At 40.0% G+C, this 72,089-nt stretch overlaps 1 long non-coding RNA gene across 1 annotated transcript; it reads right to left on the reverse strand.

Annotated features, from left to right (window-relative positions):
- Window positions 1-19,457: 19,457 nt before the first annotated feature.
- On the reverse strand, window positions 19,458-40,502 carry LOC308632339. Its single transcript, XR_014018521.1, has 3 exons — window positions 40,365-40,502; window positions 24,476-24,602; window positions 19,458-19,730 (listed from the first exon to the last, which is right to left on the reverse strand). It is a non-coding gene; the product is annotated as an uncharacterized lncRNA (long non-coding RNA).
- Window positions 40,503-72,089: the final 31,587 nt, after the last annotated feature.

Below are 72,089 nucleotides of genomic sequence, written 5' to 3' on the forward strand. Positions count from 1 at the left end.
CTGAATCCCTTTCTCTCGCCATGCACAAAAGTTAACTCAAAATGGATCAAGGAGCTAGATATCAAATCAGAGACACTGCGTCTGATAGAAGAAAAAGTTGGCTACGATCTACATACTGTGGGGTCGGGCTCCAAATTCCTTAATAGGGCGCCCATAGCCCAAGAGTTAATAACAAGAATAAACAAATGGGACTTACTTAAACTAAAATTTTTTTCTCAGCAAGAGAAACAATAAGAGAGGTAAATAGAGAGCCTACATTTTGGGAACAAATTTTTACCCCTCACACTTCAGATAGAGCCCTAATATCCAGAATATACAAAGAACTCAAAAAATTAAACAATAAGATAACAAATAACCCAATCAACAAATGGGCCAAGGACCTGAACAGACACTTCACAGAGGAGGACATACAATCAATCAACAAGTACATGAAAAAATGCTCACCATCTCTAGCAGTCAGAGAAATGCAAATCAAAACCACCCTAAGATACCATCTCACTCTAGTAAGATTAGCAGCCATTATGAAGTCAAACAACAATAAGTGTTGGTGAGGATGTGGGGGAAATGGTACACTTGTACACTGCTGGTGGGACTGCAAATTGGTGAAGCCAATTTGGAAAGCAGTATGGAGATTCCTGGGAATGGATCCACTCTTTGACCCAGCTATCGCCCTTCTCGGACTATTCCCTGAGGATCTTAAAAGAGCGTACTATAGGGATACTGCCACATCAATGATCATAGCGGCACAATTCACAATAGCTAGACTGTGGAACCAACCTAGATGCCCTTCAATAGATGAATGGATAAAAAAAATGTGGCATCTATACACAATGGAGTATTACACAGCACTAAAAAATAACAAAATCATAGAATTTGCAGGGAAATGGATGGCATTAGAACAGATTATGCTAAGCGAAGCTAGCCAATCCTTAAAAAACAAATGCCAAATGCCTTCTTTGATATAAAGAGAGCAACTAAAAACAGAACAGGGAGGAAGAGCATGAGGAAAAGATTAACATTAAACAGAGACGAGTGGGGGGAGAGAAAGGGAGAGAGAAGGGAAAGCATATGGAAATGGTAGGAGACCCTCAATGTTACACAAAATTACATATAAGAGGTTTTTAGGGGAAAGGGGGGGAACAAGTGAGAGAATTGAACAACAGCAGATGAGGTAGAGAGGGAAGATGGGAGGGAAGGGGAGGGGGGATAGTAGGGGATAGGAAAGGTAGCAGAATACAGCAGTCACTAATATGCCATTATGTAAAAACATGAGTGTGTAACCGATGTGATTCTGCAATTTGTATTTGGGGTAAAAATGGGAGTTCATAACCCAATTAAGTCAAATGTATGAAAGATGATATATCATGAGCTTTGTAATGTTTTGAACAACCAATAAAAATAAATAAATAAATAAATAAATAAATAAATCTTCCTGCATTTAATTGCCCTGAATATGCATCATGAATTCTGCATGACCAATAGGGGCAGCCTCCGTAGGTTTCCGGCCACTGTTTGCAGTAATCCTTATTTTGGTCATATAAAAAACATAAGAGTGACTGGCTTGCTTAATGAGCTCAGAGGAAGAGAAAGAGAGTACAATATAGATGCTGAGGCGCACCCTGTTAGGGGACAATCAGAAGTGGTAGCCAAGCGGGTGGTCCGGGTGTTTTTTTTGTGTATGTTTCTCTCACATTGAATTTCCAGACATACGAAGGCATTATGTGTGAAGGCATTACCCTTGGGGTGAGGATGAGGGTGAGGATCAGAAAGTTAAGTTACATTTTTGGATGTGTTCTCAGCTATGGGTGTAAGGGCAGAAACACGAGAGAGACGAATTTTTAAAGGGTCAGTAGTGTGGGGAGAGCAAGAGAATGTAGGTGTGGATTCTTGCGATGTTGCCAGAATCAGTTTCCTGGATGCATGGTTTGAGCCTGGAAATGTGAATAAATTGATTATTTGTGAGTCTGAGTTTTGCTGCCGAGGGAGTGCACATGATAACCAAGGTGGGGCCCTCCCATTTGTGGTGTAGTTGGGGTCTTTCACCTAGGGGGCAGTAATATACCTGTTGGCCAGGTGTTAGGGTGAGGGGGTTTTGAGTAATGGTTGGGTCAGGTAAAAGCCAGTCCTGGTATTTCCAAAGTTCAGAGCATAGATGGAAAAGGAGAGATAGAGCGTAGGAATCAGGTATAGGTAATTGTTCAGTCTGTATTCCAGGGGGTAAGAATGAACGGTCGTACATAACCTCAAATGGGGAAAGGTTGGATGGTTTCTTTGGTAAAGCCCTGAAACATAACAGGGCCAAGGGGAGGACCTTAGTCCAGTCTAAGCTTAATTCCATGGTGAATTTGGTGAGGGTTTCTTTGAGTGACCAATTAGTTCTTTCAACTTTCCCGGGAGCTTGGGAATGGTAAGGGCAATGGAAATGCCAAGGGAGTGATAGTGCGCTAGCTAGCCCCTGAGTTATCTGTGAGGTAAATTCTGGGCCATTATCCGATTGGATGGAAGTGGGCATCCTGAAACGAGGGATTATGTCAGATATCAACTGATCCATAACTGTGGATGCCCGCTTATTGGATGTGGGAAATGCCTATATCCACCCTGAGAATGTGTCCACCAGTACTAAGAGATATTTAATGTTTTTTACCCTGGGCATATTTGTGAAATCAATTTGCCAATCAGCTCCTGCGGTGTGACCATGGGCCTGATGAGAAGGATAGGATCTGGATTTTAAGGAGGTGTTGTATTGGTCCTCTGACAGATCTGGCATGTGGATGTAACCTGTTGCAGAAAGGTCTGATCGTTGGAGGAAAGAGGGAAAAAAGATTGAAGGAAAGTTGATAAGCTCTGGGGGCTAGAATGGAACAGTGAATGGAGAAATCTAATGAGCTGGTGAGGGTCAGAAAGTCGCTCCTCAGAGGAAAGATGGAGTAATGAGGAAGAGGATAAGGCCTGTAGGGTAGCTGACCTGGTCAGCTTTAGAGTTGCCCACTGTGGCAGGAGAAGAGTCAGTCTTATGGGCTTTACAGTGGACTATTCCCAGCTGTAAAGGCAGCGTGGAAGCCCGTAGCAGATTAGAAATAAGGTTGGCATTTATAATAGCATTTCCTTTAGTCATTAGAAGTTCCCTCTCCTTCCAGATAGCCACATGAAAAACTAGTATATGAAAGACATATTTGGAATCAGTGTATAGAGAAAGATTTTTCCCTCTTGCTAGTTCACATGCTCTTGAGACAGCCATAAGTTCTGCTTGTTGGTTGGTTGTGTTGGGATTGAGGCAATGAATGGCGAAGCAAGGCACCAGTCTGCGTGTTCCCTTAGGAGTTTCTGTAGAAGTGTGAGATAGGGCAGGTAGGACACAAGGGGAGGAGGAGTGATTTAAAAGCTTTGGGTGGTTAAGAAAGGGCACCCATAGAGTTGCTCAAAGGGGCTAAGGCCTGAGGGAGCCCTTGGGGATGCCTCAATTCAGATGAGGGCCAACAGCAGGAGATTGGGCCAGAAGAGCCTAAGTTCAATAGCAAGTTTAGTGAGATGATCCTTGAGAATGCAGTTAGGCCTTTCAACTTTACCCAAGGATTGGGGTTGGTAGGAGATGTGGAGCCTCCAAGTGATGTTGAGGCCTTTGGAGACTAGTTGAACAACTTGATAAGTGAAGGCCAGAATGTTGTCTGACTGGACAGAGGCGGGAAGTCTGAACCTGGGAATGATCTGCTCAATGAGGATGGAGGCAACAGTGTTAGCAGTTTCCCTGGCTGTAGGGAAGGCTTCTATCCAACCTGAAAAAGTATCTACCAAAGTAATTAGGTAGCGAAGTTTTTGTGCCTAGGCACATGAGTAAAGTTGATCTACCAGTCTTCATCTGGCTGGTGGCTCCTCATCTGAGGTGTGGAGAGTTTAGGTTTGATGCTTCCTTGTGGGGATACTGTAGAGCAGACAGAATAAGCAGAATGGACCTGCTGGAGAGTAGTTCTCATTCCTATGAAGTGAAAGAGGGGTTGTAAAAACTGGAAAAAGGGGCTAGAGAGGGTTTTAGATGGGCACAGAGTCTCTGGAGCCAGAGGAGTTGGTCATGAGTCATAGGTCTCCATCTTGGGCACCAGGGCTGGTAGTCTTAAAGAAGTAGTTGATTGACTGACTGGTTGGTGAATCTATATATCTGATCTTGCAGGAACTTCTGTAGCAATTTAACAGACGTGGTCCTATTAGTGGTCCTATTAGGAGAAACATAAAGAGGACTAATAGGGGTCCTGTGAGGGAGAGGAGCCAAGGCCATACTTGACTGAACATTCCCCATGGAGACTGTTGGCTAGTTGCTGTCTCCTCTTTTCTAGCTATTCTTGTCTTTTATTACTCCCAGGAATGACTTTTTGGCTTAACTGATTTTGGTAGGTGTTTAAGATCAAGCTGGTCAAAATTGACTTTGTTTCTATCTATTGTTAAGAGTCAGCCGAGTTCCCATAGGGGTCGCTCATGGGGGAACTTGAGAGTAGCTTCTTAGTTCTGCTAGTGCCGTTTGCGCTAGGATGGGTCCAGGTCTTGCTTGACCATGTGGCTTCCCTTGGAAGCATCAGGGATGTCTCCCTTCTCTGATGACCCTCCTATCGACAGCAAAAGCATGGATTGGCTTTTCATTCTCCAGTGGTCTCATTAATCTCCCTGATCAGGAGGTTATGTGGCCCAGAGTTGCAAAGCTCTTTAGAGAAGTTCCCTGTTCCCTGGATTCAGATTGACTCAGAGGGCCAGAGCCAAATATTTGTTTTCTTGGCCATTTTAAATTTAACTTAAAATCTTGATCATAAACATCCAGCAAAGTCAGTTTCACTTTAAATTAAGAGTACTGGGCTTTACCTGAAGTCTGGCCTACTTTGGAGTCATTCTTACATGTAGTGAGATGGGACATAGGCCTTATCTCAGGTAAGGTGGGGCTCTTCATAAATCTTAGGTAAAGTGTTCTAGTATTGAAGTTGATATTTGTTTTTAAATATCATTTTATAAAGTTTACATAAATTGTTGCTTGATGTTACATGAATATTAGGTGATACAATATAATATCACATCTAAAACATGAATTAAAGAAAGGCTGAAAGCTTTTAACCTTTTGTAGAAAAGTAGCAAAGTACTTTTGTTTTTGCAGTACACAATCACATCTGTTGACTATTTCATGGAAACATAAACAATGTTTAAATATATGGAATTATACTGTTATAGGGATGGACAAAGCAAGGCACCTAAGATAGCACTGAAGTTAGGGAAACAGTCCTATTTGGTTGCAACTGGATTCAGAGGGCACTGCTTCTGTTGTAATCAATTAATCCCCTGAACCCAAAGTTTAGGTAGTTTCAGAATTTTGTACCCAAAATGTAAGGGAAGGGGCTCAGAAGTTCACAGTCTGCAGAAGTTCACAAAAAGCAGTTTTTGTTTCTGTTTTTTTTTTTTTTCTCTGTTCTGGGCAAGTTAACTTTTCAAGGACACCTGGGAGGGGGAGAGCTTTTTCTTTTCTTTCTTTCCTTCCCCTGCCAGCTGTTACCATGGAGCCCAGTTGGTAATTTCCTTATCTTAGAAATGTATCCATCTCTGTGAAGCCCCAGCTCAAGGCCAGAGGCCTTGTTTACATATTTTGTGAAAAACTAGTAAGGGGGTGTCTAGCTTTTGAAGTGCTGATTTTTCCAGCCAGTGGCCAAGTAGAATAGGGCAACACGAAAAGAGGAAATTTATCTACATTGAATTCTTTTATAGGGATTCTTTTGCTGAAAGTCCTAAATCCAGCCATGGTGAAGATTTCTGGAGAAGGTCAGTTAAGACTTTTCTGTGGGCCTGGTAGGGAGGGGGAAGACAGGAAGGCTGAGAGCAGCTCGGTGGATCTGAGAATGAGGAAGAAGAGATGTAAAAGAATAATTGGAAAGGGGTTTGGGATTTTCCTAGCAAGGAAAACTTGAGCAGTAGAACAGGTAGAGCAGAGGGGAAGATGGGAGTGAGTATCCCAAAAAGCCTGTAAGGGACTTTAAATTCTTAGTAACCTGTTTTCAGTGATGACAAAGCAACTTTAAAGGCCATTTTCACTAGATCTTGAATAGGGGTCTGAGGGCTCTCCTCAGCTGGTTTGAGCTTTGGGTTAGCTGGTAAGAGGACCTGGTGGGACCCTGTGTGGGCACTGACAGGAAAAGAGAGGAGTGAGTGGGTGGAGGGGTACCTCAGTACCTGATACCTCAGCAAGGGGGCAATGGTCTGAGAACTGGTGGAGGTTTGGGTTTTTGATCTAGTAATTGGAGGGGAGAAATCAGGTTGCTGAGGTGGAAGTGACGGCAGAGAGTTTGGAGCAGAAGGCTGAGAGTGAGGATCTATTGGAGAAGCATAGTTCAGGGTGGGAGCGAAGGAGGGAAAAGGCCTCCACATAGGGGGATCTCCTTACACCCTTTTGAGTGCTCACAGAAGTTAAAAAGGTCATGAAGAATTTGAGGATCTAGAGACCCCTCTGGGGGCCATCGGTTTTGGTTGTCTAATTAGTAATATGGCCAATTCTGTGTACTGAATTTGATGAGGAGTTTGGGTTTGATGTCTGGAGTGAGGGACAACCGGTTGAGGTTAGTCAGGCATCCCTGAAAGGAGAAGTCAACCAAAGAGACTCAGGAGAGCCGGGGCCGGGAGGGCAAATGAGTTGTCACCCGAGAGCCCAACCAGCGAGACCTTAAGGCCGGGAGTCATAGGCCACCTGATGTCAGGGTTTTTCCAGGAGAGGAGGAGATAAAGAGAGTCAGGGAATGCCTATTATTCTGTCCCTTATAGCTCATCAACCATGAAATGAGCATCCAGATAGTTCACCGTAACTGTGAAAGTTGTGGTGGGGTGCGTTCTCTCTTCCAAACTAGGTGTCAAGGGTCTTGCTGGATGTTCACAGCCAAAGCCTTTGCATATAGCTGCTTGGAGATGGATTCCCAAAGAGGGGGAGGGGGACTCACCAGTTGTTGATTAGAAGGAGTCACCTATTGGAGAGCCCATGTTGGGTGGAATGCAGCAGCACTCACAAAGCTGAATGAGGATGGTGAACCTTGAGAGAGGGGGTCCTCAGAATAAGGAATTTCCCCTTCTGGGTCTCAGCACCAATGAAAGGCCAAGGTTCATCGTCAGAGATTAAAATGCACATACAGATAGCAGTGATAAAGATGAAGCACTTTACTGCAAGCTAGTGCTAGTTTATATAGAAAGTGAGAGTCAGTTATCTTAAACCAGGAAGCCCCCGGGGCCAATCATAGTAAAGGTCAGGTCATCACCTATGGTGCACACACGTCTGCCCTGCATAAGATTCATGGGGGGCATGAACTGTCCATGAGTACGGAAGATAGAAGGGTCAATTAGAAGGTTTTCAAAACAACTTGTTATCCACCCACTGGCAACTTGCCCGCTGCCATGTTGCATTAGGGGCTCCTTATCTGAAAGGCCCGGGGAGTTCTAGCCGCCCACTGGCAATTTGCCCACCGCCATGTTTGAAAGGCCCGGGGAGTTCTCAGGGAGACTCCCAATACAGGGAGTCCCAGAGAAATTTCTAGTAAGTCCCTTTTTTAGTGTTAACTTTAGGTTACCCATGAAAACAAATATATCAAACAAACCTAGTTGATCTTTTAAGTCAACTTTTTCTTACCAAAGAAAACTTTAACAACAATGGAATATTTTTATATTCCATTGCACGTGGAAGTAAAATCCCTGCCCTGGTGACAGAGCTGTTTATTCTCTGAGGGCTTCTTTAGGCTCTTGGGGTGCCCAGGACCCCCAATATTTCTAGCACAGATGGCATAGAATAGATCATTTGGTGTTCTGCCCCAGCCCAGCATCACACCACTGGGTGTCCATGGAAGGCTGTCTAGCAGTGGCTGTCCAATGACCCAAGGACCTGTGCTGGACCAGTCACTGTGCCAAGCACTGTTGCCCACTGGGGCTGCTCCCTTCTTGAAGAACCATGGCTCTCTCACCTCACATTCATCAGCATTTTCTGGTGTTTCCTCAGGTACATATTGCAGTGGTCCTAGAGTCTTTTGGAGCTCATAAGGGTCTCTAGAAAAAGCACCCTTTTGTCCCAAATATGCCCCCACTTTGTTGAGGGAGGTGTCCGGGGTACACCCATCTAATTCATGCTCTGTGAGAACTGCTGCCGGCAGAGAAGACACCACTATACTGAGTTCTCCATAGTCCACAAGGACTCCTCTCTTCAGGGGACTTCAGGTTTCTTCACCAGCTGTGACTGTTCTGCAATCACTGTTTCAGAGGGGGTGAGAGTGATCAAGGCCAGATATTGCATCTCTGCTAGAGTGCCAAGAATGTGTCAGCCCCAAGTTCCATGGGTGAACAGACCATGCCACCGGGGAGTATGATTTTATTCCCTCCTGAGTTCCTTGTCTGTAGTTGCAAATTCATTGGGGGCATAAAGCACCTCTGGGCCCTTTGCAGAATCCTGGGAGTTAGACCTGGTAGGGAATCTCTTTAATTTCCATAGGTGACCCATAAAGACACAAAATGTCAAGTTTGCTTTACATGGTGTTTTGTTCATTGCCATCTTAGGTCTCACACCTTGTTTATGTCTTGTGGTATACGTAAAGTCCTAGAATGTACTTTTCAGGCTTCTTCCACTTCTTTTCTTCCTTTGAGTAAAGAGGGAGGCTTTATTAAGTTCTAATAATCCTAGAACTTAAACCCACAGGCACTGTATCTGTACCTACATCCCCAGCCCTACTCATGTGTTTTTATTGGCTCAGAGGGAACCTCTATCCACATTCCAGTTAGCCAGCTTCTGCTACATTGGGTTTGGGATGGCTCTGTATCCTTTTAAAGGTCTGCCAGAGAATTAAAGTATCTTGTCCTAAAGAAGTTATTCTTCAGGGCATAAGGTCAAAAGAATATATTTCTTTGGCAACTCACCAGCATTATTAGTAGAAGCAAGAACTATGAAAATGTAGAGACTGTTGTTTTCTTGGTGGCTGTAGTGTACATATCCATATTTTTCCTGTGTTGAGGAAGACTCCCAAGTTGCAGTTTGTGGGTGCATTATGTCACACTTTTGCTCAGCTTTTCCTAAACATGAGTACAGGTATAGCTGCAGAAAGTTCCCCAGATAGCAAAGAAACTGCTGAAAAATCAAAGGCAATCTGTGCTACGGACAATTACAGATTTTTACCCTATTTAATCCAGAGACCATGAGATTCGGTCTGGCAACATAAAAAAAGAAAAATAGAAACAGCAAATATTTAGCAGTCTCTTGAACTCAAACATTTTTCCTACTCCAAGAAAGAAGCAGGAGATCGAGGTTAAACCCTCAACATGGTGTATCAACTCATTGAAGATAATAAATGAGCAGGAAGATGACAGGAACACACTCTTCAAGGACATATGGAATCTTGCAGAGGATGGCTAGGGAGATGTGTGATTGTTGGACTTAAATTTACAAAGGAGAAAGAAAAAATACAGAGACAGATAGTGGAAGATGGAATGGGATGAGAGGGAGGGGAAAAAAAGAGACTAATACAAAGGCTGACATAAAGTTAGATGGACAGGAAAAAAACAGAAAGATAAAAAGGAAAAACTCCCCTCACTCCAGGTCAGCAGCCCTGAAACACTGCCCACCATTAGAAGTTGTTTGAGTGTGCGGCTAGTTGCTGGGGGACCTTGTTGCAATCCAGTGCTCTAGGTACTCACAGCATGTGCAGGGGAGCCTGCAGGTGTCCTGGGGTGCTATGGTTGGGAATTTCCTACCAAGGTGGCATGGGGAAAGAAAGGGACTTAAAACCAAGGATGCAGCTGCCACCAGAAGCCTCCCTCTCACCTGTGATCTAGATGCTATCTTTTCTGAGTCACCCATTTTACTGCTGGTAGAAGCCACTGTCAAATTTCTACTAACTCTTGGAGACTCACCTTCCCATGACTGCCCATGCTCATGGCTGCACATGGTTGTCTCCACCCCTACCATGTTTATAGAAATATGAAACTCTATCCTTCAGCAGTATTCAGACACAAAGCCACACATCATAAAATGCTTACAAGCTAGCACTTATGACTAGAGGTCTATGATGAAGAACTGGGACTAAAGCTAGCATGTACAAGATAACATCTTAAAAATCCACTTTATGAGGAGATATTTTAGCTTCATAGATAGGAAGATTATCCTCAATTACTTCATGGATTCAACACACTGTCCAGAAAAATTCAAGAGGATCTTTCTTAGAAATCAACAAGCTGATTCTAACATGCACAGGGAAATACCAGAACTTTGGATAGGCAAAGATATTTGAATAGAAATCAGATACTCAGAGGATTGCCTTTATGAAAAACATTTTACAAATCTGCAGTAAATAAGACAGTATGGTATTGCTGTAAAGAGATCTGTGGATCAAAAGAACAGAATAGGTTTAGAGATAGACCCATGAAGACATGGTCAGCTTGTTTTGACAAAATCAAAGGCAAGCAGTGGAAAGGGGAGAGCTTGTCAAGAAATGATAATGGAATAATTATCATATATATGCAAAACCAGTTGAGGGCCAGAAGCAGGGGCAAAGTCCTCCAAAGTCAGGTAATTAAGCAGAGCTGAGGCCTCTCTCCTCACACACTTGCCAGGACATGAGCACCTGCCCTCCGCCTGAAGGAAATTGTCTGAACTTACCATGGGTTTCCACATGCTGTGTACCATCCAGGACCAGCGGTGTTGAGGGGTGTGGCCCAGATGCACAATGCCTGGTGCCCCCACTTCTCCCTGCAGCAAGCCACCTTTTCAGATTTCTGCTGATCCACAGCCTCTGCTTTCTGATTAGGCCCTTCCAGGTCCTTAATCTGCAGCTTCTTTCAGTTTTGTGGCACGTGGAGCATGTTGGCGGTACAGTGGCCCCTGCTGCTGATGCCCTGTGTGAGACAGCCATGCTGAGGTGGGGCTGAGCAACATAGACCAGGGGAAAGAAGGGGGGAAGCAAGGCAGTGGGTGGACAGGTACAAGATGGAGGAGGGGAAGAGCAGGTATAGAGTGAGGGTCTGGATGGCAGGCTCAGGAAGGATGGATGGACAAGGTTCCTGAGCAAGAGAGGCAGGATGGGAAAAAGCATACCCCAGGCATCTCATATCTCAGAAGGCCTTGTGAGAGTCTTAATAAGGTGGGTCAAGGCAGTCTCTTCTTGGAATATTGCTGGAAAAATTGGCAGGACCTTTCTGTGTTCTCACAATCAAAACGACATTTTCTTCAAGGATCCAGATGTGAGCAAAGCTAACCATTCACTCACTTTTAAAGCTAATAGATTTTAATTTTAGAAGGAAAAAATATGTTTGGAAGTTTTAATTATGTTTGAAAATTTCGATAAAGATTTAAAAGTTTTAAAAATTAAAATTTGAAAATGTATTTTAGGTTTGCAAATTTACTTTTGGAGAATTAAGTGCATTTAATTTTTGAAAATGTAAGTTGTTTGCTTTAATTTAGCAGTTTAAATTGGACAATGTGAATGTTTTTTAAAAATTAATGGCATCACAGTTATTTTCTTAAAGAACTTGTTGCTCTCTGCATGTGTACAGACAAATCATCCAAACACATCAAAATAATCCAATTTAAACACCATTTATATATATATACTGCTACATGTCAGATGCACACACAATGTAGCCCATGCATCACACTTGCTGTGCTCTCCCTGTCTATACTGGCAGAATCCCACTTTCTCCATCAATCAGGCTCACTCTGCATCCCCCTGCAGCCCTGGGCACCCGCCAGGCTCTCCCTCTCTATTGCCTTATGCTCAGCCAAGAGCCCTCCTTACCCAAATGTCACACAAGGAGTCCCTTGCCCTCTGGAGAGGTATTGACAAGCTCAGGGGCCCCCAATACAACCTCTGCTGCAGCCTGACACTTCCTTTTTCTCTCCAGATGACCCAAGTGGGCATACGCATCCACAATAATACAGGGGATGAGTGTTTACCAAAAGACCTGCATGATTTCGGAATCTTCAAGGGCCCCACACTTTCTAGGAATGTCTAAAGTGGAATAACCAGTCCTGGAGGGCTTGCATTCCCTGCATCAGTTCCATTGCAGAGAACTCCTCCAGTTTCCCATTCCTGCTTTGTAAGGCATGTGATGAGAGGAGAAGACTGATGATCTTAACACTGGTGGTTTCAAATGCAACAATGAATGAAGTGGGAGCACGTGTGGGGAACAGGAACCCAGAAGCAAGGCTCTTGAGCCTGGGGAGCTGATAAAGCAAGAGTGCCATTCTGCTAGCACAATGGTAAATGGCAGCACTTGACGGTACCTTGTCATGTGTGTGTGTGTTTGAAATTGTCATTAATAAAATGCTTATCTCCACCATGCGGCCAGCGCAATGGTTTCATTAATGAGGTTCTTGGCATAAAAGTTAGCTAGAAGAGATCGAAATAAAACACACAGACTCAGTGACCTTATTTCCATTGCCAGGTCCGAGACAGCTCCCCTCTCTGGTTCCCTCCACTAACCGCCCAGCAGGGCAGCAAGGATTACTCAGTAGCAGGAGAGAGAGAGAGAGAGAACACGCCTGGGAGTAGCTTTTTATTGGGGAACAAGAGATTCAGGGGAGAATTCCATTCAATGAAGATTGAGGGGGGACTGCATTCCAAGGTCAGGGTCAGTGATTGGGCCCCAGGGGTCAGTGGTCAGTCACACCCCCACACGGATGGGTTCTCTCATCAGGAAAGGGCCGGGAAAGTTCCGACACAGCCAGAACGCCTCAGACCCTTAACGGGAGCCACCCAATCACGTGTCAGAAATGGCTTCCCATACTTATCCACTGCAAGCACAAATATAAAGAGCATCAAATCTATAAAAAAAAATTAAAAGGGAAATCTTAGTGCAGGGTGCCCTCCCTTCCCATGATTCCTCAACTTGGGGAGAAGTGATCTTCCTCCAGCAACTCAGCAGATTTTCAGTGAAGGAACTTTTGTCGTCAGTTTCCTTTTTATAGCACCTAGGGTTGCTGTACAAGTCATGCATATGCTCAAACGAGAGTGCTCACTCTGTTCTCCAAGTTTCCATAAGAGTGTTGAGTATAGACCCAGAGAGTAGAACCATTAAAGTCAACTCCTTTGAGTGACATTTGAGATAGCAACATACAGATGCCCACAAACATCTAAGTCCTTGGGTTTCCCTACTGGGCTTTGGAAAGGTTCTGTGAAACTCCCTTAATATCATTTAAGCTGGGCACAGTGATACATGACTGTAACCCTAGTGGCTCCAGAGGCTGAGACAGGAGAATCCTGAGGTCAAAGCCAGCTTCAGCAACTTAGCAGGTCACTTAGCAACTCAGTGAGACTGTGTCTAAGTAAAATTTTTAAATGGCCTGAAGATGTAGCTCAATGGTTAAGCACCCCTTGGTTCAGTCCTCAGTACCCCTCAAAAAACATTTAAATATTTAGTTGATCATTTTACTCTGACTATAATCCATTGCATTTTGACAATATGTAAACATAAAGAAGTTGTTGTGTGTATTAGAAATATTCTAAAACTCATCAGGTTTTTGGTCATCTAAGTGTATAAAAAATTTTCTTTCCTAGAGCATTTAAAATATGTGTGGGCATTTTGTTTCAAGGCACAGACACATGACTGTAAACTCAGTGACACAAGAGGCTGAGGCAGGAGAAGTGCAATTCTGAGGTCAGCCCCAGGAGCTCATCAATTTAGCAAGAACCTGTCTCAAAACAAAAATGAAGACTAGATATATTGCTCAGTGGTATAGCAGCTCTGGGTTCAATTCCCAAAACCAAAAATTATGTAGTTTTTATAGTAATACTGTCTTACACATAGGTATTTAAAAATATGCCACCAATATTCTATGTCACTTTAGGTAAAATAGAGATATAGTATAATCACCATTATTCCACTTAACCTCCTGACCCACCTGCCTAGCAGTCTGCCTTCTCTATTGAAGGTGAATGATTATAAGATTGTCACACATAACTGGTTTGAGACTTACCATATTGAAGCAGTTATTTTCTGGTTCATTTGGGAAACTGATTATTCTTCATAAAAACAAGGGGAAGATGTAAATATACTGTGTATTTGTGTATGTGTGTTTTAGAAAGTGAGGGGCTCATGCTATACTACACAATTATAGTGTGATGAATAAAGGAAACACACCACATACACCCCACATCTAAAAATGACATGAGGGGCTGGGTTTATAGCTCAGTGGTAAAGTGCTTGCCTCGAACATGTGAGGCCCTGGGTCTGATCATCAGCACCACATAAAAATAAACAAATAAAAATAAAGATATTGTGTCCATCTACAACTAAAATTTTTTTTTAAATTAAAATGACATGAAAACTTACCATTTTGAAGCATGCTGTTATAACGTGCTGATGAGCACATTTGGTGGCATTCAGTGTCAAGGTGCCTAAGATAGGAACACATAGCAATGCAAAAAAAAAGAAAAGAAAAGAAAAGAAAAACATCTGGAGTGACTGATCTTTTCTATAAAACATATAAATTTACGATTCAGGTATCCACTTCTGGTTATGTGTTACAAGCAAAAGATGGGTTTGTAAACACAGTTTCATAGGAAAAATAAGTTCTAGGGCTCTCGGGTCTAATTACACAGTAGGCTGACTATATATATTTATGTGCAGTGCATTCAAAGATGAATAGAAACACTTTCAATGATGCAAAATATTAGAAATAAAAAATATGTGAATTACTAATTGTATCATATGATATATACATATATTAAAACTTCACTCTCGGCCTAATAGTTACAATACCTATCTATAAATTAAAAATTATTTAAAAATGCAGTAATGTGGATTCAAAAATCAGTAATGTGGGCTAGGTTTGTAACTCAATGGTAGAGTGTTTGCCTAGCCTGCATGAGGCACTGTATTTAATTCTCAGCACCACATAAGGATAAATCAATAAAATAAAGACATTGTGTCATTATACATCTAAAAATACTTTTTTAAAAATGTAATAACTCCCAGGTCACTCCCAAATTACAATTTAACTTGCCTTAGAAAACTTTTAAATAACTCATGAGAACTATCGCTGTGTAGATGACCTGAAGTGAAGACAAGCAGAAAACGTGTAGCCATAACCCTTAGAATGAAGAATGGCTGATTACTGTGTAGCTGAATCTTAAATAAAAAGATCTCTCACACACACTGCTTCCGTGTTTGTTATCATAAATTCAATATTTACATATCCCAATAAATTTAAATAAAATCAGTATTTGTGGGTGTTCCATTGACCCCAAAAGCTAACACTACAAAAAAACTAAGGTAATATTTTTTTATTCTGTGATTAGCTTTTAAATAGGATTTATAGACACTCCAGTGCCTTATCTTAATAAAAATTTTATTTTTCCCCTGTGTGTTGGTATGTTTTCCAGTTCCACTTAATACATAAAAAGGGAAAGGTATAATTTGGAGTATCTCATATAGATTCAGTGCTAGAGAAGTTTGGGAGCCTGTATCATACACTATATATCCTTTAATCCCAGAAGTATGACAACCATTGTAAATTATAGAGTAGAATAAAAGGTAGCCAAAATCAAAAGATACATAATATTATAAAATATGTGGGAAGCTTCAATATTCCATGAGTATGGCTTTTTCTTTTCACCCTCATTATTGGACAGTTCTTTCTGGTTAAACTTTCCTGATGGTTGCCCAAGTCTAAAAAGGTATTTGATATTGGACAAAAACATTTTTCTAAATTATTTGACATGAGTCAAATATCCTCAGGGGTGAGTTACTCCTGGGACCTTTATGATGAACTGCTTGGTTTCTTCGAGTTTTTGTTTCTGTTTTCTACCAGACATGCCAGGAACCAGGATGGGTCAGTGTCCAGCTGAACATGTTGCTTCCTGGGCAACCATCAGGAATATGTCTCTACAATGGTTCTCCTTTTCACAAAATATGCCCTGGTGACTCTTGGTTTCTGGGGTATTCAAAATCCCTGTGTTGGGATGTTGTTTTGCTTTCTCAAATTTCAAGGCTTTTAGAAGTACTGCCATTCTATAAGGTAAAAAAAATGTGTTTGATACTAGGGATTGAATTCAGTAGTGCTTAAACACTGAGCCACATCCCCAGTGCTTTTTATTTTTATCTTGAGACAGGGTGTCATAAGTTGCCTGAGGCCTCAATTAGTTGTGGAGACTGGCTTTAAACTTGGGATTCTTCTGCCTCGGCCTTTTGAGTTGCTGGGATTAAAAGAATGTGCCACCCTGCCCAGCACCTATATGGTAAAAGATTAAGGTACTAATTCAAGATAGAGAAATCTGGTGCTTATTTTCATGTTCTTATATCTTATGCATAACTGTCTTAATGTCTTCATAATTACAAGAAGAATAAAGGTCTGATTTATGGGAAATTATTTTCTAAAAGAATTGATGTTTCTAAATATTACTGGAGATATTTTATTTTTATATCTGTTATGTAGAACCTTTAGTAAAGAGGAACTGTGTCACCAGTGAGATAGTAAATCATGATTCAACACATAAAACTGTTAACACATTAACACATTTTTACTTTTATTCAGTAACCAAATGCATACAAAATGTTAATAAACTATTTCAAAATACACTGTAAAGTCTCAAAAATATATATTAGCTCTCAGGAAAAGACTTCTCATAAAATGATCTATGTTTGAAATTTTTTCTCCAGTTTTCAAAAGTTAGGATATTGAGTAATCTTTGATTTATAATATATTCATATCTTTTCAGAGATTAGTTTACTGCACTATTCTATGATACTTGTTAGAATTTCTTTATTTTTACCACATCAGCTGATAATAAATTTTAACAAAAAGTTAAAGGCAATTCCTCATTTCTTTACCACATACATCATGATACGACATACAGATGAGGACTTTGCTATATTTTTTTATATTTCTAATGTGTTTTCTCCATTAAAGATATTTTGCTGTTATTTAAGGCATGTATTTCAGGCAAATGTCTTTCCACATTCCCTATAGGTATCTGGTTTCTAATGTTTAAAAAAAAAATTGAAATTCGAGTAAAGACTTAGGCACAGTATTTACATTGTTCAGGGTTTTTATGCACTGTGAATTCTCCAGTGAGTAATAATGTTTTTAGCAATTGCAAAAAGGTCTGGAAAAGTGTTTAAACTTGCATTGTCTGTCCCCATTTTTATTTCTCTGATGTTGAACAAAGCATGCTCTTAGATGAAATCTTTTCTTACACTCTTCACATATATAGGGCTTCTCCAATATGAATTTTCCAGTGTCAAATAAGGCATGTTCTTTGAGTAAAATCTTTCATACATTCTTCACATTTTTACAGTCTCTCTCCTGCATGAATTCTCTGGTGTTGAATAATGCACTCTCTGAGAGAGACCTTTCCCACATTTTTCACGTTTGTAGGGCTTCTCTCCAGTATGAACTCTCTGGTGTCGAGTAAGATGTGCTTTTAGATTAAAACTTTTCCCACATTTTTCACATTTGTAGGGCTTCTCTCCAGTATGAATTCTCTGGTGTCGACTAAGGCATGATTTTTGAGTAAAACCTTTCCCACATTCTTCACATTTGTAGGGCCTCTCTCCAGTGTGAATTATCTGGTGTTTTGTGAGATTTGAGTTTCGATTAAAAGTTTTGCCACATTCTTCACATTTGTAGGGCTTCTCTCCAGTATGAAGTCTCTGGTGCATTGTAAGTCGAGATCTTCGATTAAAAGCTTTGCCACATTCATTACATTTGTAGGGCTTCTCTCCAGTATGAATTTTCTGGTGTCGAGTAAGGCATGCTCTTAGATTAAAATTTTTCCCACATTCTTGACATGTGTAGGGCTTCTCTTTAGTATGAAATCTCTGGTGTTGAACAAGGCATGCCCTTAGTTTAAAATCTTTGCCACATTCTTCACATTTGTAGGGCTTCTCTCCTGTATGAATTCTCTGGTGTCGAATAACACATGTTCTTAGAGTAAAACATTTCCCACATTCATTACATTTGTAGGGCTTCTCTCCAGTATGAATTTTCTGGTGTCGAGTAAGGCATGCTCTTAGATTAAAATTTTTCCCACATTCTTGACATGTGTAGGGCTTCTCTTTAGTATGAAATCTCTGGTGTTGAACAAGGCATGCCCTTAGTTTAAAATCTTTGCCACATTCTTCACATTTGTAGGGCTTCTCTCCAGTATGAATTCTCTGGTGTTGTATAAGGTTCCCTCTTTGAATAAAAGCTTTTCCACATTCTTCACATTTGTAGGCCTTCTCTCCAGTATGAATTTTCTGGTGTTGAGTAAGACATGCTCTTAGATTAAAGCCTTTCTCACATTCATTACATTTGTAGAGCTTCTCTCCAGTATGGATACTCTGGTGCTGAGTAAGGTGTGACCTTTGATTAAAACCTTTGCCACATTCTTCGCATTTGTAGGGGTGCTTTCCAGTATGAATTCTCTGGTGTTTGGTAAAGTATGAATGATCTATAAAAGCTTTGCCACATTCTTCACATTTGTAGGGCTTCTCTCCAGTATGAAGTCTTTGGTGTTGAGTAAGGTGTGATCTTCTATTAAAAGCTTTGCCACATGTTTCACATTTGTAGGGCTTCTCTCCTGTGTGAATTCTCTGGTGTTGGGTAAGGTATGCTCTTTGAGTAAAATTTTTGCCACACTCTTCACATTTGTGGAGCTTCTCTCCTGTGTGAATAGTTTGGTGTTGAGTAAGAGTTGAAAAACTCGTACAAACTTTTCCACATTCTTTACATTTGTAGGATTCCTCTCTGCTATGCCATCTCAGGTGTTTGAAAAGGGTTGAGTGATTTTTAAAGCATTTGCCACATTCTTCACACTTGTAGGGATTCTTTCCAGTATGAATTCTGTGGTACTTAACTTGGGGTGGTTGTTGATTAAAAGTTTTGCCACATTCGTTAAATTTGTAGTGTTGATCACTTCTATGGAACTTGTGGTGTTTAGAAAGGGGTGAGCAACTCCATGCTTGAACATATTCCTTAAATTTGGGGGGCTCCCTTCCAGGATGAGCTCCACTGTATTGAGGAAGGCTAGCAGCTGGGTTAGAAGCTCGCTCACATTCCTCACATTTGCAAGGTGCCTCTTGGCCCTGAGTACTTGGATGGGTCATAAGCTTTGAGCACTGAGGAAAGATGTTCCCACATTCGTCATCTCTGTAAGAGTTCTGTGCACAATGAGCACACTGATGTTCTCTCATATTGCAACCAGAGCCAGAGTTCTTCTGTGTTTTTCTATATTTATAATTTTTTTCTCCAATATAAGTACACTGGTAATTGTTTAGAGTGGAAACCTGGCTAAAGGTGTTTCTTGTTTCATTATGTGTGTTCCATACTTTCCAGAATTCTATGTTTGAGTTTTGATTAAGCAGTAATGAGTACACGGAGGCCTTGCCACAATCATTAAAAGTGTATGTTTGGGCACAAGAAGGAATTTTTTGTTCACTTCTGAATAATGGACCATTTTTAAAGAAATTTTCAAAGTGATCATTTTTAGAAACTTGTCCTTCAGTTATATATTGAATTCTTTTCTGAGGTATTAAATGCTCTTGAGGCCTACTGACAGTAAAATTTTCATTATGGACAGTCACCACTAATTTTTCTTGTCTTTTATAGTATAATTTCTGAGTTTCACTCTCACCTATACTATCCCATACTTTCTTCTGTTGTAAATAGTCAAGGACACAATTTCCATATTTTCTTTTTATCACTTTTTTAAATAAATGTTCTATGCCAGGCTCTGGTGTAATTTTCTGGGTATGATGAAAGTTCATGGCTGAAATAAATAAAAATAACAATTATTTTACATATTAGATTGGGAATATACTTTGTAAATATAACATGAAATGTTTTTATAGTAGTTAGGACACCAGCAGGGTGGCAGAAGAGTGCATCACAGACCATCATGACTCCATAAATATATAAGCTAAGTAACAACGGAAAGATAAAATTTCTGTGAGGGCTATGGTAGTAGCTCAGTGGTAGCACTGTCTAGTATGTGTGAGACACTGGGTTTGATTCTCAGCACCACATATAAATAAATAATTGACAACTAAAAAAATATTTTAAAAAAATTTTCTTTGTTTGAATTACCAAAACAATGTAAGAGTTCACAGTATTTATGATGTGTATATCATTAAGGAGAGTAATAGAGCAGAAAAAAAGAGTGTGTTACTTTTATCCACTCCAGTTCTTCCTCTTCCAGAATATACCATTATACAAAAATCCACCAACTGTCCTCTTTCTAATAGAAAATGGAAATGTGAAAGGTGAACATTTATGGCTTTTTCATGAACTGTCTGAAAACCACTTTCTGTCTATCATGAAAGAGACCTGGATATAAGAGATAGATTTTGGATAACAATAACACAGATATTCCACAGGGTTAAAGAATATATGGTCTCAAAGGAGAAATAGGGACAAATCTTTTTAATGGGAAACACACACACACACACACACACACATGCACTCACAGCCAATATCAGTACTATCTGGATGAAATCACTACAGCACTATTGAGGTGAATGGCTTGCTTGTAATCTTTATAATCTTGGCTATTTTCTGATTTGTTTCATTGACAAACTAAATTTCATGTTACTAGGGAAGATATAAATGAATGGTGAAATGACTAAATCTACCTAATTCACAAGTGCATTATTTCACATAATTATCATTTTAGTGCTTAGCAAACATTGCACTAATTCTATTAGCATTCATCAAGAATACAGTATATTAGCTTGTGTGGGGGTACAAGCCTTAATTCACATAACTTGGGAGGCAGAGGCAGGAGGGTCCCAAGTTCAAAGTGGCACTCAGGAACTTAGCAAGGCCATAAGAAACTTAGTGAGACTCTGTCTCAAAATGAAAAATTAAAAAGGGCTGGGGATGTTGCTGAGTTGTTAAGTGCTTCTGTTTTTAATCCTTGGTACTTCACTTCCAAAAACAAAGAAGACTACATTATACTCACCATGGGTACAATAGAACTCTTTACCTTTTTATGTCCATTACAATAATACTTTGCAGACATTGACCAACATAGTATCTGATAACCATTTATTCTCTGCACTCCTGAGTCAGAAGAAGCTGCAAATTACATTCTGTGTGTACCCTATTTCACATAATGCAAAGCACTTCATATTCATCCCATGACACTTTAAGTGATAAAATATCTTCTTTTTACTGTTCATTTATTGTGTATAAAAACATTTTTTACTCATTAAAATAAGGATGAACACATATGTTGAGTCCATGTCCTGACAATTGTGAAGAATGCTTGCACTGAACATTGGTGGTGAGATATTTCTCCAACATGATGATTTAACCTACTCTGAATACCTATTTAGAATTTGCACTTTCAGATCACAGGGTCATTCTACCTTTAATGTTTTATGGGCATTACCTAGGAATAAGCCTAAGAGTGTTGTTCCAGTGTGTTACAACATAAACCTTTTTAAAATTATTTGAGACATGTTGTCACTAAGTTGCCATAACATGCCTCAAACATAAAATCCCCTTCCATGTTTTCCCAATTACTTGAGATTATAAGCTTGTATTACTGTGCTTGCCTATTTTCAGTTATTTATTAATGTTCATATTGTTTTCCAAAATGACTACTAATCTAGTATTGGATGGTTTTTTTTTAATATGGACAAATAAAAAGTAGTACAGTACACAAAGAAAAAGAGACACTGACTTAATCAAAGTAACAAAACAAAACACTAGGAATTGAATATTAGGAAAGTGAGAGTTATGAATTATCCAAAAAACAAAACAAAATTTTTTTGAAATAAATTTAGTAAACTAAACCAGATAATAGAAAACTGAAAAAAAAAATTAAGGTAAAAATCATTAGTAGTAACAAGAAAAAATTATATGCTTGAAGAATTTCTTAAGAAATAGTATTGAGAGAATCAGAGCAGTTGTGCACAGCTGTAATCCTAGCAACTTGAGAGGCTGAGCCAGGAGGATCACAAGTTTGAGGGCAGCCCAGTGACTTAGTGAGATATGGTCACAAATTAAAAATGAGGGGCTGTGGTTGGGATCAGTGGTAAAGCACTTTCCTTGCATTTCTGAGGCACTGGATTCAATCCTTAGCATGACATAAAAATAAATGAGTAAAATAATTGTGTTTAAATGCAAAAAAAGATTTAAAAAATAAAAACAATGGCTGAGGAAAGGGATAATGGAAAAGCAACTGAGTTCAATCTTCAGTATCAATAAAAATGGCTGAGAAATTGTGACTGTGAACAATAAATAGAAGTCAAAATTCACAATTATCTCCAAAGGAAAAACACAAAGACTCAAAGCCCATTTTACTCAATTTTTTAACATTTATAAAGAGAGAATCTTGAGAGCCCCAAGAGAAAAAGACAAGTCCCTGAGAAAGATATTTGGATATAATTTTTGGTTGATTTCTTTGTAGAAGCCTGGTACTACAGAAAAGAAGTGAGAAACAATGTTAAAGGGGTGGAAGAACAGAATTACCAATTAAGAATACTGCAACCAGAAATACTATCCTTCAAAAGTGAAGAAAAATAAAGCTTTTAAGTATATATAAATGCACCCAAACTTCATCACCACTTGACCTGTCCTGCAAAAAATACTAAAGTAAATCCTTCATATTGAAAAATAAAATAAATGTGCACAGCAACACAAGTCATGTGAAACTTTAAAGTTTTCCTAGCAAGAAGAAGTCATATAGCAATATAGAATTAAATTTTACTGAAATGATGGGACATAAACACTTACTTTTGAAAGATAAAAACTAAAAATCATCATAAACCTCTTAATGGGTATGCAATAACTGTGCCAACAATAACATAATTTAAAAGGATATACAAATAAACTAAATTTTCTTATGAAATTAATTTGTTGCCAGCTTAACATATAGTGTAAGCTTAAGTGATTTTATAAAATACCAAACTAAATGAAACAATACTCACAGAATGAAGGGAAGTGAAAGGGGCGTAAAGCAATGTCACCATAATAATCAGTGAAACAAAAATCAAAGAATAACAGAAAGAAGGAAAAAGGAGTAAAAGAAGCAAAGGAATTTTTTTAAAAATACAACTGTATGCAATCTACAGGAGACTCTAAATTTAAGGAGGGAACATGAAGGCAAAACTATACAAGGATATTCCACATGAAAGTGACCATAAGCTGGTGTGACAAAAATTATCATATGCAAAACATGCTTTAAAACAAAAAATTATGAAATACAATATATTTTATTTCAAAGGTATTTTATTGGCAATAGAAATAACAAATTAACAATAAAAATAAAAATAATAGAAGCAAATATAATTTTATTGCCAATGTAAACAAGGATTCAACATATCTTAATTTCATATTACATTGCCCTAATTTCTGAAATATTACAATTTTCCATCAAATTATAAAATGAAGGTAAAAAATATAATTAATTGATGTGAGGAATCACATCAATTAATTATACTACAACATGAAATCTACCCTGTAAAATAAAACAGAGAATAGAAAAGAAAAAGGGAATTTAGTCAACAAAATTCTGAAAAACCATGGTTTTATTATTTTACAAACCCTTTTATATAATTATAATCACTGGTAACCATACATCCAAAATGAGCAGCCATTATGAATTACATTAATTATATGGCAAAAAAATTCCACAAAAAATATATTATAAGTATTCATAATGAGCTCTAATAAGCAGATTTCAGTGAATAAATATATAAGTGCAATTAGGGAAATTGCTGTATGATACTAATATATACAATAGCTTCCCCTAGAATTATCCAGAAATGTGCAAGATTTCTGAGATACTCTCCCCACACACACAAATAATGGAAATGCTGTCAGATCACGCTGACCCTCACAAGCAAAGGGGAGTGTTTGGGCTGTTAATTTGAACACACTGGGACATCAGTGTAGGAGAAAAGAAAATTAAAGAAGCTGAAAGCATGCTAAACACAGGGCAGTACCTGTCCTTCTAGGATAGCAAGAGAAACAAACCTAAGCTTCTGAAAAATTATTTAGGTAGCATGATAACATCTCAACCAACACTTGGAAGTTTGGCTTTCTCCTTGAATTTCTATCTACCTGGAAACATGGCTCAAGGCTCTCTCCTTTACTCCAGAGGAAGGTATGCAAATATGGTTTAGAGACACTAAGATGGGTTCATTGGAAAATGAAATGACTCTGTTGCGATTCCCCCTGTGACTACTGATGCTTTCATTCTGGTACTGTAAAGGGTAAAAATTGGACTTTGATGTGTAGGTCACATCATTCTATATCACTGAATTACTGTAAGTACCACTAATATAAAGTGCAGGGTATAATATCACTTCAGGAAAGGAAGAGATTAAGGACTAAAAGTAATGACAGCAACACTTTCTTCTCTGTAACAAAAATTGTGCAAGCCTTTTTCTTTTTCTTCTTTTTTTTCTGAAAGCAAAAATCTGAAATTCCTTCATGAAGAGCAGAAGTATATTCTGCATGGGAAAAATTATATAATTAAGAATTCTGAAGAGAAGTTCTGCTCACCCAGGAAAACCAGGTTTCTGTAGGTCTCTAGCATCACATCTCTGTATAAATTCTGCTGAGCAGGCTCCAGGTATTCCCATTCCTCTTCAGAGAAATCAATGACCACATCCCAGAATGTCAACAGTTCCTGAAATAGTATTAGTCAAATTAATATCACATTGACCATATCATCATTCACAGAGCTTTTAGTTCTCTGAAGATAAAATGAAATTTAGTAGAACTGGCTCTCAAGTAGATTAGTGACTTTAATTATACAAGAAAATACATTGTAACAAATTAATAATCTCTATTATCTAACTCTGAGGGAAAGAGTGTTGAGAGTCAAAAAACCAAGGTATTGATATCACTATCATGAAATAAGATGTAAAATTAAGGCATCAACACAAGAATATACACTTTGTGATTTTAAAATTATAAGATAGGGGCTGGGGATGTGGCTCAAGTGGTAGCGTGCTCGCCAGGCATGCGTGCGGCCCGGGTTCGATCCTCAGCACCACATACCAACAAAGATGTTGTGTCCGCTGAGAACTAAAAAAAATAAATAAATATTAAAAATTCTCTCTCTCTCTCTCTCTCTCTCTCACTTTCTCTTTTTAAAAAATTATAAGATAAATTGTCTGTTTCTCAGATTAAGAAAGTTATGGTAAGTAAAAAGGGTGATTCTCAAAATTTGAATTCACAACCATGAATCAAGAGATTTACTAAAATACAGACTCTCATCCAGTATTTTTGGGATGGAACCTGATTTTCTGAATATGTAGCAGTAATTCCAATCTAGTGATCTATTGCAAGTGATCCAAGAGAAACTGTCGAATAACAATGAGAAAAACCAGTTTAAAGAAAAGTTCTTGATGAATTTGAGTTAAAATATTTTAAAGGATTTATGTTCTTTTATTAAAATAGCAACTATCAACATCAATCTTTTTTGATCATTTCAAATATATACTTCTCACTCTATGAGTTTTTCATGTCCTAATGCAGAAATCCAAAAGAATGCAATAGCAGTAATGGTATTCATCTTTTATGACATTTGATCAAATACTCAGTAAATGGTAAAGCCTAATTTTTACCCAAGTTTATTTGACCTATAATTTAGAAAAAATAGGGAATATTAAAGTCAATTTAAAATGTGAATGTTTGAAAATATTTCAGAGCAGAGTGATGATCATAAATGAGAAGACTCATGGAAACATGTTAAGAAGAAACAAGAGCGGATTGATGAAATGACATTTTTATGTCACATACACACGTCTGAGGCCATATATGAATTGTGGGTTTGTTTTTGCCATCACAAGGCAGGGGAGTTGCTTTTGTGGGAACTCAAGGTGAAATTCCACCAACGGACACCCTGCCTTGGCTCAGACAGCCCTAGGTTCAAACACGGCCACCTGGAGGTAGAGGGGAGGTGGGTGTGACCTGCTAAGCCCCAAACAAGTGGCTTTTGCCACCTTCATCCTGTTTTCCTGAAGCAGTTCCTCACGATGACCCCCTTGGTGTACCTACCCACATAAACTACTGCCTGGGCTCCAGTTGGTTGTTGGATCCATTCTCTGTCTCAGCTGACTCGCTCCACTGGGACACACTATTTTCCTAATTTCGGTAATCTCTGATTAACTGTCTCAGTCGGCTCATCCTGTGTCAGCTAACTGTCCACCTACAACATTAGTTGCAGCAGAGTGTATTTTATGCCTGTCCTTCTATGATAGCAAGAGAAACAAACCTAAATTTCTGGAAAACCATTTATGTAGCATGATAACTTCTCAACCAACACTTGGAAGTTTGGCTTCCTCTTTGAACTTTGGACCTCTCAACTGAGTACCTAATGCTAGGTACTCAGTGGTGCTCAGAGAAACTTCAGGTGAGCGTCAGGACACCCCCCAGTTAAGAGCGTGCACTAGTCTTTTTGTTAAAAGGAGAGTGGAGCTGTTATGGAGAGCCACTTCAGAAAACACAGAGTCCAAATTCAAATCAATGAGAGCTTTATTTACCTGGCCAGGGACTGTCACCCACCCTAGATACTGAAGCTCTGTGGGAGAACAGAAGCTTCCCGGCCTGTAACCTGGGAACTTAAAGATGGAAACCACAACTCAGGGGCTTTCTTCAGCGACATGCAGGTAAGCCAATCACAGAGATTGAAACAATAGTAAGTGGAACCTTCGAGCCCTAAGCAGGACTGGGATTTTCCAGTTAGCAAGCTAGCAAGTTCAGAAGCTGAAGAAAGGCAGTCAGCTTTGCAATTCCGCTCACCACATCCCAGGCCCAAGCAGGAGCTAGACATCAGCATCCTGGGCTTGGGCGAAAGTCTATGTCTAAGTCATGGAGACCCTCAAGGGCACCCACCCAGGATGAAGCTCCCACGACCCCCGCTGCATCCTGAGGGGGGGGGGGTACAATGTGTGGGTACAGAAAAACAATTTTTATAAGAACAGCTTTCATTTCAGTTTCTCAGAAACAGCTCTGGTAACAGTTTTTTTGTTGTTGTTGTTTGTTTTTTTGTTTAATAGAAGGAAGAAAAATGGAGTCTTAGGCTTATGACAGTTCTTGCTTTGTAATTGTCTGCTCACTTATCATTTAATAATCTATATTTTTTTACTAATCTATAATATAACTTACACTTTTACTGATTTTATTGATTAGTTTACATCACAATGGGGCGTGAGGGATTGTTTTTATCAGCCCGTGTAAAAATGGGCAGTTCCATCCTTGAGAGAACTCTGTTGTCAGACGCTCAAGGTGAAGAAGCATAGTTGGTGCAGCTCTCCTGTTTCCTTGAGGAGGGAGCTGTGAGGGCCCTCCGTTGACTGCCCAGAGCAGTGGCCTCTCACTACCGAGGGCGCAAGTGCAGGAAGGCGGCTGCAGCCGGAGCCCTGCGGTGTGTTGAGGGCAGCGAGGCCAGAAGCGACTGCAGTGGAAGGTATCTCACTACCCAGGGCCAAGGCACATGGTTGCAAGGGAAGCCATTTGGTGGGTTGATGGCTGCAGCGGCAGAAGCGGCAGCTGTGCCTGCCAGGTCGCTTAGTCCCGGAGGCACAAATGGCGGCCAAGAGCCCAATGGAGTGTGGCCGGTGCTGCAGTAGCCTCGTGGGGCCTCCAGCACCATCTGACCTGACGTCGCCCACCAGGGGTCTGCGCAGGCCGAGGTGCGCAGGGACAGGAGCCGGTGGTCAGGCTCTCTGGTTCTGGACCTCAGCGCCAGGGATGCACCGGCCTGGGTGGTCCTTGATAATAAGAGGCTCGGTCCACCTGCAATAGCTACAGTGTTGGGTTTTGACCTGGCTTCTGGCTTTTGAAGACCTTAAATCACCTTTAAAGTCCACAAAAGATTAGCAATTGAGGCTGCTCCTTGACCGGAAGCCTGCCCAGCTTAACCGGCTGCACTTCCAGCCGCCCCACTCCTACTGCAGGGAGGGAGGGATGCCCTTCACCTGAGGGTGTTGGGGTGCTGCTCCCTCCTTTTAAGGTTCACTCTGACTAACCTGAGACTATCTCTGGGACACTATGAAAGCAGTTCTAAGAGTGCCGCAGTCTGGCTGGGCACAAAAATCCGGGAGGTCACTAGCCACTTGTAGATTCAAGCAGGAATAAACTTTATTTTTCAACCCCACACGAATTCAACCCACGCGAACTCTGCGGGAACTCTGCAAGAACTCAAGGGGAACTCCACAGAGAACTCAAAAGTAGCTGGCACGCCAGGCAGGAGGAGCCGCCCTTCTGGCAAAATGCCAGGCACCATTTTGACCTGGCTCTGGCTCTCAACACCCATGCCACCCTTTTTCCTCAGATCTGGAGGCTCCTGTGCACGGATTCACTTCCTGCACTTGGACAGGTCACTGGGCCGCTTCTCCCTGCAGAAAGAGAACGGAAGGGAATGCCCAAGGGCAGCGCCATGGACTGGGTGCTAATGCAGCCCTGCCTGGGGTGGTGGCTGGCCCAACAGCCGCCCCCTGTGCCTGGTGGTCCCGATCAAAGTCAGTCTGCTGCTTCAGGGGAAAGTTCAAGGTGGCCCAGGAGCATGGAGGGAGACGCCCTCCGAGGGCGCCTTGCCTTCTGCACAGCGTTTGGAACCCCTGCGGCTCTCAACATAAGAGGAAAGTTCACTGCATGGAGTTCATTCCTTAAAAGAAGAAAAAGTCAATGCATAAATGATTTAACAGTGCATCTCAAAACCCTAGGAAAAAAAGAACAAATCAACACCAAAAGCAGCAGAGCACAGGAAATAATTAAAATCAGAGCTGAAATCAATGAAACTGAAACAAAAGAAACAATTGAAAAAAAAAATTGACAGAACAAAAAATTGGTTCTTTGAAAAAATAAATAGAATTTACAAATCTTTAGCCATGCTAACAAAGAGAAGGAGAGAGAAAACTCAAATTACTAGCATACCGTGATGAAAAAGGAGATATCAAAACAGACATTACAGAAATAGAGAAGATAATCAGAAATTATATTGAAAACTTGTACTCCAATAAAATAGAAAATATCGAAGGCATCGAAAATTTCTTTAAAGAAATTTTATAGTAACAAAAACAGCATTGTACTAGCACCAAAACAGACTAGTAGACCAATGGTACAGAATAGAGGACACAAAGACTAACCCACAAAACTACAATTATCTTATATTGGACAAAGGTGCCAAGAACATGCATTGGAGAAAAGACAGCCTCTTCAACAAATGGTGTTCAGAAAACTGGAAATCCATATGCAACAAAATGAAATTAAACCCTAATCTCTCACCATGAACAAAACTCAACTCAAAATGGATCAAGGACTTAGGAATATAACCAGAGACTCTGTGTCTAATAGAAGAAAAAGGAGGCCTTAATCCTCAACTTCCTTAATAAGACTCCTGTGGCAAAGAATTAAAATAAAAAATCAATAAATGGAATGAACTCAAACTAAAAAGTTTCTTCTCAGCAAAAGAAACAATCTGTGAGGTGAATAGAGAGCCCACATCTTGGGAGCAAATCTTTACCCCTCACACATCCAATAGAGCACTAACCTCTAGGGTATATAAAGGACTCAAAAAGCTAAGCACCAAAAAGCAAATAACCCAATCAACAAATGGACCAAGGACCTGAACAGACACTTCTCAGAAGAGGATATAAAATCAATCAAAAAATATATGAAAAAAAAATGTTCATCATCACTAGCAATTAGAGAAATGCAAATCAAAACCACTCTAAGATTTCATCTCACTCCAGACAGAATGGCAGCTATTATGAAGACAAACAATAATAAGTGTTGGTGGGGATGTGGTGGGAAAGGTACACTCAAAAATTTTTGGTGGGACTGCAAATTGGTGCAGCCAATATGGAAAGTAGTGTGGAGATTTCTTGGAAAATCCAGAATGGAATCACCATTTGACCCAGCTATCCTCTCCTCGGTTTATACCCAAAGCACTTAAAAACAGCATACTACAGAGACACAGCCACATCAATGTTTATAGCAGCACAATTCACAATAGATAAACTGTGGAACCTTGATGCCCTTCAATAGATGAATGGATTAAAAATGTGCCATATATACACAATGGAATATTACTCAGCAATAAAAGAGAATAAAATCATGGCATTTTCAGGGAAATGGATGGAGTTAGAAAAGATAATGCTAAGTGAAGTTAGCCAACCCCAAAAAACCAAATGCCAAATGTTTTTTTTTTCTGATATAAGGAGGCTGATTCATAGTGGGATAGAGAAAAGGAGCATGGGAGAAATAGACAAACTCTAGATAGGGCAGAAGGATGGGAGGGGAAGGGAGTAAAAGGTTATTAAGAAAGAAAGGTTTCTTTTTAAAGATAGTGGTTTATTTAGATTATTTAGAAAAATCTTACCAAGATACCTAAAGACAAAGAGAAAAATTTAACTTATAGCAAAATCCAGCAGACAGCATTTACATCAAGTAAACGAGGTTAAAACAGCTGTTATAGGACAAATTGGTACCAAGTGTGTCAATCAACATAAAAAGACACATTGTCATTGTTGTGTATCAGTGGCCAAATCAAAACAAAATGACATAATAGGGAATTGCAGTAGACTTTCCTCAGCATTCTAGAGATTGAGTCTCTTCTAATTATTCTGTTCTTTTAGAACTTACCAAATTCTTACATGCACCCAATGTGTATTTATTTGACTCTTGTGTATTTATACATGATGGTGCATCTGGATGGAAAGGAAATAAAGCATGGTTCACTTCTTCAGCAACATCTGAAGACCCAAAAACATCCCCAATAGAAATCTAGAATACCAATACTTTGTGTTGTTAATTTGTGAAAAAGAAAACTTTTTCAATCCTGCAGGACATGTATGCATGGCATGGCTTAGGTGAAAGTGTAAGAACAAAAGGCTCCTATAATAGGGGGCATAGATAGTCATATGTGTTTCGACAGGTTAAAGTTTACTATTGTGAAAAAAAGGAAGCAAAATGGCTAAAATATGTTAGCAACATGCAAAATGGCTAAAACATGTCCTGTAGCATACTTTCCACATGCTGCCCAGTGGTCTGTCCACCTGAATGGTTCAGGAGTAAAGGTGTGCACATTCCCAGTATAAGGTACTTTGGGAAGAAAATTCAATGCTGTCCCTGGCCTGGGCCACACACTGGGAAAATAACTACATCTTCCTCCTCCTTCACTAGGATACCTTCTCAGGAGTGACTGCCTGCAATTCAAACCCATATCTGGAAACTATGGGTCTCAAGAAACTGTATACATGTGTCCCAAGGACCTTCTTTTGTAGGCTGAAGATGAATTTAACTAGAAGTCAATGATTTTAAACTTCTATGCTTCCCATTTTTATTCATTTAGTTTTAAAAGATAAAGATCCACTACTTAATGGATAAAAGTATTCACAACCAGTGGGATTTGTCTAGTACTAGGGATTGAATCTAGGGACTAATTACAGATTTATAACTAGCAAAATCCATATCCCTATCCACTTTTAACTTTGAGACATGGTCTCCCTAAGTTCTCAAGACTGATCTCAAAGGTCCAATCCTCCTGCATTAGCCTCTTGAATAGCTGGCATCCAAGGCGTACACTACCCACCAAACTCAGTGTTTATGTCTATGGAAAGCAACAAATATATAAAACACTTACACTCATATCTCAAATAGAAAAGCAAAAACATCCATCTTTTTTCAGAAAGTAAATGTAATATTTGATTGCTATCTCCATGATAACAAGTCATTTACTAAAACATAAATCATATGAATAATTCTAGGGTTTGCCAAACCTCATCTCACATAATTTAGTATTAGCTGCAATATCCAGATAGTAAGATCTATGATTTTTCGACTGTCACAGGCCTTCATGTATGAGGACCTGATGACTTGGTAAATCTGGAATTCACCTCTGCAGCTACCACTCAATTTTTAGAAACTGCATTCATTTTTCTCAACCATAATGGGACAAAGATTTTTCCTATTTATTATTTCTGGTAAAATTTCCAAAGTTAAGCCCTACAATGCTTTTGAAATCACATCCCAAAATACAGAGCACATGAGAAACCAATAAATAACATGCCAGAGAAGAAAAGGGCAAATAAAATATTTAAACAAGGTAAAGTAAGACTTACATCCTTTTCTAAAATCCAACTCCATCCTGTAGCTTTGGATACATTTTCTTATGTTTGAAGCTCTACTAGTAAAGTGTATTTTACAGTGAGGTAAAAGCTGAAGCTGAAGTAAGTAAAGAAATATTTTCAAAGTAACCAAGCCCAGAAGTAGCACAGCTGACTGTAAAATAGACAGGTCAGACCCAAGGTTAAAGTCAATTCATCCTGACACCTTGAACATTCTCCTATCCCTATTTTTATTCACTGAAGTACATTATGGCTTCCTGTAAACATGAAAAGTGAAGGTTTTCCTTGACCTTTGGAATATTCTCCTTGCATTCATAATTCAGAGAAAATGCAGAGAGGAGAATGAGTTCTGTATTTCCCCCTGAACACCATGATCCAATCTATAGGCCACCAAAAATCTCCATAAAATGGAGGTTTTTGAAAAAATATTCATGTTCCAAAGGGTGACATATGTAGATAAAATGAATAAGGAAGATGCCTCTAAGCCCCAGGAAAAAAAGTTTTTCCCCAAGACTCCACTCCAATCCTTAGTCTGCCATCTACAAAGAGATGAGAAGGAGGCTGATGGTCTATAGACAATCTAAGTGAATGCCCCTGAAAGTATCAAGTGTCATCCCCAGGAAATTCTGAAATCCAATACCAGGGAAAAAATAGAACACTAAATAAGAACAAGCCACCTAGGAAAGTTTCTGTTGTAGTGAAGTTTTCATTTCTGTGACCTAAATAGCTAAATCAACTTAGAAGTGGAAACATTTATTTTATCTCTCATTTTCAGAGGACTCAGTCCATGTTTGGCTCACTCCAGGACAGACACATCATGGAAGAAGAGCATGGAAAAAAAAAAAAGCTGTTCAGCTCATGGCAGCAAGGCAGCAGAGGAGGAAGGTGCTGGGAGAAGATGATCCTGTTCAGGGGATGACTACCCCAGTGACCTACTTCCTCCAACTATTGCCCCCTTCCCACTAGCGTATTCAGTCATTAATGAACAAGTATACAGAAACCCGAGCCCACATTATCCAATTATGGTCTAAAAATCGATCTCTCCACCTTGCTGCAATTGGGGATCATGTTTCAACATTGAGATTTTGGAGACATCCCAGATATAAATTAATATAGCTGTCAAAGATATGGTGATAAGGTGACTGTGCCTAAGAAAGAAAAAAGGAGGCACAAAGATTCTGTAAAGCATAGTCTGGTGATTATTCTCTGCTTTCCATCCATATGAAACATTCACCTCCTGAAAACAAACATTTTCAAACGGATTATACATTACATAGGGACAATGGCAATTAAAATACTGTGTCAGCTTTAAATGTTGCAGAGGTAAAATTGTTAATAATCCTGTGAACTATAAAGGGAAAATTGATATTTTGATGTCTGTGAAGGAAACTCTAAAATGAAGGATTTGTTGTCAGCCCTGTGAGCAGCTAGAGAGAGAGCAAGGTCTAAGTTCTGAGACCCTGCCTCTCACATTGTGGGAGAATCACAGAAAATGTACAACCCTGGGGAGAAAGGAAGAGCTGATGTCTGCTGTCAACAAAGTGCCTCCTTCACAGGAACCACATCCACCAACGTGGCTTCTCCCAGAATGATGTTTTGTGTACTCTGCACAAACTGTGGAGATGTAGAGATGCCCAGTGATGGCTCTTTGTAAAGACAGAATGCCCAGAGCTTCCAGCTGCTGGCTGATCTTCTACTCCACAGTCCAGAAAGCTCAAAAGGCCATAACGCCACAGCAGTGAACTTAGATCAGCTAAACCTGTAGTGAATTTTAGGCAGGAGACAGTCCCTCCACAGCTGATTCTCCCTTTAAAAAATCTGCAGATTCTACATTTTCTGGCATTCTATGTATCTTAACACCATTCCTAGAATTCTTACATGACCTGCAGCTCAGAAGGTGACATAGGCCCCAGCAGAGCCACCTGGGCCTCACAAGAGAGGAGACTCCAGAGCTCTATGGGCATGACAGACAAAATTCTATGCAACTATGGAAGGACATCCCCCCCTTTCTGAGTGCAGGCCTGATTGGGCAGATCCCTCCCAGAGTCCATGACTGGGGAGCGCATCAGGCTCCATACAGGCACAGAGTGCCAGGAGGCACATCAAACCCTGGGTGAATGATGTCAGAGTGACACACTCTTGGCTGCAGCTTTTCTCAGCCAGTTTGCTGCTCAGAAGGGACATTTGAATTTTTGCACATCTTCATCTGCCTTCAGGAGCTGGGAGAATTGTCTTCACCCTCCTTTAGGAAGCTACTCCTGTGTCTTCCTTCTAGACAAGGAACCATGTGTGCATGTGTGTCTGATCACACCTCAGTTGTTCAAGCCAGCCTATCTGGCCTCAGCACAGGAGGACTACACGAGCCAGGCCTGGCTGGTGTCTGGATGACCAAGGCTTCGGACACTTTCTCTTTTGGTCTATTTCATCAAAGCAAAAAATGATTCACACAAAGGAATATAATTATTAAACACATATAAAAATGGAGGTTATACAACAGTAACTTTTTAAAAATAAAGAGTTAAAAGCAAGAAAACAAACATTTTAGCTAACTCAGGTGAGGACTGCTTGACCCACATTTCAAACAGAAAACTTGTTTGCAGTGGAATAATCATGTTCACCAGCTCTGAGGCCAGATTGATGGATGATCTGTAACTGCAAAACTAATCAGTCTCTGGAGATGAGGCTTAAAATCTAAGGATTTAACTTTGGGAGCTCAACACCCACTTCTGTCTTATAAGAGATTTATAGAAGAAAATCAAGCAAGTCCAAGAACAGATTGGTAAATTCAACTCCATTAAAATGTAGTCAAGTCCATAAAAATGTAGCATGAAGTGAAAAGAAACTATGCTACCTGATAAATTATCTGTATGAAAGACATACAAATGGGAAATGTATTGTCAGTAAAATATGAAAAACAGGAGAAAGTAATAAATACACAAAGTAATTAAATGTAATAAAATGATGGAATTATTTTAGATTAAAAACCACATAAGAAAAATGCTCAATGTCATAGATTATTAATAAAAGTAATGTAAAATGACATTAAAAGACATAAGGGTAGGGCTGGGGTTGTACCTCAGTGGTAGAGCACTTGCCTAACATGTGTGAGGCAGTGGATTCAATTCTCAGCATCATATATAAATAAATAAATAAAATAAAGATTAATCAATGTCTAAATTTTTTTTCAAAAAAAGAAATAAGTGTGAATGTTCATAAGGAACAAATACACATGCATTCATGTGTGTCCGCTGGTTGACAAATTTCACTGACATTACTAGTAAATCTGAATTTATGCATAATATACAATCCACTGTTTTTCCCAATGTGTAAAACATTTATGAAATATTAATATTTTGGAACAAATTAAAGGTGGCAGTGTGAATATCATCAAGACAAACTTGAAATTGTTTAAGATCCATAAGCAATGCAATGAGTCAATCAATTGGGTAAAATAAAGTCCCAGACAGCAGTACAGTATCGTGTGTTCAACAGACTGAGGAAAAGAAATGGTTTACAAAAGAAAAATAGAAAAGAAAGAAACTTTTAAAAATAATCCTAATGGAATAGTAATGGTGACAATAATTTACAGAAAACTCAAAATACTACAACCAAGCAAACCAATGATTCCTGAGAAGTACTAGTAAAATTATGAGCAATAAAAAAATGAGTCACAGGACTGTCACCATCTCTGTGTGCAGAAGGAAAAGGAGATCAGTGAGACACACCAGAACTGCCATTGCCCATGTTTATCTAATAGGGATGCCTAGATTCTCATTATTTAAACAAAGTATTGCTTTACAGAAAGGATTACCTTGACTTCTTCAGAGTATTTCACCCCATTCACTCAGATTTTTGAACCATAATTTAAAATATTAATCTCAAATCATAAAATAAAAATTTCAAATACGTGGGCAAACTTGAATTGTATGGCATCAAGATTTTATGAAAGAGACAATCAGTAGCCTATTTTACTCACAGGTCACAGGGAAACTGAAACATTAGAATCAATGTATTAATGCACTTGGGAAACACTCTTATTGTAAAGCTGCACCTTCCATGGGTCATTAGTAAGCAGTGAATGAGGACATCCTGAGCAGCTGAGGAAAATTTCCTGTGAGGTCAATGTACACTATGTAACTTTTTCACAGTGTGGAAATGCTCACTCTCCAGGATCATGATTCTCACCAATGAACAACACATAGCTACAGTCTGTTTAAGGTGCTAACCTATAATGTCTTTTTTCTTTTTTTATTATTAGTTGTTCAAAACATTACAAAGCTCTTGACATATAATATTTCATACATTTGATTCAAATGGGTTATGAACTCCCATTTTTATCCCGTATACAGATTGCAGAATCACATCGGTTACACATCCACATTTTTACATACTGCCATACTAGTGTCTGTTGTATTCTGCTGCCTTTCCTATCCCCTCTCTCTTCCCCTCCCATCTTCTCTCTCTACTGTAATTCATTTCTCTCTCTTGTTTTTTTTTTATTTTCCCTTTCCCTTCACTTCCTCTTATACATAATTTTGTATAACAATGAGGGTTTCCTTCCATTTCCATGCAATTTCCCTTCTCTCTTTTTTCTACAAACACTTCTAACAACAAAGAGTGTGAATTTACAGAATATCAACCAATGTACTAAAAACCAGTTATCCAATAAATAATTCAATTTTGACCCTGGCCAGTAGAAATATCACAAGTTTGGGGCTCAAACCTGCAGTATTTCACCTAATTGGGAATCCAGTTACAAGCCCTGGGATAGCATCTATTCCTCTTATCCACTTTCTATAAATTGGGGGACCTACAACTACCTAAAATCTTGAATAATCTGATATAACTATTCAGAATATAGGAAAACATTTTATTATGTATACCAGCTTCTCGTAACTTAGGAAATTTAACACATAGAAAAGATGAACAGAACATGGAAAGTGGCAGAAGAAGATGTGGCAGGCTGGCAGGATGTGGAATTAGATGGATTTTATTTCCCTAGATACATGTATGATTGCACAACTAATGTAACTCTGCATCATGTACAGCCAGAGGAAAGAGCATTTGTGCCCCATTTGTGTACAATGTGTCAGAATGCATTCTGTTCTCATGTACAACTAATCAGAATAAATAAAAAATATAGAATAAAAAAGTTCCATGCCCCAAGAAAAATCTCAGCATGTTTTGTTTTTAATTGAAGAAGTGACCAAAGCAAAGAGTTCTAAAATTCTTCTGGAAAGTTAAATATATATTAAACTAGTCAAGAGATCTCTGAACTGTAAGAGGAAAAGGAGTAGATATCATTACCTGACACTAATATATAGTATTAAACTACAGTGTTGCAAAAATAAAGACGCAGAATCACCGAAATTCCATAGATAAATACATATGTACATAAATACCATTTGTATTGTTAAATGCAATGGAAGGCCCTACATACATCCAACTCTATCAAGGAAAGTATTTAGTGTGAATGATTGACACAACCCAACCTAAAGGTAGATGTTAGAACTGGAGGCAAAGATCACTGGCAGTCTGTGTGCAGCATGGGTGTAGCTCTGAGATTATGGCACAGTACCCCCCAAAAGCAGATGTTAAGTAGGATGATATTCAAAATAGAGCAGAATAGGTGGCCCTGAATCTCTATCCTGACTCTCAAAACATCTGTTCCTGTTTTGAGACCCTCTTAAACAGACTCATAAATTATGAGTTCAGAAACATATATACAGTGGACAACTGAGAAAATATCTACCATCAGATAAGCAAGAAAATTTGGGGTACATTTAAGAATGATTCCTGCCTTAAGCCATCTGCATATAATCGAGACAGAATACCCCAAATCCAGTGTCACCCTGAGCAGAGAAGATTGGGGTCATAAATATAGTATATTTAACTGTAAATCGCTTGTAGTTTGGATCTTAATTTATCTGGTGCTCAGAGAGAAAGGAACTAGATAGACACAATTATTGAGAGCAGAGGGGAAAATGGTGGTTTTCTATGGCTATCCATAATCCCTGGGCTTCACTCCCTGGGATGAGGGCAGAGGAAGAGTTAAATCTCCAGGGTCCCAATTTATCCCTAGAAGGGATTTGCCAGCAAACTCTGCAAACTGCTGTTGCTAACAGCTGAGCTTCTATGTAGCCAGCACCAGAGTTAACAGGGGAACACGGTCCACCACAGGAAGCCAAGTGGGAGCGCAGCACTTCCTGCGCCCATTCCTCCAGCTCCTCAGTATAAATGCAAGGCCTGCCAATTCTTTCTCTAAGATATCGGACCATGCACCAAATACCCCAACTTTAACTCATTCTATTCAATGGACTACATCTCAAGCCCCCAAATTTTGGGAGAGATAGCAATTGTGTGTGTATCTCCCTACATCACAGAGGAGTGGCTTCACATTGGTGTGCAAGCACTTCCATAGACTACAATCCCCCCCAGGAGTGAAGAAAAAGGGTTAAAATCACAAGTCCCTAGTTTGGTTTTGTGTCACTGTTGTTATTTTGTACCAGGAAGTGAGCCATGAGCATTTTACCACTGAATCATATCCCTGGTCCTTTTATTATTTTTTATTTTGAGAAAGGGTCATGCTCAGCTGCTTAGGGTCTTTGCTAAGTTGCTTAGGCCGGCTTTGAACTTGCAATCCTCCTGCCTTAGCCTCCCCAGCTGTGGGGATTTTAGGCATGCACCAGAAAGTTCATCTACAGATCCCTGTTTATTTCATTTATTTCTAAAAATGGTTCAAAATATCTTCCAGTGGCTACTTGGCAGCCTGAATTCTAGGAAATTTGCATCAGGAATTTAGTGCACCAGTCAAGTATAAGACCTCCTGCAGCCTGAGCACAGTTATTAGGATGGCAAGTACTAGAAAACTGAAAAGTAGCTAGTACTCTGACTATATGGATATGGAAGAAAGAACCTCTTTCATACTGTTGCTAGAATATAAATTTAGTACAGCGATTTTTTTAAATAGCACCAGAGCTCTTTAAAAACTAAACATACAACTAACATATGATGCAGTGATAATAATTCTGGTATACAGCTAAAGGAATTGGAATCACTGGGTTAAATAAATGACTTTATTTTCATAATTATGTGGCAGCATTCACTGTAGCCAAGATAAGAAAACAAGTGTCATTTGGATCAAGAGGGATTCCTCCCAGGTGCAGGACACTCAGCTACTCTGAGAGACTACACCCCTAAATTTAGACAGCTCTCAAACAGGATAACACCAAGGTACTGATGTTCATGAGACACTCCAAGAGAACTCAGACAGGCCAGCTGTGGGATCCTCATGTCAGGCAGTTCTGAAACACAGGACTGGGGAAATATCAGAGGGGAAACCAAAACCCAACCACATGAAGTCTACATGGAGGAATCTTACAAGTCATTTTAACAAGGTAAGATAGACACGCACACAATTTTACACAACATAACTTAGCAACTTAGCTAGACCCTGTCTCAACAAAAATAAAAATAAAAAGTACTGATGTAGCCCCAGAAGAACCATTACCAACATTAAGCTTCTCTTCTTGTCACCAAGATTTTTACAAAGAATAACAGCAGGATTTTTTTTTTTTTTTTTTCAGAGCTGTGGTTTGAGCTTCCTTTCTTGTAAAAGCCAGGTCTGCTGACAAATGTCACACACTCTGTCTCAAGACAGCTTGCTGTACAAAAATTTCTGTTTTCCTTGGTAAAAACTTGTGAAACCTCTGTCTAAACTAAAATATGGGACGAGGAGTAGCTCCCCTGTAACCACGCACTGACTATAAATCTCAGAGAAGTTCCCTACCAGGGTCCCCGCGTTGCTCCCTCTGGAGGCTGCGACTTAAGTAAACCTGCTGCCCGCGAATTCCTCAGGCGCCGCCCCCTCCGCCCTACATCAGAACCAGCGATGGAGCTCTTGGTAAAGCACCCTGCGGAAGGAAGGTTAGGAAGGAGGGAGAAAAAGCAAGAAAGCCAGCTAGCTCAGGAGGACGGCGGCAACGAGGCCCCGGAGCCAGAGCTCCTGTCCTGCAGGAAAATCCCACGTGGAGAGACTTCTCAGACCGCCGTCCACCTGTCAATCACCACCCACCTGGGAAGACCGGGCTGCTGACTCTCTAGGGCTAGCTGAGCGGGTGCAGCAGGCTGGGCAGGAGCTCCGCTGCCGATAAGCTCCCCACTTGCTGGCCAGGGGGACTGAGGGGGCGCTGCCAGGAGGAAGGCTCAGGCCGCGGACCCCGGAGTCCCCAGCAGCTCCTGGCCCCACCGCAGCCAGTCCCGCGGTTCCAACGACCTCCCTCCCCGGGCTCAAGAGGCCCCGCCACACTCACCATTTCCTGGCGCTCGGGAGCCAGGCTGCCACCAGGGATCTTCAGCAACCGCAGGGCAAAGCCAGCGAGACCCCAGGGCTGGCGACAGAAGCCAAGAGCCAGATCGCAGGACTGCTGGACCCGGAGACAGGCACCGCCGAGCCCCGTGGGCAGATCGCGGAAGCCGCCCTGTCCTCGCTGGCTGTGCGAGGATTGGACGGTTCTCCCGAGTGCTCTCCACTGCACTGGGCTGCAGACCCGCCCCTCAGGCTGAGCCCAGAGAGCCTTCTTTCTGAGTGACAGTAGACGACATCCAACCCAGGAATCAGTGAGGCCAGAATAACAGGTTCCTGGTGACAGCTTTTTACTTTTCCTCCTGAAGTCTGCGAATTGGACAAGAGGGCCTCAGACTACAGGTAATCAAAGGCAAAGTTTCCTCTTAGAAAAGTGATCTAGCAGCGCCAGAGGAACATGTGCGTTGAACCTCGCATATAAGGTGACTTCAACTTATGATTATATGTCTGCATAATATTCACGAGTGGAAATAATATAATGACAAATACTGCAAAATTTTGTAGAACTTTTCTGCTCCCTCTTTTGAGGTGATAGATTGAACTTTAAACTGGGAAGCAATCCGATAAGGCAGCAATATCCAATGAAAATCATATGTGAAGTACAAGAGTAATTTAAAGTTGTCTAATATTCACATTAAAAAATTAAAAGAAACAGGTGAAACTGATTGTAATGGCATAAGCCAATATATCCAGAACACTATCATTATGTTGATGTAGCCCAAAAGAATGTCAGCAGAGTTGTTGTTTTTGTTTTTTCTTGTCAGAGAGCTCATGGTGGTTTGAGCTTCCTCTTTCTTGTAAATGCCCAGTTTGCAGACAAATGTAACAGACTCTGTTTCAAGAGGGCTTGCTGTACAAAATATATTATTTGTTTTCCCTGGTAAAAACTGTGAAACCTATGCTTACCTAAAATTATGGGACAAACAGTAACTGCTATGTTACCACCACTGTTATACAAACAACCACTGAGGATAAATCTCAAAGAATTTCCTGTCTCTGGAACCAGTGACTTTTCTTCTTTAGCCCCTCTAGACTGCTGCAGTTTAAATAAACCTTCTTCTGGCAAATCCCTCAGGTGTCCAGCCTCCTCTGACCTACATCGATGTGACCCACAGAAACTTACTTATCAAGTATATGTGGTTTTGGAACTATGTCCCCAAACTCTCTGGATTCTAAGCTTCCAGCATATCTCAGTTTGCAAAGAAACCTTAATCCAGATTTGACACCTATGGGTCCCCTGACCTCAGGAGGGGAAAGGGCCTAGTCACCTTGTTTTTATGCTAGAAGTGAGAGACACAGTTTCTTAATAATATTTCTCCATAGACCCAAAGGCCAAGGGAGACAGTGCCCTGAGCAAGCACAGGAAACTATCCAAAAGTAGATCACTTTTTCCCACTTGAAAGTGGCCACAGGTCCATCCCATTGCAGCTATCAGATAGCAAACAAAGGAAAATGGGATCCCAGGAAGTGGGGGACACATGTCTTCAGATCTGTCCACAGACATGACTCTATTGTTTCAAACATGAAATGAATACTTCTTATTTGACAATTTGGCCTTAGATCTAATGTCCAGGTTATGATGTCTGTTTCATCCTGTGGTCAAAGCCCCACAGCTAATTAGCAGCTGGACTGGGCTCAGCATGAGCTGTACCTTATTCCAAAGCCAAAACTCCTCCACCAGACCAAAGGACTCATGCAACATTGCTTATTCTCAAAAGACTTGGAAAGAGACAAATATTAAAAAAAAAACACACACACCAGCACTTGTGATTATATGTATATGGAACACAGTACTATGTGTTACACATAATAACACAAATGGAACCTTCTTATATACTGAGTCATCATGAGACTCCAATTCCAGGATCCAGGGAACCTTGGTTCAGTTTACATCAAGGGCACACACCAGCTAGAATTAATTTCAACCCCCCTTCGTGAATAAAATATAGGTTGATTTTGAAAATGTGAAAAGTTTAATCAGCATTTATCAATTTTAGAACAGACTGTTCTGGTGAGATGTAAAGAACCACCAAATCCTACATTTTCAAAATACAGATGAGCAAGAGCTATAGAGAAATGCAACAAAGTTCTTTATTGGAGGCATAGAGGAAGAGGAGGGTAAAGAGAGATGTGCGATTATTGGAAGTACTGTGAATTATCTGATATTGGAACGTGGAATTCAGACAAGGAAGATTCAATACATTGTATTTGGGCATGTGGATGGAATGACTGCCCATGGTGGAAAGGTTATTATGAAGTTTTAAAAGAATGTGAGTGGCAGATAGTGGTGAAACAATTAGTGTCTGCAAGGTTTTTGTCAATGATGGAGCCACAGCACATACAGGTTTAATAGCCTCCATGAAGATCTTCATCCAACTGAGTCCTCCAAGAACATCCTCAATATGGGGAAAGCATAGGCTTCTACATATCAAATGGCTTCTCAGAAGTATGCATCACAGACAGAACTGTATTAAAGTTCTTCAAAGCTACCCGAAGTCTGGTCTGCTTCTGTAGGGAGAAAACCTCTCTTTCCCATATTTTGAAGAGAGCACCTAAAGAAGACATCCCAGTAGGACCCTTTGACTTGAGACACAATTGTTTGTCTTTTTATGTTATGGAAGTCTTCAGAAACAGAGCTATCAACCCAGGTTACTCCTAGGAGAAAATGCTTGGAGACACTGTTGGGTTCAACAGAGCACATCGCAGGGCCAGAATTGGACTCAGAGAAGAAAAACCTAAATGGCTGAGAATCAACTGAAAGATGACTTAAGTTGGTTAGCTGGGAATTCGGAAATGAATGGAACAGTGTCATTTCATCTGCCACCTGGATGAGAGATCAGCCAAAAGTAAAAAGAATGCCAATTCCCAATGCCAATTGGTGGCAATGTCACTTCTGCAGCTCCAACATGACTGTAATCTACCTGTAGCTATCAAAATGTTATATGTGCATATCCTTTCAATTAGTATTTTTTTCCCTTGGATTCTATCCTCATCAAGATACTAGTTTATGTTGTCAGTTGAATTATGTCCCCTCCCCAAATCTCATGTTGATGTTCTAAATACTCAGTGCCTCACACTGTGACTCTATTTGAATGTTTCTCAAAGACATATTAATGTTAATCCACTTAATTAGTGTGGGGTCTAATACAATTGAATCCACTTCCCACATATAAGAAATGACAAAACACAGAGAAGGATAGGAAAACTGTTGTTCAAACAGTAATAGAAGATGTAAATGGACCTCTCAAAGAGTGGGCCTCAAAAGAAATAACTCTAGCAAGCAACTTGATATATAGGCTCCAGAATGAGGACAAAATAATTTTCTATCCTGAAGCCCACTATCTGTGACACTGCCATATGACAGCCCTAAGAAATAGATGCAGCCCACTGGGACACATACACTGTCCCTGTAGCATGGCTGATGGAGGTACAATTGGATTACATCATGTTCTACCAGCATTGAGAGGCTGAACTGCTGCAAGAAGCAGCACTTTTTACTGGAACATTTTGAAGGCAGGTGAGAACACAACTCCAGGTGAGGCCATAGTGATTTGTCTTGTGATACATCATAGTTCCAAAAAATATGTAACAGAGTTTAACCACTTTTGTTTGCGTAACCTCGCTCTTCTTTGTGTAAATGCTTTCCTGATAAGGCTGTTTGTTTTTAAGTCTTCTAAAAGGAGTAGATTGCTACATGGGCTACCTGGGGCCCAAAATAAGGCAAAAACTAGCAACAGTAAAAAACATACCCATTGCCCAATACAAATTGAAAATGATGCCAAATTATTTCTCTGTTATTTCTACATACATGTTATCTGGAGCTTTAAATCAAATAGGTTGCCAGGGGGAGCAGTACAGTACAGATTCCTTTGGGAATAAAAATTCAGGTCAACCAAGTGATAAAGTTCTAGGACAGAGCTTAGAGAAGTCCCCATACTTGGGTATTGGTACTGGTCCTATCCTGGCCATCTCAAGTACCTGACTGTGGAGACCCTTCTCCACAATGATCATCTAATCCCAGACCAGAGATATTATTGTTGGTTGTGTGTGCACTTGCTTTTTCCCCAAGAGATAGCATTAACAAACAGCTCCCTGATAATCTGCATGGAACTCTTCAAAGAGATCATCTGATATACAGTATAACATATAACACTGGCCACCCCGGCTGGCCCCATGGGGGACACTCCCATTGAAAAAGTTTATATCCAGATCAGGTATATATAAATATATGTATAGACTTCTATCCAGGGGTGACACTAGATCACAGAATTAAGATCCCTAGATAAATACCTGAGTAGAAAAATCACTATCCAATGCTTAAATATCCACTCTGGCCAGTCAGATCCAGTGGTATTAATATAAAAGACCACAGAGTTCCAAAATCTGGTAACCTCTTCCTGTCACTGCAGGTCCCCTGCAATTACCCTGTATAAACACCACACACACACAGAGAGAGAGAGAGAGAGAGAGAGAGAGAGAGAGAGAGAGAGAGACAGACAGACAGACAAACAGACAGACAGAGAAGGAGGGAGAAGAGGAGGAGGAGAAGGAGACAGAGAAGGAGGGGGAAGAAGAGGAGGAGGAGGAAGAGGAGGAGGAGGAGGAAGAGGAGGAGAAGGAGACAGAGAAGGAGAAAAATGAGGAGAGGAGGAGGAGGAGGGTGGTGAAGGACTTCCTCAATGTAGTCACAGATGAGGGCTTGCCTGGACTGGTCTCCTCTGGCCTGCCCTCTTTTACCTGGGGGTGCCTCCTAATAATTGACCATAGGGTTTGTTATAGGGCTGAGTGAACCTCAAAAAATGCTCCCACTCTGGACCTTTTTGTGGGTTTAACCTTGGAAATTTGGGACACATCAGAAAACATCTTACTCTCGTGAGCATCTCCCTTCATGTGAGCTGGATGAGGGACTGTCTCAGAGTATGTGCCTGGTTACCAGAGTTCTAAGATCATTGTGTTATAATGCCAAAACCTGAGGCCCCTTCTTCAATGTTTAGTTCACTGAGCCTCTTCCTATGATTGCCTCCCCAGGTGCCCTTTGGGCTACTGGCTTTTCATCTTAACTAAATAAAATTATGCAAATACAATGGCTTTGCAACCCCTTGGGAAGTCATCAGTGCAGCCAAAGACCTTAGGTTTTTTATTTTTTAGTTGTAGATTGACACAATACCTTTATTTTATTTGTTTATGTGGTGCTGAGGATGGAACCCAGTGTTCCACACATGTGAGGCAAGTGCTCTACCACTGAGCCACAACCCCAACCCCAAGGACTTTGGTTTAAGGAGTAAGATTTGGGTTCAGAAATTCTATTTTCTTACCATTACTGTGATGCTAGAGATTTATTGTGCCTTTCCAACTTTCCCAACACAGACAATGGGGAAATCATTGGCATCTACTTCTGAGGAGATCATAAGTGTAAGATGAAACCCATGCAATTCACGTTTTGCTCTCCGGCAGAGAAAACTCCAAAACATGGAGAGGTGAGAATTACAATGGGTGAGAAACACCATGAAATAACCTCTAGCAGGCCTGAGACCCAGCAATATGATCTTGGGCAAATTACTTCTCCTCTGGGACTAATTTTCAATTCTGCATCAAGAAGATGCTTACTGAAATCAAATGAAACTTAGATATGGTGATCCTCTGACAATAAGCCATGCAATGTTATCCTGCTATTTTCTTTTTTAAAATTTTTAATTGATTTTTAAAAATAAATGATAGAAAAATGCATTACAATTCTTATTACACATATACAGCACAGTTTTTCATATCTCTGTTTGTATATAAATTATGTTGACACCAATTTGTGTCTTCATACACGTACTTTGGATAATGATGTCCATCACATTCCACCATCCTTACTTATCCCCTGCCCCCTCCCTTCCCCTCCCACCCCTCTGCCGTATCTAGAGTTTGTCTATTCTTCCCATGCTCCCCCTCCCTACCCCACTATGAGTCAGCCTCCTTATATCAGAGAAAACATTTGGCATTGGTTTTAGGGGATTGGCTAACTTCATTTAGCATTATCTTCTCCAACACCCTCCATTTACCTGAAAATGCCATGATTTTATTCTCTTTTATTGCTGAGTAATATTCCATTGTGTATATATGCCACACTTTTTTTATCCATTCATCCATTGAAGGGTATCTAAGTTGGTTCCACAGTTTAGCTTTTGTGAATTGTGCTGCTATAAACATTGATGTGGCTATATCCCTTTAGTATGCTGTTTTTAAGTCCTTTGGGTATAGACCAAGGAGATGGATAGCTGGGTCAAATGTTGATTCCATTCCAAGTTTTCCAAGGAATCTCCATACTGCTTTCCATATTGGCTGCACCAATTTGCAGTCCCACTAGCAATGTGTGAGTGTACATTTTTCCCCACATCCTCACCAACACTTATTGTTTGTCTTCATAATAGCTGCCATTATGACTGGAGTGAGATGATATTCTAGAATAGTTTTGATTTGCATTTCTCTAATTGCTAGAAATCATGAATATTTTTCATATATTTGTTGATTGATTGTATATCCTCTTCTGAGAAGTGTCTGTTCAGGTCCTTGGCTCGTAAGAGACCCAGAATAGCTAAAGCAATCCTTAGCAGGAAGAATGAAGCAGATAGTATCACTATACCAGAACTTAAACTATACTACAGAGCAATAGAAACAAAACAACATGGTATTGGCACCAAAATAGACTGGTAGACCAATGGTACAGAATAGAGGACAAAAAGACTAACCCACAAAATTACAATTATCTTATGTTAGACAAAGGTGCCACAAACATGCATTGGAGAAAAGATAGCCTCTTCAACAAATGGTGCTAAGGAAACTGAAAATCCATATGCAACAAAATTAAATTAAACCCCTATCTCTCACCATGCACAAAACTCAACTCAAAGTGGATCAAGGACCTAGGAATTAAACCACATACTCTGCTTCTCAGAAAAAGTAGGCCCTAAACTTCATCACATGGGATTAGGCCCCAACTCCCTTAATAAGACTTCTTAGCACAAGAATTAAAACCAAGAATCAATAAATGGGATGGTTCAAACTAAAAATTTCTTCTCAGTAAAAGAAACAATCTGTGAGGTGAACAGAGAGCCTACCTCCTGGGAGAAAATCTTTACCCCTCACACATCAGATAGAGCACTAATCTCTAGGGTATATGAAGAACTCAAAAAGCTAAGCACCAAAAAAAACAAATAACCCAACCAATATCCTGCTATTTTCACAATTGGATGTGTGTCACAGCCTACGCAATATATCCTAACACTAAGCAGTTAGTTTCTCAAATGTTAACCATAGTGTGCCAAAAAATTGAGGAGATGCTGTTTCTCTACCAGAAGATACAGTTGATTCAAACAAAGCCCCCAGACTAGAGAGCCTAAGAAAACATCAATTTATTTTTAACACTTCTGGAGCATGGAAGGGGCCCAGCAATATCTCTCTTTCTGGAGACTCATGTTGTTCTGAAGGACTTCTAGGAACTCAAAGTCTTGTTTTCCTCATAAAATCAGAATGCTGTGTGTTCTCCATGGAGAAACAAGGCCAGCACTTCCTGAGCATGAAGTATCCAGTTAAAGCACCCAGCTCCTATGGAAAGGAACGGAAGCTCCATCTTTTCTTGTCCTCTTTTACACAGGGTTAATGGACTCATCTCAGTTTTAGATATGTAGAATATAAAATCCTATTACTGTCTTTCCTAGACCCTTGGAAACCTTTTGTGTCCTCCTGTCCATTTGCTTGTCCTTGGGCTAATAAAACACAAAAAACATATCACTAACCCATGGCTGACTTACCTCCAACTATGATTTTTTTCCAACAGTTACTACTGTATTGTCTTCTACTTCTCTGACCCCAACTTCATGGGGCCAACCTCAAAGTTGTTTGTGTATGTATGTGTGTATGTGTGAAGGCGTGTATGTGTGCATGCACATGTGTGTATGTTTATGTGCCTATGTGTGGATAAGAAGAGGAAAATGGCTCATATAAAGAGGGATGGGAAAAGGGGTTTCCAGAATAATAGGTAATATATTTTCAAATCAAACATATGGGAGGGGGCAGATCCCTACTGTACTCTGCTCACCTGTACTCTGGACCAGTCCCTTTCAATGTCTGGGCCTCATATTCCTGATAATACAATAAGGTGCTGGATGTGAACCAGCATAAGTATGTACTGAAGGAGGACATGGGTGTGGGCTCTCTACATACTGCAGGAGGTGCTAATGTGAGCCAGGCTGGCACATGCAGGTTACAGGCCTTCTGACATGGCTTCTGCAGATGGATGTGAGGCTTGGTGGCATCTTTGGTGGCATCTCTTAGAGATGGAAATAGACTACAGCTGTTGCTCAATGATTCCACTCTTAGGCCTATACCCAATGGAAATGCCAGGTCTATTTTACAGCACCAAACACCTATGCAAAATGGACACAGATCTTGACTCTTAACGCAATCTCCATGCATTTACCCCACAACCAGACTCCACCTGCTGTGAATAATAAGAGATTATTTGTAAGGAAAATCTAGGCAACCCATCGGTGGGGCAAGAATGGGCAAGTATCTAACTAGCCTTTTCACAGAAAGATACAAAATTGCCCTTGTATATATGAAAAGGTTTTCCACATAGTTAATAATTAAATTGAAATTAAAACCACAATGCAGGGCTGGGGGTTAAACTTGGGTGGTAAAGCATCTGTTTGGTATGTGTAAGCCCTGGTTTAATCCTAGTGCCACACATATTGAAAAGAAAAACCACAATGTGATACAAATACACAATGGCTTAATACCCCTGATAAAAATTGTAAGGATGTTGAGCAAGTAAAAATCTCACACACTGTCATGTATATAAATGGTCACAACCACTTCCAAAATCTCTTGGTGGCATCTCTTAGACATGGAAGTAGACTGTTGCTGTTTATTGCTCAATGATTCCCCTCTTAGGCACATACCTAAAGGAAATGCCTGCCTGTGTTCACCATGTGAAAGAATGTCACAGCAGAATTATGTACAAACTGGTAACAATCCAAATCTGTGTTGCCGTAGTCCGGCTGGGCAAATAACTGGGAGGTGACAAGCAACTTGAAGGTTGAAACGGGAACGACTTTATTTTGAGTGAACTCAGCGATAACTCAAAGTAGCGGGCACCCGAGGTAGCAGGAGCCGCTTCTCTGCTGGACAGCAGAGGTATATATACTTAACTAATTACACACAGCTTAACTTAATTAACATCATCTAGATACAGCAGTCAGCCAATAAGGAATCCTCATCATCTTAATGGCTCGCTGGCGTTGCTCCACAAACCACTCCTCCTGGCAAAGTGCCAGGCACCGTCTTGACTTGATTTGCATCCCCAACACTGTGTTAGTAATGAAAGAATAAATAATATTGTCTTGATATTTTTAAGAGAGATTCTGCACAGAATTGAAAACAAACTACTACCACATTCACGGGATCTAGAAAACTTGTGATTATCACTGTTGACTTCACTGGACCGTATGTTACAAGAATGGGGTCCAGATATCCTACATCCATGGTCAGCCAGTCACCTCCAGAGAGACTTTATGGCACAGGATTTTTATTATCCTGAGTTGTCCCTATTTAGTTTTTATAAAATTTTATTATTTGTGTAAATTGCTGGAAGAATAGTGATTGATCACATAATAATCTCAGATTATTCCTTTAAAGGCTTCTTGAGGCTAAATAGCCATACAGGATCAGGTTTAACTTTGTCTAAAGAAAACTAAAAACAAATAAATATGACATATCATTGAACACCTTGATAACACAACTAAGATTTCAAAATTGTATCTTGTTATGAGGAGAGACACATTCTTTTTGGATTTATGTGAATAAATTCATATCCTTGATGTAATACTTATGAATAATTTTCAAATCTTAGATTAAGGAGGGAATGAGGTAAATATGTCCACTTTTGTTCACAAAAGCATACCTTACTCTGTTAGAACACTTTCACTTGTATAAAATACTCAAGGCAAGTCAACTTTACAATGAGAAGGGGTTTATTTTGCTCACAGTTTTGAAGATTCTATGGCACAGCAGCTAGACCATGTGAATTCTGCTAAGGGCTCTCTTGGTTGCTTCCAATCCTGGTGGATGGCAACAGGAGGAAGCCTAGGGGATTAGAGATTCCCACCACTGTTCAGGAAGCCTGCATGGGAAATGGTTCGAGATTTTATACCTCGTCTCATGAGGTGAGTAAGGACAGAGAACTGCAAAAGGGGAAACAACCCAGCTTTGGATAAAAGCAGATGGCCTGAGAAGAGAGAAAACTGCAACCTCTTAGGATCTGGACAGAGCAGCAGCTAAATTCTGACTAAAAAGGCTGAATGTCCTGGGCTCCCAGGCTGTACTGCAGCTGCATCACAAGCAGCAGGGGTCATGGCCACATAGACATAAATATAAGTCACTTGGCTACCCTCAGAGCCAAGGTCCAAACCCAGGCCATGACTGTCGCTCAGGCCAGGGTAGCTGAGGAGAGGCCAGGCCTCCAGGGCAAGCTCCCCACCATGTTTCCTGAACCTCTGAGCTTTTGCCTGAAAGCACATGGCTCTAAGTGGAGTCCTGACTTCTGCCCAGAGCTCAGGAGGTACAATGGCCTCCAGGAGTCCCCATGTATGCAGGCACTTCTTTCATAGCCATGCTGGTTTCTGCAGAAAAAGGCCCCTAAACATCTCTGTATGGACTAGATTTGTTTGTGCACACTTGTAATACCAGCAACTGCAAAGGTTGAAGAAAGTGAATTGCAGTTTGAGGCCAACCTCAGAAACCTAGTGAGGCCCTAATCAACTTGGAGAGGCTCTTATGGGGAATCTGTAGCAAAATAAAACATAAAATGGGCTGGGAATGTGGTCCAGTGGTTAAGGGACCTTGGGTTCAATTCCTGATACAAAAAAAAAAAAAAATCTGTATTGTCCTTGTGATCTTCATTGTGCAGAGTAACCTGGCCCTAGAGAAGAAGGTTGATGTGTGGCAGGAGCATACTGAAAGGAAGCCCTCACGGCTAGTTGATATTGTCTTTAAAGTAAAGCCTGGACAACTGAGGCAGGCTCATGCTGTGTTGGCAGCCACCAAAAAGGGTTCATTCAAGAAGCCTAGAGAAAAGCATGGAAGGGCCTCCCTCCATTAAAAATACACCTACAGTGAGAAGAGCCCCACCAGGAGTCTCTGGGTACAACTGACAGTGGGGCCTCACCCAAAGTTGATGACATTGTGATAAAGATAATAGTGACAATTCAGGCTCAACCACATCCTGTGCTCCAGCCCCTAGAATGCAACCAGGGAAATGAAGACTAGGGCAGAGTTTTGTACATGCCAGCTTGTCCAATGCAGCTCTTGGATGAGATCTGCTGTGTAAAATAAGTACTTAGATGACCTTCTCACCCAAACAGCCATGACTCCACTTGTAAGTGCCACCAGAACTTAGAGCCAACCCCAACCAAGAACACTGCCTTTCAAATACTACTTCACACAAAATCACCCCACCTCATGTAGATATAAGGCATCCACTAAAATGGACCTTTTTAAAAAAAAAAGTCACCTATCTGAAATTCCAGATTAGCCGAATTCAATATCAAGTTGAAAACAGCCTATAGTAAGAAATCGGGGACCAGAGATAGTTCATGTGCTCCTGGGAATGTCACGGTTCTGCCATACTTGGGTCCCTAATTTTAGACTAAAAACTAAATGTCTCTCTGAGGCCCAAAAGGAACAGAAATCAAACATGTGATTTGTACACCAGAAAGCTAAGCTGCCTCTGAGAGGTTAAGACAAAGCCCAATGAGAGCCCTGCCCTAGGCCTGCCAGACTCACAAGGGAGTTGTTTATATAAGAATGAGAATAAAGGTACAGCATTGAAAGGCAGGTTTATTTTAGATCATTAAACTACAATATCTTAAAGGTATTAGCATATTAATATTAATGAATTAATTAAATACAACCACTCTGGAAAGCACCATGAAGTCTCCTCAAAAAACTAGAAATGGAGCCACCATATGCCCCAGCTGCCCCACTCCTTTGTGTTTACCCAAAAGAACTGAAATAAGCATACTGTACGGATACAGCAAAGTTGCTGTAGCAGAGCAGTTCACACAGCCAAGTTATGGGATCAGTCCAGAACCTGGGAAGTGATGAATGGATACAGAAAATGTGGTATATAAACACAATGTAGTTTTTCCATTAGGAATGAAATTATGGAGCTGGTTTGAAGCTCGGTATAGAGCACTTGCCTAGCATGTGTGAGGTACTGGTTTGATTCTCAACACCACATATAATTGAGTAAAATTAAGATCATCAGCTAAAAAATATTTTTTGATTATGGCATTTTTCTGGTAAATGGATAAAACTGGAAAACATCATGCTAAGCAATATAAGCTAGACACTGAAAGTCAAGAGTTGAATGTTTTCTCTAATATGTGGTCACTAGACCAAAATAAGAGGGAGGAATGGAGGTATCGTCAGAGAATAGAGGAGAGATCACATGAGTAGAGGAAGAGGACTCAGGGCAAGGAAAATGGGACGAGAAATGGGATGAGAAATGGGAGGAATGGTGAACTGAAAACAACCAAGCTACCCTGTGTACATATGTGAACACCGCACAGTGAGATTCCCCTTTAAATTAGTGATATCTATGCAGCAATAACGAAGAACAACTATAAGTAAACAGAGGTAAACCCAGTACAGTAGAGGAAAAGGAAAGCGGGTAGGAAGCAGATGCTGGTGGTGCTTGCTGAGATGTATTGTTTGTAGCTAAGTTTCAGGCACTTGAATTTCTTCGTTTCGGCTTCATGGCAACCCTGAGACAATACAACTGCTCTTCTTGTTTTACAAATGAGAAAACTGGGACCCTGGGAGTTAAATAAGTTTCAAAAGTGGTAAAGTTCAACTTTGCAGTTAAAGCCTAAATGTTTTTAGATGCATCCTGTTGCTGTAATTGTGCTTAAATTTTCATATGACCAGAGGCATTTTTTCCACCTTGGAATAAAGAGAAAAGGCTTTTACAAGGGGCAGGGTGGCCCTGTGACTTACTGGAAGAGATAATTTCTACCTAAGATGGAAAAATGTACATCAGATGGAATCATCACTGCTGTGGACCAAATTATCACATGCTAAAACCTGTGCATGGCATGAAAAGATCTCAGTACAGGTAGCTAAGTCAATACTGTAGAAACAGGAAAAAGTGGACAGGGAGGAAAGGACCAGGAAGAAGATATAGTACCCAGGAGTTGCCCACAGTGTCATACTTTCTCCAGCCATGCCCCAACTTCCTCCAGTTTCCACATCTCCCAGTAGTTTTTTTTTTTTTTTAGTTGTAGTTGGACACAATATCTTTATTTCACTTATTTATTTTTATGTGATACTGAGGATAGAAGCCAGGGTCTCACACGTGCAAGGTGAGTGCTCTAACTCTGAGCCACAACCCCAGCCCTCCCAGTAGTTCTTTCAGCTATCAATGGATGAGTCCACTGATGAGGTCAGAGCCCTCATGATCCAATCAGTTTCCACATTTGAGCATTACTCTATTGGGAAACAAGACTTTAACACATAAAACTTTGGGGGCACATTTCCACTCCAAACTATAACCAGCTCCAGGCCAAGTTGGGACACTCTGGAGTCCAAGGCACTAGTAAAAGAAGAGGCATTAGGTGTGTTCAGGGTCTCAACACAGTCTGTCTTTAGGCAGGAGTCAGTGCGGGTAGCAAGCCAACAGGTCTTGGGGCTGGATTGGAGGAAATCTCAGGTCTGTGGCTCAAACCTGTTCTTAAAGAGGTTCTCAGCTGTGGTATAGATTGTCCTGCAGAGTCCCCAGTGAACACTACTGACCACCTTCTGCCCCAGTCCTACCAAAGCAGAAGACTCATGAAAATGCTAACATGTTCTATGCCATGAACTCTCATGATAACTGTGATTTTTGCCTGAAGAAGTGGACCTCCACCTGGGTGTATGAAGGTCCAGCATAGAGCCAGTTCAACCCTCCCTCACATGAATCAGAGACAGCTCAAGACTGCCAAGAGCTTCTTCTGATGGACATCTCCCTGGGGACTGGATGGCCAGTGGTAAAGCACTTTCAGATTATAGTGTCTAGGTCAAGCAGGCTCCTTCTGACAACCTGCCAGTCCAAGTCAGCCCAGACTAGAGCTTCACCCCAAAATTTTCCTGCTGCCAGGGATTGACACCTGCCATTCAACATACTGACCAGGTCTCCATGGAGAAATCTCTGCCTATGTGCCTTCTGCCCTCTGCAATTGGAGGACGAGCTGCCTGTGGTCAAGGATGGACAATGGGCAAGACACACTGTCTATTTCTTCCTGTCCCTCTATGTATACTCCCTGACACCTTCCCAGGAAATTCTAGCTGCCCTGGGGAGACCATTCTAGATACAGTTCACTGCCTATGGGCACCCAGGGCACACCAGCAGTTCTAACCCCTGCATTTCTCTCCTGGTCAGACACTGGCCAAGACCCAAACCCTTGTGCCCTTCTGAGACTGCACCAAAGGGTCCATCATCAGGGCCACTTAGAGAGAGGACATCTTGCCCTCCACATACCAAGCCCTCACTGATAGTGAAGAGAGAGAGGCTTCTTAGGGTTCACTCTCCTCAACTGGCCTTAAGGACAGCCCCATTGATATCTCATGCTATGGAAAGTACCATTTACTACTGCAACCTGGGCCTAACAAAACCATGGGAGAAGGGAAGAAAAGGGTTTAAAAGGAAGGATTTGGGAGGTGGGAAGGGTAACTGAATATTTGCATGAAAAGGAAAAAAAGTTCACTAATTAGGGTAGGGCAATATTTGTTGCAAAAATAATGTGCTAGACTAGAATATCATATCAAATACTGTTTCTACTACAGCCTGGTCACTGAATTTTGGTTTGGCTTGGTTAGTGTGTTAATAGAAATGAGATGGACAGTTTTATGCTCAGATGCTATGCAGTGAGCCAGCATGGAAAAGAGAGATGGCACTTTCCAGCAGGGTTACTTTAAGCATAAAAGTAGAAACATCTTATAAAGACTCTGTCTGGACTTCTTAAGTGGGAGACCAGAAATCCCTGAAGTTTAATTTGTTTTTCCTTTTTTGTCATTTTTTTATTGTTTGTATTTTTCTTCTTCATTGTGTACTTTCTTTTTGAGTACTCATGTCCCAACAGGTACTTAGGCTTTATTTACCCTGGATTAGTGAATGTCCAGGTCATGAGTCCATCTGGGCACAGGAGTGAGGCTGTCCACAGACTTGAAAGCTCTGTGTAGTGACGAGTGTCATGGCTGCTGCTCTACAACTCTGCAGAGAAGGGGGAAGGGTGCTTTCATCTGAAGCTGGAGGCCTGAACTCTGTGATGAGGAGAAGGGTTGACAGGGTGGAACTGGGATGGATCAGGTTGGATGGGAAGAAGTGAGTCTGTAATGTCCTGCCATGAGAACAGAAGGTCCCAGAAAATGGACTGGTATGTCCTACACCACCCCAGCTCATGGACTGAGGCTCTGGGAACAAAGGGTGCAGCACCATATGCTGGGTCCTCAGGCTGCATTTGAGAGAGCTGGCAAGTAGCCCTGGAGAGTTACACTCCTGTCCTCAGTCAGCATAAAAATTCTCTGTGAAGGCAAATTATGCTCTGAGAAGACAGTGCTCCTCCAAGCAGGGGACAGAGATCAGCATACAGACTCCTTTAAAATGACTCTGGATGGTCTGAGTCAGAGCTGATAGCAAGCAAACACAGTGACATTTGTGCCACACAAGCACCCTCATAGCTAGGAAAGTCTAAACTCAACACCCCAGAAAGAAATTTCTCCATCTTCAAAACCTTTGCAAGGAGAAAATGGAATCTTTTCATGACTGCTACTGAATTTGCTGCACAACATAAACTGATTTCTACATTATTCCCCAAATTTGTGTTTTTTCAGAGTTCTAATTTTTTTATATTTTGTCAAGTAATTGGATCCTCCACTGTTGCCTTCTTTCTTCTTTCTCATCTTTGTTCCTGTTCTCTCCATCATTTTTTCTCTACTTGTTTTATGTTATTCTTTTCCCCACCTTTCTTTCCTGTTTTTTCTTTCTTTTTTTTTTTACTTTTATCTCTTCTTTCATTAAATTTCATATACTATCATCAATGCTCAATGTTTTTATTCTATCCAATCATTAGGGTTTTGATGTGGTGTCCCCCAAGAGCTTGAGTGTGAGACAGGCAGGGATGTTCAGAGGTGAAGTGATTAGATTATGAGAAGTAGACCCTAATTAGAGATTTAATCCAATGATAGAAATTAACTTGACATCAATTACAGGCAGGTAGACAGTGGCTGAAACAAGGAGTTGACTGGGGGAGGCCTTTGGGACTTACATTTTGTCCCTGTGAGAAGACAGCATTTCTCTTATCTCCTCCCTCTTCCTGGCTGAAGTGTCCTGAGCTGGTTTCCTCTTGATGCCCTTCCACCACAGTGTTCTGCCTCACCTCTGGCCCAGAGCCATGGTGATGGCCAACTGTGGACAGAGTTCTGAAACCGTGAGCCAAAATAAACTTTTCTCCTCTGATTTGTACTTGTCATGTGTACTGGTTACAGCAATGCAAAAATTGGCTAAAATTAAAATTGGGACCAGGAGTGGAGTCATTGCTGTGACTAAAGTGCCCATGTGGTTCAAAAGCTTTTGGACCTGGCTTGCAAGGGGAGAAATTTTGAAAAGTTTAGAGATGCAAGCTGGAAAGCTTTAGAATGCTATGAGCACAGCTTAGTGAGCAACTCCAATGGGAGATAGGAAAGCCAGAATGTCAATAAAATTGTGAGCAGTGAGGACTGGATCCATGAAGTTTCAGAGGAGAAGGGCCCTATTGGAAATTGGACTAGATGCCATACCTGTCATATTCTGGGAAAGAAATTATCTAAATCTTGCCCATGTCCTCAGACAGTTTGTGAGGCTGAATTTAAAGGTGATATACTAATTAATCTGGTGGGTAAAATTTCAAGGTAGCACAGCATTCAGGTAATGTCACAGATATTGCTGGAGGCCTTTTGCAAAGATTATTGTGAGAATCAAAAGAAAGCAGAGCAGAAAGATTTGAAAAACTTGTAGTATGCCCCCAAAAATGTAGAAGTAAAACTGGGGCTATGGAAGGTGTGATTGTTGAAGATCACAAGCACTAAAGACATGCAAAACACTTTAAAGAGACAATAGGAAAGAAGGCTTGAGGGCATCTCAGGAATTGTGGGAGACAACACCTATCTCTAGCTCAAAGGTGTAAAAAAAATCCTTAATAAAAGGTGGTAGGCTGTGATTAAGTCAAGATGGTGCCTGGCAGTTTGCCAGGAGGAGTGGTTTGTGAGGCAACACCACCGAGCCATTAAGATGGTGAGAATTCCTTATTGGCTGATTGCTGTATCTGGATGATGTTAATTGAGTCAAGCTGTGTGTAATCAGTTACGTATATATACCACTGTTGTTCTGTAATAAAGCAGTCCCCGATTCAACCTTCAAGTTGCTTGTCACCTCCCAGTTACTTTGCCCAGCCGGACTGCAGCAATAAAAGATAATAGGAGACCGGAGGAGGAAGTACGGCCCAGCCAGAGCCAGACTGGAGGAAGCCCATCAACCCTTAAAACCCATCAACCAGGGGCGTGGCTACTAGCACGGTTCTGTGGCTGATCCAGGTACCCGGTTTCTAACTCCCCCACCCTTAGCTGCGATAACTCAAAATTTTTCCCACAAGCTTTTGGGGGGTGTAGCTATCAACGCAAAACAACAACTGTACAGGCACCTGGTTTCCATCTCAGAGACTAGAGCAGGGAGGCTACAGGTGGAAGCTCAAGTCCTTTCACACTGGCTACATCCACCACCCTGACCGCAGAGGCTCAAGCTAGGAATAGACAATGTCACCTACTGGAAGAAAGTAAAACAGAGTTCTGAGAGACTTTTTTTGGCTTTCTTTTCTTCTTTCTCTCTCACAACCTATGTAAGACCAAGTTCTTGGTTTCATATGTGAAACCAAGAATTGTGCATGAAATAGGACTTTAACAACTGAATCACCAGAATAATATAATGTAGAGGAATTGCATATGCCCCACCTCCCCCCTTTTTTTTCTTTCTTTTTCTTTTTTCTTTCTTATTTTCTTTTTCCCTCTCTCTTTTTTCTCTTTTCTTCCTTGTTATTTTTTTTCTTCATTCTTACTCCCTCTATCCCACTCTCCACCCCCTAACTTTTACTATCTATATGTAGGATAACTTTCTAAATACAGATAGGAGGTTGAATCTATACATTCTTCCGTAAATTACCCGTCTATTGGTTAGAGTTCTCCAAAGTTGCTAAGTTATATTAACCTCATACCCTCACTCCTCTCCCCCTAAGCATAACATCCTATGTCTGAAATTCAGTTTTCTATATGCCAGCAGAAATGGTATGCCTTTTATGAAACTAATGACTATATTTTTAAATAATAATTAAAGCCAATATCTGTAGACTTAGAGTCTAACTATAAATGAATTAATAATGAAAACTTGTGCTTAGATGATGTACTATTGATATTGGGAAGTGTTAACATTGTCTTTCTCCACAAAAGAGAGATTTTGGAGCTATAAAGAGCAATATAAATATATAATGGAAAAATCATTAAAAACAGTTTCACAAAGCTGGAAAGAAACATGAGCAGTATGAAAAGACAAGGAAAGAAAGAACCACAAACAATGCAGGTCAATTCAACATTAGAAGAGGTAATATCTGCAGCAGATGAAATGTCAGATAAAGAGTTCAGGATATACATGCTTCAGATGATCTGGAGTCTCAAGGAAGACATTAGACAGAAAAATCAGACAATGAAAGATCACTTTGACAACGAATTACATAAATAAATCCAAGAAGCAAAATATCAACTCTATAGGGAGATAGAGGTTATAAAAAAACAAACAAACAGAAATCCTGGAAATGAAGGAAACAATAAACCAAATTAAAAACTCAAATGAGAGTATTACCAGCAGAGTAGAACACTTAGAAGGTAGAACATCAGACAACTAAGACAAAGCATTTCAATTTGAAAAGAACATAGACAGCTCAGTGAGACTGTTAAGAAACCATGAGCAGAACATCCAAGAAATATGTGATAACATAAAGAGACCAAACTTAAGAGTTACTGGGATACAGGAGGGTATCGAGGTCCAAACCAAAGGAATGAGCAATCTGTTCAATGAAATAATACTAGAAAACTTCCCAGACTTGAAAAATGAAACAGAAATCCAAATCCTAGAAGCCTACAGGATGCCGAATGTGCAAAATCATAAGAGATCCACACCAAGACACATTATAATGAAGATGCCCAACATACAGAATAAGGAGAGAATCTTAAAAGCCACAAGAGAAAGGAAGCAGATTACATTTAGGGGTAAACCAATCAGGATAACAGCTGATCTTTCAACACAGACTGAAAGCTAGAAGACCCTGGAACAACATATTTCAAACACTGAAAGAAAATGGGTTCCAACCAAGAATCATGTATCCAGTGAAATTAAGCTTCAGGATTGAGGATGAAATAAAAAACTTCCACAATAAACAAAAGTTAAAAGAATTTGCAGCTAGAAAACCAGCACTTCAAAACATCCTTGGCAAAACATTACAGGAAGATGACATGAAAACCAATAGTGGGAGTAGTACAGTAAAGGAAAAACTAATCAAAGAAAAAATAATAATATTTAGTAACAAAAATAAACAAATATGGCTGGAATTCAAACCATATCTCAATAGTAACCCTAAATGTTAATGGCTTAAATGCACTAATCAAAAGACATAGGCTAGTAGACTGGATTTTTAAAAAAGATCCAACAATATGCTGCCTACAGGAGACTCATCTGATAGGAAAAGACATACATAGACTGAAGGTGAAAGATTGGGAAAAATCATACCACTCACATGGACCTCGGAAACAAGCAGGGGTGTCCATACTCATATCAAATAAAATAGATTTCAAGCCAAAGTTAATCAAAAGGGATAAAGAAGGACACTACATACCGCTCAAGGGAACCATACACCAACATTAACGGTCATTAATATATATGCCCCAAACAATGGTGGAGCTACGTTCATCAAACAAACTCTTCTCAAGTTCAAGAGTCAAATAGACCACAACACAATAATCATGGGAGATTTTAACACACCTCTCTCACCACTGAACAGATCTTCCAAACAAAAGTTGAATAAAGAAACTATAGAGCTCAATAATATAATTAATAACTTAGACTTAATTGACATATATAGAATATACCACCCAACATCAAGCAGATACACTTTTTTCTCAGTAGCACATGGATCCTTCTCAAAAATAGAACATATATTATGTTACAGGGCACATATTAGCAAATACAAAGGAGTAGAGATACTACCATCATTCCATTATGATCAGATATTTATCTGATCATAATGGAATGAAATCGGAAATCAATGATAAAATAAGGAAGAAAAATTCCTATATCACATGAAGAATAAACAATATGCTACTAAATGAACAAAGGGTTACAGAAGACATCAAAGAGGAAATTTAAAAATTCTTAGAGGTAAGTGAAAACTCAGACACAACATATCGAAATCTCTGGGACACTATGAAAGCAGTACTAAGAGGAAAATTCATTTCATGCAGTTCATTCCTTAAAAGAAGAAAAAGCCAATAAATAAATGACCGTACCCTACATCTCGAAGCCCTAGAAAAATAAGAACAAATCAGCAGCAAATACAGTAGAAGGCAAGAAATAATTAAAATCAGAGCTGAAATCAATTAAATCAAAACAAAAGAAACAATCAAAAAATTGACAAAACTAAAAGTTGGTTCTTTGAAAAAATAAATAAGATTGATAGACCACTAGCCATGCTAACAAAGAGAAGAGAGAGAACCCAAATTACTAGCTTACAGATTGAAAAAGGCAACATCACAACAGACATTTCAGAAATACAGAAGATAATTAGAAATTATTTTGAAACCCTATACTCTAATAAAATAGAGGATAGTGAAGGCATTGATAAATTCCTTAAGTCATATGATCTACCCAGATTGAGTCAGAAGGATATACACAATCTAAACAGACCAATATTAAGTGAGGAAATAGAAGAAGCCATCAAAACACTACCAACCAAGAAAAGCCCAGGACCAGACAGATATACACCAGAGTTTTACAAGACCTTTAAAGAAGAACTAAAACCAATACTCTTCAATCTATTTCAGGAAATAGAAAAAGAGGAATACTTCCAAATTCATTCTACGAGGCCAACATCACCCTGATTCCAAAACCAGATAAAGATACTTCAAAGAAAGAAAACTTCAGAGCAATATCCCCAATGAATATAGATGCAAAAATCCTCAATAAAATTCTGGCAAATCGGATACAAAAACATATCAAAAAGATTGTGCACCATGACTAAGTGGGATTCATCCCCAGGATGCAAGGCTGGCTCAATATATGGAAATCAATAAATGTAATTCACCACAACAATAGACTTAACTCACCTCTCTCACCACTGGACAGATCTTCCAAACAAAAGTTGAATAAAGACACTATAGAGCTCAATAATACAATTAATAACTTAGACTTAATTGTCATATATAGAATATACCACCCAACATCAAGCGGATACACTTTTTTCTCAGCAGCACATGGATCCTTCTCAAATAAGAACCATATGATCATCTCGATATATTCAGAAAAAACATTCGACAAAATACAGCATCCCTTTATGTTCAAAACACTAGAAAAACTAGGGATAACAGGAAATTACCTCAACATGGTAAAAGCTATATATGCTAAGCCTCAGGCCAGCATCATTCTAAATGGAGAAAAATTGAAGGCATTCCCTCTAAAATCTGGAACAAGACAAGGATGCCCTCTCTTACCACTTCTATTCAACATAGTTCTTGAAACACTAGCTAGAGCAATTAGACAGATGAAAGAAATTAAAGGCATAAATATAGGAAAAGAAGAACTTAAACTAGCACTATTTGCTGGTGACATGATCCTATACCTAGCAGACCCAAAAAGTTCAACCAAGAAACTTCTAGAACTAGTAAATGAATTCAGCAAAGTGGCAGGATATAAAATCAATATCCATAAATCAAAGGCATTCCTGTATATCAGTGACAAATTCTCTGAAATGGAAATGAGGACAACTCATTCACAATATCCTCAAAAAAAAAAAAAATACCTGGGAATCAACCTAACAAAAGAGGTGAAAGATCTATACAATGAAAACTACAGAACCCTAAATAAATAAATAGAAGAAGACCTTAGAAGATGGAAGGATATACCTTGCTCATGGATAGGCAGAATTAATATTATTAAAATGGCCATATTACCAAAAGCACTTTACAGATTCAATGCAATTCTCATCAAAATCCCAATGACATTCCTTGCATAAATAGAAAAAGCAATCATGAAATTCATCTGGAAAAATAAGAGACCTAGAATAGCTAAAATAATTCTAAGCAGGAAGAGTAAAACCGGTGGTATCATGATTCCAGATTTTAAACTATACTATAGAGCAATAGTAACAAAAATAGCATGGTACTGGTACCAAAACACACTAATAGACCAATGGTACAGAATAGAGGACACAGAGACAAATCCACAAAATTACAACTACTTTATATTAGACAAAGGTGCTAAAAGAATGCAATGGAGAAAGGATAGCATCTTCAACAAATGGTGCTGGGAGAACTGGAAATCCATATGCAACAAAATGAAATTGAATCCTTTTCTCTCACCATGCACAAAAGTCAACTCAAAATGGATCAAGGAGCTAGGAATCAAACCAGAGACTCTGCATCTAATAGAAGATAAAATTGGTCATAATCTTCAACATGTGGTGGCAGGCCCCAAATTTCTTAATAAGACACCTATAGCACAAGAGTTAAAAACAAGAATCAACAAACGGGACGAATCCAAACTAAAAAGTTTTTTTCTCAGCAAGAGAAATAATATGTGAGGTGAATAGGGAGCCTACATCCTGGGAACAATTTTTTACCCCTCAAACATCAGATAAGGCTCTAATCTCAAGAGTATACAAAGAACTCAAAAAGTTAAACAACAAAACAAATAATCCAATCAACAGATGGGCCAAGGACCTGAACAGACACTTCTCAGAAGAGGATATACAATCAATCAAAAAATATATGAAAAAAATGCTCACCATCTCTAGCAATCAGAGAAATGCAAATTAAAACTACTCTAAGATACCATCTCACTCCAATAAGAATGGCAGCCATTATGAAATCAAACAACAATAAGTGCTGGCGAGGATGCGGGGCAAAAGGTACTCTCATACATTGCTGGTGGGACTGCAAATTGGTGCAGCCAATTTGGAAAGCAGTATGGAGATTCCTTGGAAAGCTGGGAATGGAACCACCATTTGACCCAGCTATTCCCCTTCTCGGATTATACCCAAAAGACCTAAAAATAGCATACTACAGGGACACAGCCACATCAATGTTTATAGCAGCACAATTCACAATAGCTAGACTGTGGAACCAACCTAGATGTCCTTCAATAGATGAATGGATTTTAAAAATGTGGCATTTATACACAATGGAATATTACTCAGCATTAAAAATAACAAGATCAGGAGAAGAGGAAGATGGCGGCGGGAAGTGAGTAAGCCTCTCCGTGCCCCGCGCCCTGCACCGCCGCGTCTGAAAAGCTGAGACAGACAGCTGCGACTCAGCATTAAGCCATCCGGCTGAGGCGGCTGGTCAGCCCTTCTCATCCTACGGAGGTGGATGCCTGCCGGGCCTTCGTGGGTAGTGGCCGCAGGGTCCAGGTGGGGCTTGGGAGAAACAGTGGGGACCCCCGTGGCGTTGGTCGCCCGGTAGGGCGAGGCGAACTGTCGCTGTTTGCGGGGGACACCACTGTGGCGGAGGGCTGGTGTCGCAGGGCTGCGGCGGAGGAGATAACTTCACTGAAGCCTGCTGCTACAGGTGTGTGGACCCCTGGCTTTCCCTCTCCACGCATCGGGGAAACCTTAAGGGCCCCTTCCAGCTCTCCCGTGAGTGCTACAGCCAGCCTGAGGGAGTCAGAGGTGGTGCGGGACTGCCGCTCCCGCCAGGGCTGACTGCTGAGGTCTCTTGCACCAGCTACGGGGGTGTGGCTACCGGAGGGCAAGTAAAATTCGCTGAGGATTCTCAGCCCCAAGCTCTACAATCTTAGGGTCTGAGGGAATGGCAATCTGAAGGAGTGAGCCCAGTCGTTCATGAAAACAGGGCTCCCGGGAGCAGCAGACCTGGCCTGTAGCCAGTATTGTGGTGAGAGGGGCCTGGCTAGAGGAAAAGTGGAAGTGATTGGACACAAGAGGAGGCCCTAGGCACTCAGGATTGGAGACTCGCCCAGTCTGGGAGGAGCTGCTGCACACTGATTGGTTCCCGCGTACTGACGGGAAAGACTTGACCTGGTGGGCACAGCGCCACCTAGTGGAAGAGAAATTAATCAAACTCTAAGACGGCATTTATTAGTTTTTTTTTTGTTTTTTTTTGTTTTGTTTTGTTTTGTTTTTTGTTTTTTTTTGTTTTTGTCTTTGTTTTTGTTTATATTTTTGATTGGGGTTTTTCTTTCATCTTCATTTTTCTATCTTGTTTTTTTTCCTTCTTTCTCTTATAACTCTAATTTTAATTTTTTTAATTATTATTATTATTTTTTAAAATTTTTGTTCTTTTTTAGTTCCTATTTCTTTCTTCTTTTGTCTTTTCATTTTTCTTATCCCCCCTTCCTTGAATTCTACCTGCCTACGCTCATTCTCCTTAGTGACTTCTTCCCTTCCCTTCTAATACCTTTCCTCCCAAGTATCAAATAAATTTATAGGAATAAACAGTAACTCAGCAGTCAAACAGAACAAGAAGCAACATGAGCAGCTTCAAGAAACAAGGAAGAAAAGGAGTACAAACAATGCAGGACAGCCTAAATATTCAGGAGGACCTAGAGTCATCAGAAAAATGGTCATATAAAGACCTCAAGGAACACCTTAGACAGATGGAATGGAACCTTAAAGAGGATACAAGACAGCAAATTCAAGCAGCGAAAGAACACATTGAGAATGAATTACATAAACAGCTAAAAGAAGAAGTTAAGCACCTTTATCAGGAGATAGAGATTATAAAAAATAATCAAACAATAATTCTAGAAATGAAGGAAATGATAAACCAAATTAAAAACTCAATTGAGAGTATCACTAACAGAGTGGAGCAAGTAGAAACTAGAACGTCAGATAATGAAGACAAAATATACCATCTTGAAAAGAGTCTAGCCAACTCAGAAAGGCTGGTAAAAAATCATGAGAAAAACATCCAGGAGCTATGGGATAACATGAAGAAACCAAACTTATGAGTCATCGGGATAGAAGAAGGTACAGAGATTCAAACCAAGGGAATGAGTAACCTGCTGAATGAAATAATTACAGAAAACTTTCCAGAAATAAAAAAGGAAACAGATATACAAATTGAAGATGCATACAGGACACCGAGCACACAAAATCACAGTAGACCAACGCCAAGACACATTGTTATGAAGATATCCAATATACAGAACAAAGAGAAAATATTAAAAGCTACAAGAGAAAGGAGACAGATTACATTTAGGGGTAAACCAATACGGTTAACAACGGACTTTTCATCACAGACACTGAAAGCAAGAAGGTCATGGAACAATGTATTTCAAACACTGAAAGACAATGGATGCCAACCAAGAATTCTGTATCCAGCAAAATTAAGCTTCAGGTATGACAACGAAATAAAGATCTTTCATGATAAACAAAAGTTAAAAGAATTTGCAGCCAGAAAACCTGCATTGCAAAGCATTTTGAGCAAAACACTAAATGAGGAAGAAATGAAAAACAATAACCAAAACCATCAGTGGGAAATGCCTCAGTAAAGACAGAGGGCGCGGGGAAAGATAATCACGGAGAAACAAACTAAATTTAAAAAAAAAAAAAGGATAAACAATCAAACATGGATGGAAGTTCAAACCATATATCAATAGTAACTCTGAATGTTAATGGCCTAAACTCTCCAATAAAGCGACATAGGCTGGTATCATGGATTAAAAAAACAAATCCAACAATATGCTGCCTCCAGGAGACACATCTGATTGGAAAAGACATACACAGGCTGAAGGTGAAAGGATGGGAAAAAATATACCACTCACACAGTTCTCGTAAACAAGCAGGAGTGGCCATCCTCATATCGAATAAAATCGACTTCAAGACTAAGTTAATCAAAAGGGATAAAGAAGGTCATTATATACTGTTAAAAGGAACCATTCACCAACAAGACATAACAATTATCAATATTTATGCACCAAACAATGGTGCTGCGACATTCATAAAACAAATTCTCCTCAAGTTCAAGAATCAAATAGACCACAACACAATAATTATGGGTGACTTCAACACACCTCTTTCACCATTGGACAGATCCTCCAAACAAAAATTGAATAAAGAAACTATAGAACTCAATATCACAACCAATAACCTAGACTTAACTGACATATATAGAATATATCAACCATCATCAAATGGATATACTTTTTTCTCAGCAGCACATGGATCATTCTCAAAAATAGACCATATATTATGCCATAGGGCAACCCTCAGTAAATATAAAGGGGTGGAGATAATACCATGCATTTTATCTGATCATAATGGAATGAAACTGGAAATCAATGATAAAAGAAGGAAGGAAAAATCCTACATCACATGGAAAATGAACAATATGTTACTGAATGATCAATGGGTTACAGAAGACATAAAGGAGGAAATCAAAAAATTCTTAGAGATAAATGAAAATACAGACACAACATATCGGAATCTATGGGACACAATGAAAGCAGTTTTAAGAGGAAAATTCATCGCCTGGTGGTCATTCCTCAAAAAAAGAAAAAACCAACAAATACATGAGCTCACACTTCATCTCAAAGCCCTAGAAAAGGAAGAGCGAAACAACAGCAAATGTAGCAGAAGGCTAGAAATAATTAAAATCAGAGCGGAAATCAATGAAATTGAAACAAAAGAAACTATTGAAAAAATTAACAAAACTAAAAGTTGGTTCTTCAAAAAAATAAATAAGATCGACAGACCTTTAGCCATGCTAACGAAGAGAAGAAGAGAGAGAACTCAAATTACTAACATACGGGATGAAAAAGGCAATATCACAACAGATGCTACAGAAGACAATTAGAAATTATTTTGAAAACCTATATTCCAACAAAATAGAAGATAGTGAAGACATCGATAAATTTCTTAAGTCATATGATTTACCCAGACTGAGTCAGGAGGATACACACAATTTGAACAGACCAATATCAATGGATGAAATTGAAGAAGCCATCAAAAGACTACCAACCAAGAAAAGCCCAGGACCGGATGGATATACAGCGGAGTTTTACAAAACCTTTAAAGAAGAATTAAAACCAATACTTTTCAAGTTATTTCAGGAAATAGAAAAAGAGGGAGCTCTTCCAAATTCATTCTACGAGGCCAACATCACCCTGATTCCGAAACCAGACAAAGACACCTCAAAGAAAGAAAACTACAGACCAATATCTCTAATGAACCTAGATGCAAAAATCCTCAATAAAATTCTGGCGAATCGAATACAAAAACACATCAAAAAAATTGTGCACCATGATCAAGTAGGATTCATCCCTGGGATGCAAGGATGGTTGAATATACGGAAATCAATAAATGTTATTCACCACATCAATAGACTTAAAGATAAGAACCATATGATCATCTCGATAGATGCAGAGAAAGCATTCGACAAAGTACAGCATCCCTTTATGTTCAAAACATTAGAAGAATTAGGGATAACAGGAACTTACCTTGACATTGTAAAAGCTATCTATGCTAAGCCTCAGGCTAGCATCATTCTGAATGGACAAAAGTTGAAGGCATTCCCTCTAAAATCCGGAACAAGACAGGGATGCCCTCTATCTCCACTTCTATTCAATATAGTTCTCGAAACACTGGCCAGAGCAATTAGACAGACTAATCCACAAAGTTACAACTATCTTATATTTGATAAAGGGGCTAAAAGCATGCAATGGAGGAAGGATAGCATCTTCAACAAATGGTGTTGGGAAAACTGGAAATCCATATGCAACAAAATGAAACTGAATCCCTTTCTCTCACCATGCACAAAAGTTAACTCAAAATGGATCAAGGAACTTGATATCAAACCAGAGACTCTGCATCTGATAGAAGAAAAAGTTGGCTCCGATCTACAGATTGTGGGGTCGGGCTCCAAATTCCTTAATAGGACACCCATAGCACAAGAGTTAACAACAAGAATCAACAAATGGGACTTAATTAAACTTAAAAGTTTTTTCTCAGCAAGAGAAACAATAAGAGAGGTAAATAGGGAGCCTACATCCTGGGAACAAATCTTTACTCCTCACACTTCAGATAGAGCCCTAATATCCAGAGTATACAAAGAACTCAAAAAATTAGACAATAAGATAACAAATAACCCAATCAACAAATGGGCCAAGGACCTGAACAGACACTTCTCAGAGGAGGATATACAATCAATCAACAAGTACATGGAAAAATGCTCACCATCTCTAGCAGTCAGAGAAATGCAAATCAAAACCACCCTAAGATACCATCTCACTCCAGTAAGATTGGCAGCCACTATGAAGTCAAACAACAACAAGTGCTGGCGAGGATGTGGAGAAAAGGGTACACTTGTACATTGCTGGTGGGACTGCAAATTGGTGCGGCCAATTTGGAAAGCAGTTTGGAGATTCCTGGGAAAGATGGGAATGGAACCACCATTTGACCCTGCTATTGCCCTTCTTGGACTATTCCCTGAAGACCTTAAAAGAGCATGCTACAGGGATACTGCCACATTGATGTTCTTAGCAGCACAATTCACAATTGCTAGACTGTGGAACCAACCCAGATGCCCCTCAGTAGATGAATGGATAAAAAAAATGTGGCATCTATACACAATGGAGTACTATGCAGCAATAAAAAATGACAAAATCATAGAATTTGCAGGGAAATGGAAGGCACTAGAGCAGATTATGCTTAGTGAAGCTAGCCAATCCCTAAAAAACAAATGTCAAATGTCTTCTTTGATATAATGAGAGCAACTATGAACAGAGCAGGGAGGAAGAGTAGGAAGAAAAGAGTAACATTAATCAGTGACATGAGATGGGAGGAAAAGGGAGAGATGAGGAAAATTGCATGGAAATGAAGGGAGACCCTCATTGCTATACAAAATTACATATAAGAGGTTGGGAGGGGAATGGGAAAATAAACAAGGTGAGAAATGAATTACAGTAGATGGGGTAGAGAGAGAAGAAGGGAGGGGAGGGGAGGGGAGGGGGGATAGTAGGGGATAGGAAAGGTAGCAGAATACAACAATTACTAATAGGGCATTATGTAAAATTGTGGATGTGTAACCGACATGATTCTGCAATCTGCATTTGGGGTAAAATTGGGGGTTCATAACCCACTTCAATCTAATGTATGAAGTATGATATGTCAAGAGCTATGTAAAGTTGTGAACAACCAATAAAAAAAAGAAAAGAAAAAAATAACAAGATCAAGGCATTTGTAGGGAAATGGATGGCATTAGAGCAGATTATGCTAAGTGAAGTTAGCCAATCCCTAAAAAACAATGCTGAATGTCTTCTCTGATATAACGGGGGTGACTCAAAATGGGATAGGAAGGAAGAGCATGGGAAGAAGATTACCAGTAAATAGGGAAGAGAAGTGGGAGGGGAAAGGAGGGAGAAGGGGAATTGCATGGAAGATGGAAGGAGACCCTCATCGTTATACAGAATACATGTACGATGTTGTGAGGAGAAAAAGAAAAAAAAAAGTGTGCCACATTAGATTGGATAGAGAGAAGGGATGAGAGGGGAGGGGAGGGGAGGGGGGATAGGAAGGGCAGCAGAATAAAATAGACATAATGATTGCTGTATGTATATAGGTGACTGTATGACCAATGTGATTCTGTAATCTGTACAATCAGAAAAATGAGAAATTATACCCCATTTGATTCAAATGTATGAATTGCCAAAATCATTGTAATGTCATGTGTAGCTAATAAAAAAAAAGATCATAGGGGCACCCTACTTTCACAGGAGTAACTAGAAATTTTTTCACCAAGCTCAGCCACACAGACACTCAGAGGCTGCTACAGTCATGATCCCAGGAGGCCTGGCTACTGCACAGGAGGCTGGCAGTCCTTGGCATCAGCCACACAGTGCTAGTTATTCAGGAATGCAGGATGCAAGGGTCAGAGGGTCACTGAGGCTTCCATTGAGATTTCAAAGGAAAAACTGGGAGGTCAGCCAAAGTATAGCAACTTTGGAGTCTTTGAAGTCTTCCCTGAGAAGGTGATGCATGAAGTTGTGAAAATAAAGCCAAATCTGCAGCAGAGACTCCCCAAATATAAGAGATGCCAGTAAATTTGGACACATTCTGAAGACAGCTGCAAGAATCAAGCCAAAGCAAGTCAAAAGAAAGGCCTTGTGGGCTTCAGCAAACCAGGTCATAGGCACAGAGCTACACAAACCCTTTGGACAGAACATCGCAACGCCATGTGCCCCAGCTGCAAGACATGGAGCTACAGAACTTGTTTTTCTATCTAAATTTTCATATTCCTTTGGTTCTGTTCCTTATATCTATGCCCCTATTTCTCCCTCATAAATGGGAGTGAAAATAAATGGGAGTGAAAAATTGTATATTGAATATATGTATTTTGCTTTTCATATTTATAAGGGAGGAGCTTAAAATTTGCCTTGAGTCTCTAAAGAGATTTTGTACTTGGACATTTGGGTCATGTCAGAACTGTTAAGGCTGTGAGGACTCTTAGAAATGGACTAAATGTACTTTTTTTTTTTTTTTTGGTTAGATGGGCATGAGCTTTTGGGAGCCAGGAGCAGAATGTTATGTTTTGCATATAGTGTCCCCAAAAACCTCATACATGAGATAATGTGAGAATATTCATAAGTAAAACAATTTGATTATCAAAGGTATAGCCTAAATATTGAGCTAATCCATTTGAATTGTTTAAGTGGCTGAGAACTCTGAAAAGGCAGACTATGGCTGGAAAAAGTAGGTCACTGAAAGCGTGACTTTAGGGGTTCTATTTTGTCTTTGGTGAGCAGAACTCTCCCTCTGATTCCTGGTTGCTATCTGTTTACATCTGCTGTGCCCTGCACCACAGTGTCTGCTCACCTTGGGCCCAAAGCCATGGAGTCAGCCAAACATGGACTAAATCTTGGAAATAGCAAGCCAAAATATACTTTTCCTCCTCTTAAGTGGTTCTTGTCAGATATTTTAATCACAGTAATGAGAATCCAACTAAAATGCCTATGCCATTTCTTACCCAAATTCCTCTTTGGATAATAGAGTTGTAGAGATCTGTCACAGTCTGGCTGGGCACAAATCATGAACCACTGAAGCAGGAACAAACTTTATTTCTGAACTCCACCAGCACGCTCCACACACGCTCCCAGGAACTCCTCCTGAACTGGAGGTGGCTGGTCCAGGAACCAGCAGCCGGAAATATCCTCCAGAAATCCCTCCTCCTGCACTTCCTCAACCAATGGGAACTCTCCGGGAATCCCCGGGGAATCCCCAGGGGAATCCCCACGAGAACTCCAAAGTAGCTGAGAACTGCAAAATAGTGGCCGAGGCGGATAGTA

The sequence above is a fragment of the Spermophilus citellus genome (assembly GCF_964194105.1).
Source record: "Spermophilus citellus genome assembly, chromosome: 13".
Taxonomy (NCBI): Eukaryota; Metazoa; Chordata; class Mammalia; order Rodentia; family Sciuridae; genus Spermophilus; species Spermophilus citellus.